This window comes from Vicugna pacos, chromosome 1 (assembly GCF_048564905.1).
Source record: "Vicugna pacos chromosome 1, VicPac4, whole genome shotgun sequence".
Classification (NCBI taxonomy): Eukaryota; Metazoa; Chordata; class Mammalia; order Artiodactyla; family Camelidae; genus Vicugna; species Vicugna pacos.
The window spans coordinates 114,131,920-114,186,096 of NC_132987.1; the positions used below are offsets into that span (position 1 = coordinate 114,131,920).

A 54,177-nucleotide genomic window follows, 5' to 3' on the forward strand; every position below is an offset into this window, starting at 1 on the left:
GGAGTGGCTAGATCATTAGGAGCAGCAGGCTCTTCAGGAGCGGCTAGATCAGCAGGAGCGGCAAGATCAGTAGGAGCGGCAGGCTCTTCAGGAGCGGCCAGATCATTAGGAGCAGCAGGCTCTTCAGGAGCGGCCAGATCATTAGGAGCAGCAGGATCTTCAGGAGCGGCTAGATCAGCAGGAGCGGCAAGATCAGTAGGAGCGGCAGGCTCTTCAGGAGTGGCTAGGTCAGCAGGAGCAGCCGGCTCTTCAGGAGCTGCAGGCTCTTCAGGAGTGGCAGGCTCTTCAGGAGCGTCCAGATCAGCAGGACCAGCAGGCTCTTCAGGATCGGCAGGCTCTTCAGGAGCGGTAAGATCAGCGGGAGCATCAGACTCTTCAGGAGCGGCTAGATCAGCAGGAGCAGCAGGCTCTTCAGGAGCGGCTAGATCAGCAGGAGCGGCAGGCTCTTCAGGAGTGGCTAGATCATTAGGAGCAGCAGGCTCTTCAGGAGCGGCTAGATCAGCAGGAGCGGCAAGATCAGTAGGAGCAGCAGGCTCTTCAGGAGCGGCCAGATCATTAGGAGCAGCAGGCTCTTCAGGAGCAGCCAGATCATTAGGAGCAGCAGGCTCTTCAGGAGCGGCCAGATCATTAGGAGCAGCAGGCTCTTCAGGAGCGGCCAGATCATTAGGAGCAGCAGGCTCTTCAGGAGCGGCTAGATCAGCAGGAGCGGCAAGATCAGTAGGAGCGGCAGGCTCTTCAGGAGTGGCTAGGTCAGCAGGAGCAGCCGGCTCTTCAGGAGCTGCAGGCTCTTCAGGAGTGGCAGGCTCTTCAGGAGCGTCCAGATCAGCAGGACCAGCAGGCTCTTCAGGATCGGCAGGCTCTTCAGGAGCGGTAAGATCAGCGGGAGCGACAGGCTCCTCAGGAGCGGCTAGATCAGCAGGAGCGTCAGGCTCTTCAGGAGCGTCAGGCTGTTCAGGAGTGGCTAGATCAGCGGGCTCTTCAGGAGTGGCAGGCTTTTCAAGAGCAGCAGGCTCAACAGGAGTGGCAACATCAGCAGGAGCGGCAGGCTCTTCAGGAGCGGCTAGATCAGCAGGAGCGTCAGGCTCTTCAGGAGTGGCTAGATCAGCAGGAGCAGCAGGCTCTTCAGGAGCAGCAGGCTCTTCAGGAGCGGCTGGATCAGCATGAGTGGCAGGCTTTTCAGGAGCGGCAGGCTCAACAGGAGTGGCAACATCAGCAGGAGCAGCAGGCTCTTCAGGAGCGGCAGGCTCTTCAAGATCAGCAGGCTCTTTAGGAGTGGCTTGATCAGCAGGAGCAGCAGGCTCTTCAGGAGCGGCAGGCTCTTCAGGAGCGGCTGGATCAGCATGAGTGGCAGGCTCTTCCGGAGCGGCTAGATCAGCAGGAGCAGCACGCTCTTCTGGAGCGGCAGGCTCTTCAGGAGCGGCAGGCTCAACAGGAGTGGCAACATCAGCAGGAGCTGCAGGCTCTTCAGTAGCGGCAAAATCAGCAGGCTTTTCAGGAACGGCTAGGTCATTAGGAGCAGCAGGCTCTTCAAGAGCGGCAGGCTCTTGAGGAGTGGCTAGATCAGCAGGAGCAGCAGGCTTTTCAGGAGTGGCAGGCTCTTCAGCAGCGGCAAGATCAGGAGGCTCTTCCGGAGCAGCAGGCTCTTCAGGAGCGGCAGGCTCTTCAGGAGCGGCAGGTTCTTTAGGAGCGGCTAGATCAGTAGGAGCAGCAGGCTCTTCAGGAGTGGCAGGCTCCTCACTAGCAGCAAGATGAGCAGGAGCTGCAGGATCTTCAGGAGCAGCAAGTTCAGCAGGAGCAGCAGGAGGGAGCTTGCTGTCTCCTGCTGGATCCTGGTGGTCTTGTTCTGTGCCGTCTTCCCCTGCCTCTGCCTGCTCTGGACCTGTAACTGTTGGACGTGGAGAGAGCTTTAAGTCTAGTGGTTGTGCTCAGGCTTGACAGAGGAAAAAGGTACCCATATGCCTCCCTTTCCATGTGCCTTTCAAGGACAGAAATCTTCCCAGAGCTTTGCAGACAGCTCCCACCGAGCAAGTGCCCACAGGCTGTGTTCTGTTTCTAAATTCTTCCAGACAGGTGGTCTGAGGCCAGTCTTTGCTCTGGTCCCAACAGCAGCCGTTGGGGATGCCTCCTTGTGTGTCCCAGCGCTCCACCCTCCCTCACCTACACACCCGCACCAGCCCCGCCCTTCTCACCTTGGGCTCTGCTTTGGGGGGCTCCTGGTCCTCTACCTGAATCCCCGGGAAGTGGGCATGGTGCTCCAGGTCAGAGCTGGGGGTGCTGAGCTGCCCCTCAGCCCTGGGCAAGATCTTGGGGAGAGACCTGGTCGGTGTCTGGGCAGTAGGCCTTGGTGGTGGGGAGCCCTTCATACCTAGACTCTTCTGGAGCCTGTGCTGGCCTTCCACAGTGTGGCACACCAGCCCCTCACTTGGGGAGGTGGCATGAGTGTCCTGGTTCCCCGGATCCTGCGGTGTCTGGCTCTGCAATGACAGTGACCGGCAGCCGGCCCGGCCCGGAGGTCTTAGAGCCCTGCCCGGCCAGGACCACTCCTGCTTCTGCCCCACTCGACCCTCTCCTGCCAAATCAGACTGGCACCTTGGTCATCTCAGTCACCCGGGAGGCAAGAGACACTCCCAGAGGGCATGGGCGCCACCTCGGGCAGCAGGGCCCTGCCCCGGTTCTCCACATCCCATCCAGCCCGCTTGGACCCAGGTTGTGGACGTGATCGGCCCCCCAGGCCTCTGACCCTTCCTCAGCCTGCTCTTGCTTGAGGCAGGACCCCCCCAACATGACTGCCCCACCTCCACCAGTCAGGAAGGGGCCGTGGGGCCACCCGGGGGGGCTCTGAGTGGTGGCCCGGCCTGGGCGGGCCTGCCCTGGGCCTCCCTGTGTTACCTTTCGGTCCCTGTGGCCAAAAGGCCAGAGGCGCCTGGGGTGAGACTCAACCCACTGCCGGCACTGTTGGCAAAGGCCATTGCTGCGAGCTTTCCGGGGGCCGCGACCTCGGGATCTTGGGACGCAACAAAACATTTCTGAGCTGAGCTGAGTTCACCAGCCAAGTCACTTGAGAAGTGTTCTTCTCTACAGAGCAGGTGCCTGGTGACCTGGGTTCCAAGTTCTGTTGGGCTGTGTTGCCAGGGAAGTGAGGTCACTTCCTGGGGTCCCCTTCCCCAAGCTTCCTCCTTACACAAAGCTCCCCAAGGGCCTCTCTGGGCAGCTGATGGCTCACTTCCCACCCCATGCCATTTCCACACAGTGACACCAACTCGGCCCCTCCTATAGCCCTAGGGAGGCCTGGATACAGCCAGGGCCACAGCTCTGACAACACAGCTGGGTTAAGACCCAGCTCCCCCGCCAGCAGTGCTGTCACCCTGGACAAGCCACCTGCTTCTCAGGGTCTCCCCAATCCCCCATCGGCCCAGTGGGGATCATTCTGGACCCTGCTTCCTAGAAAAGCCATCCTGTCTCTAGAACCACAAACACCTACAGCACCTGTCACCTCTGCGGGCTGGCATCACAGGGAGTTCATGCAGAGACTCAGCAAAGGAAGGGCCCCACAGAGGGCTAGTGGGAGCAGGGCACACCCCACACAGGCCGGGGTCTGCCCTGGGCTCTGCGGAAAGTCACCCTCCTTGCCACCTGCTTCCCAGCTCCCTGTAGGCGGGTTGAAATTAAACACAACTCTGATATCGTCCATTCTGGCATGCAACCTCCTAGGTCATTCTGTCATGTCAGATTCAGGCCCAATGCCCCATCTCGGCCTCGGGTGCGCTGCCCCACAGTGGCTCCCTGCTTTTTTTTTTTTGCCTTCTGGTCACACATCCTTGTGTGATTCCCACACACTCCCCTGCAGGGTGGATGGATACTGGGACCGGGTTCTGACATGTAGACTGACTTGTGAAAATGTGCGTAACTTCCACTCATTGCCATCTCCAGTGTTCATTCTCTCTCTCTCTCTGTCTCTCAGTGCCTCTCTGTCTGTCTGTCTGTCTGTCTTCTCTCTCTCTCTCTGTCTCTCTGTGTTTCAGTCCACCTGTCTCTTTCCTGTATGTATGTGTGTATATATTTATGTGTATATGTGTGTATTTATGTGTGTATATTTAGCCGCAGGGCAGATCACTTCTGAAAATGCCTTGATGACATACTGATTGTTTTAAATTCATGTTACTGAAGAAAAAACATCTTTGAAAGTTGTGCAAGCACTTTGGTGAGGTCAAATCTAAGGACCAGCACTGCTGGGGAAGGGATGCCCCTGTGGCCATTTGATGAGTCCTGTACCCTGTTTCCCCAGAGAAGAGCAGGGCAGGCAGAGGGGTGGGCCCGCTCTACTATCCTACCACCCAGCCTGCCCGGCCCGGCTGGCGGAGAACCGGACAGCGGGAGCCCCACCCCGAGAGTCCACGCAGACGCTGGACCCCGCCTGGCGCGTGTGGAAGCTGGACGGGAGCCAGGCGCCCCTGGACCTGTTCCCGAGGAGGAACGCGGCTTGGGGTCTGGGCCGCCACTTGCCGTCGCCTCCGCTGCCGTCGCAGGGCAGGTAAGGGGGTGCTGGTAGGAGCGCGCAGGTCGGGGAGCCGGGTGAGGCCTGGGCTGCACAGCTGGGGAGGCGCACAGAGAGGGGGGCGTGGGGTGAGGTCCAGGCCGCATGTCCCGTTATGACCCTGAGACGGGTGCGGGGCCAATGTCATGGTTCGTGGTGCCTTCCCCCGGTTAGTAGCCCCTGAACCCCGTTTCTTTGCTGCTGCTTGTACCCGGGTTTGGGTAGGCGGGTGCAGCCCCGGGAGGTGGGAGGGCGCCGAACGGCCCTGGAGCACTTTCTGCTGGCCCTCAGGTCCCGCCTGCGGGAGGCGGGTGCGGGGCTGCCAGGGTGTGGGGGCTGTGGCATCCACGGCAGCAGCAGGGAGAGGGGTCTGCTCCTGGGAGCTGTCCAGTTGCTCCCATCTACCCCATGGCCTGTCCTGGGGGCGGTCTCTGCTGCCCCAGGTTTACAGGAAATATGTGTTCATGTCAGCCTGCTCCTGGGAGGAGGGCGCAGTGTGGTCAGGAGGCAGTGTCAGCAGCAGAAAAGGACTTTAGGAGGACCGGGCTCTAGCCCAGGGTAACTCACTCTCCTTTCTGCTCTTGCTTCCTCAGTGGGTGGCTGTAGAGGCTTTTCCAGTATAAATTATTACCAGATTTTGAACATAGGTTTCTGTGCTATACAGAAGAAACTTTTTTTAAAAAGTCTACTGTATATTTAGTGGCTAATATTTGTAAATCTCAAACTCCCAAATTTATCCCTTCCCACCCCCTTTCCCTGGTAACCATGATTATTAACCAAGTCTGCAAACCTGTTTCTGTTTTCTAGATGAGTTCATAGTGTCATCTTTTTTTAGATTATATGTGTGAATCATATCATTTGGTATTTTTCTCTTTGTGGCTCACTTCGCTAAGAATGATGATCTCCATATTGCTGCAAATAGCATTCTTTTAACCCTTTTAACGGCATAGTAGTATTCCATTGTATAAATACTACTACTTCATCTTCATCCAGTCACCTATTTCTTCATTTAGGTTGCTTCCACATTTTAGCTGTTATATATAGTGGTGCTATGAATACTGGGGTGCAGGTACCTTTTTGCATTGGAGTTTCCTCTGAATATATACACAGAAGTGGGATTGCTGGATCATAGGGTAAGTCTTTTTTTAGCTTTTTGAGGACATTCCATACTGTTTTCCATAATGGCTACACCAAACTACATTCCCACCAGCGGGCTAAGAGGGTTCCCTTTTCTCCACACCCTCTCCAGCATTGATCATTCGTGAACTTTGAAGTGACGGCCATTCTGACTGGTGTTTTGTAGTTTTCATTTCCATTTCTCTGATAATTAGTGATATTGAGCATTTTTACATGTGCCTATTGGCCATTTGTAGTCTTCACTGGAGAATTGCTTCTTTAGGTCTTCTGCCCATTGTTGGATTGGGTTGTTTGTTTTTTGCTATTAAATTTTATGAACTTTATATATTCTGGGAGTTAAGTCTTTGTCAGTCGCATCATTTACAGATATTTTCTCCCATTCCATAGGTTGTCGTTTTGTTTTGCTTATGGTTTCCTTTTCTGTGCAAAAGCCTGTAAATTCAATTAGCCTTTAAGTTTAACAGCTCATGCATCTTAAACATGTTTAACAGATCATGTATCAAGGAAATACAAGTGAAAACTAGATGAGGTACCATCTCACACCAGTTAGAATGGCCATCATGCAAAAGTCATTGCACATGTCATCCAGAAATCGTAGCACACATCATTAATTATGGGGGCTTTTTCCACTAGTCGCACTCGAGTTTAAATTCCAACCCACCTACTGGCTGTAGAAAGCCAGGGAATTGTGTCCAGTGAATACATATCTGTATTTGTCATATTCCTTCATCAGAGTGGTTTCTCTTTCGTATAAGAAATGGTAAGCACATAACTTACATTGATTTTTATGTATACATTCACATATAATAGCCACAAAATACAAGGCCACTGAAAAAAAGATACTCCTTTTTTCTTACTGTAGAATGTGTTCAAACCTTTAGCAGATTCAGCAGTTACAGGGTTTACAGTACAGATGCCACCCCTTCCCGTTCTGGGGCCTCACAGGGACACTGCCAGGCTGAAGAAAAGACTGTTTCTCCTCCAGTTCATCTAAAGCTTTACTTCAGACCTGGGATTCTTTTAAAATATAATTTATTCGTTATTTAATGGAGGTACTGGTGATTGAACCCAGTACCTCATGCACGTGCTGTACCACTGAGCAACAGTCTCCCCAGCCATGCCTGGAACTGTGGGCACACCCTGGTCACGGGGAAGGGAGGGGTCCCTTTCTCTTGTCTCCTCGAGCCCCTCACTCTGCTTGTTGCCACTCAGAGCTCACAGTTCAGGGCTGTGAAATTTCCTTAACGGACATTGATATTTGGCTAATTCACTAGGTAGGTTCTGTGTGTGCCAAAGAAGCTTTTTAACCATCATGGTTTTCCTCTGCATTAAACTATGAAGGTTGTCTCTGTCCTTGTTAACTTCCTTTATCCATTCATCTAAAAATACCCAGTAGGCCTGGGTATACAAGTACAATTCTGCACTGCAGTTGGCAGTGGTTGTCTGCAATTTCCATTTTCCTAGACTCCCTGCTTCCCCCGACTGATGGCCCTGGCTCCGCTCTCACTGGCCCAGGCCGCCACGCTGGCTGTGTATCAGTGTTTGGCTGGGGGGTCCATGCACCCAGCGAGCCCTGTGTGTGAAGCCTGCAGCTCCATGACGCCTGACCCCGTGCCGCACGTCCGCCCCATCAGAGAAGTAATGCACCAGCCGTCGCCGGGTCCTGCTCTGCCCGTTGTGGTCCAGCTCATGGAAGACGGATCGCCTAGAAGGAACATGGAATTTACACTCGAGTTCCCCACGGGTGCCCCTGCGAACGCTTTGGGCTTCCAAGGTACGGTGTTTTCCTTGGGGATGTTGGACTTCACGTGCCCACCTGTTTGTTCATAGGCCTCCTGGGAAATGCGGCCATCAGGGGCCCCGTGCGCAGCTGAGCGTGCGGGCCTCGCTGCCCGCTGCCGTCTGCGCCTGCTCCTGGGCGTGGGCCGTGGCTGGGGGGCCGCTGGGCCACGCTGACGTGCAGGTCACGGAGCTCTTGGACACAGACATGGGGTCTGAGGCGTGTTCAGACGAGGTGGTGGAGGATGTGGACGACATGGCCTACACTGTGGTCAGTGCCTCCCTCGTGCCATCTGTCCCAAGCTCTGATTTCCTCCGCGCCACTCCATGGGGCCTTCCTGCTTCTGCGAGGCACATGGGGAGGGGGGCTCCTAAGTGCTACCTTGGTTTTCTGTGCCTTTACTATTTTAGCTTTAAAACAGGCCCTTGTTCCAATATCGAATGATGTTGGATAGGCATGACAGGAGATGTTATTAAAAAATCTTTTTTTTTTTTAAATAGAGATACTGGGGCTTGAACCCAGGACCTCGAGGATGCTAAGCGTGCACTCTACCTCTGAGCTATACCCTCCCCCTTAAAAAAATCAATATTTATATGACACATTGACTTCTGATTTCAGTAAGTTGTTTCGTGGGCTTCATTCAGAAATGCCTCAGAAATTTTCTATCCTTTTAAGGTTTTGAGGTTAATTCTGCTTCCTGTGCTGTTGCCATTAACCTTTGTAAACAAAGAATTTTACAGTGAAAACATAGCGTAATATTTCAGTTTCTTTTTTAATATTAGAGACTTTACATACTTCTTTCTTTTTAAGTAGGTTTATCTGGGTCACCATTTTAAAGAACGTGTTTATCTTTTATAGTGTGCTGGTGCTGTCGTCACCCAGAGCCAGACGTACAGAAAACAAGCTGCTGTCCTGACTAACGATGATTATTCGGTGTATGTGAGACACGCTATTCAGGTGAGTACTTGCCTCAGGCTGGAGCCATGCTTAGGTTTTCGTTCAACAAATGTGTGCATGTCTCCGAAAGCCAGCCCTGGCAGGGGAGGGCATGGCAGCCAGCAGGGAGGCCTCTGTGACTGGAGAAAGGACAGAGGAGCAGCAGATGAGCGAGGGGGGGCCAGGGTCACAGAATGACGGGGGCCTTGTCCGCAGTGACGTGGCACAGGGTCCTGTGCTTCTTGGTTATGCCCCTTTTGGACACTTTCACAGCCTATTTTTGCTTTTGAGGGGAGACAGAGGTAGTTAGGTTTATTTATTTATTTTATTTAATGGAGACACTGGGATTGAACCCAGGGCCTTGTGCATGCTAAACACACACTCTAGCACTGAGTTATACACTCCTTCCTTTTTTTTAAAAAAAAAAAATCATTCTTACTGCCATCTAATTTAAAAACTTTTTTTTTCAACCTTCAATCCTTCGTTCTCCTGCTTTAATTCTTTTGTTCTAGTTAGTACACTTCAGAGAAAATCCCATAAATCATCTCATTTTACCTGTAAATGTCAATAAGTATCCTGTATAGATAAGGATTTTATTTTTAACATAATGACCTTTCAGTTACCTAACACTGCCTGACAAAGTAAACAGTGAGTCCTTACTATTGTCCCCTAGCTAATGCTTGCTCAGATTTTCCAAGTTTTCTCAAAAGTGGCTTTTTACAGGAATTCTTTTAAATTTCAGTACTCACAATATCATAGACTTTACATTTGGGTGATAGGCCCCTGAAGTGTTTTTTAACCTAGAACAGTTCCCCTCTCCTTAGTTCCTTTTCATGCCATTCACTTGTACTAAAACTACATCAGCCCACAGCTTTCCTCCCTCTCCTCTGCGTCTCCTACACAGTCGGAGTGAGGGCTGCAGGGTGGTCAGGCTCAGGCTGCCCCTGAGCAGCAATGTGTCATAGAAACCAGCACACAGTGTCGCTGGTCATCACCATCTGTTTGTCAATGTTGTTCATGTCGCCTTCTAGAGCTGTCAAAAATTTTGTCACCCCTCCCAGATTTATTAGCTGGAGCTGTGTTCTTTAAAGAAAACTTTCTTAAGAAGTCTGGTCACTATAATGTAGTTCATAAAGGAAAGGCAGAAGAGATGGCTATTTTTTGTTTGCTTGCTTGCTTTGAGTTCCCAGTTTTCAGAATGATGAACTGGTGCCCTGGTACTTACAAAGGTGACCAAGAACCTTTGTTTTGTCTATTATCATGATGATGAATTTGTTGGCTATTATGGATATGATGTGTTTTAGCCATTTTTCCTCTTGGTCATGTTGTGGGAACCCATTGATCTTTGTTTTAAATTCAAGTGTAGTCAATTTACACTGCTGTGTCAGTTCCTCGTGTACAGCATAGTGTTTCAATCCTCCATGAACATGCATGTATTTCTTTTTGTATTCTCTTCGTTTACCGGTTACTACAAGATACTGAGTACAGTTCCCTGAGCTGTACAGTAGGACCTTGCGGTTTACCTATTTTATGTTTATTATTTAGTATCTGTACTAGTAGTTTCAGTATTAGTATTTAGTATTTAGACTCCCAATTTATCTCATTCCACCCCCTTGCCCCTCTGGTAAAGGTATGGTGGTTTTTGATGTCTGTGAATCTGTTTTATAAAAAGTTCATTAGTGTCATTTTTTTAAAGATTCCACAGATAAATGATAATATGATGTATTTTTTCTCTTTCTGGCTTACTTCACTTAGTATGTCCATCTCCAGATCCATCCATGTTGCTATAAATGGTGTTACCTTTTTCATGGCTGAATAGTATTCCATTGTATAAATGTAGCACAACTTCTTTATCCAGTCATCTGTTGATGGATATTTAGGCTGTTTCCATGTCTTGGCTATTGTAAATAGTGCTGCTATGAACATTGGGGTGCAGGTGTCTTTTTGAAGTAGGGTTACTTCTGGATATATGCCCAGGAGAGAGATTCCTGGGTCATATGGTAAGTTTATTCCTGGTCTGTTGAGGTCTCTCATAGTAGTTTTGATTTGAATTTCTCTGATAATTAGTGATGTCGAGCATTTTCTCATGTACCTATTGATCATCTGTATTTCTTCCTTGGAGAATTGCTTGTTTAGGTCTTCTGCCTGTTTTTGGATTGGGTTGTGTGTGTTTTTCTTATTAAGTCATATGAGCTGCTTATCTATTCTGGAGTTTAAGCCTTTGTCGGTTTCATCTTTTGCAAAAATGTTCTCCCATCCTGTAGGTTGTCATTTTGTTTTGTTCATGGTTTCCTTTGCTGTGCAGAAGCTTGCAAGTTTCATCAGATCCCATTTGTTTATTCTTGCTGTTATTTCTATTGCTTGGGTAGACTGGCCTAGGAGAAGAGTTTTGTGATGTATGTGAGATAATGCTTTGCCTAGATTTTCTTCTAGGAGGTTTATTGTATGTTGTCTTATGTTTGAGTCTTTGATCCATTTTGAGTTTATTTTTGCATATGGTGTAAGGGAGTGTTGTAGTTTCATTCGTTAGTTTTTCTTTAAATGTTCGGCAGAATTCTCTGCTGAAATCATCTCAGCAAGGAGATTACTTTTTATGGATTTTAAAATTACGAATTAAATGTCTTTAGCATTTATAGGGCTATTGTAATGATCTGTCCTGTTGGGTGAGTTGCGATAGTTTGTGTTTCAAGGGGTAGGTCACTGATCTGAACTGTCATATTTCCATGTGTACTGTTGTTCGTGGTGTTTCAGTGTCCTTCTCTCCTTTTCTTTGTCACACTTGCTAGGGATTTATTGATTTTATGGATATTTTCAAAGAACCAGGTTCATTGCTGTGGGCTGGGCACCGTCCACTGCTCACATGTGGGGCCCAGAAACCCTCCACACTGTGCCAGCACTCAGGTGCTGTGAGACCCCACTTACAAACACGAGGGCCCCAATACTGACGATGAGGTAACTCAGCTGGGATCTCACTGCCAGCAGGTGGTGGAGCCACAGTTGCATCTCAGATCCCCACACCAGGCCCCCCAGACTCTGCAGTGGGCGAGGATCCAGAAGGAGGGACCATCAGCATTACCGCAGTCACAGTCCCGTGGTGCCCCCGCCTCAGGGGCAGCCTGAGCCGCACACCAGTTGCCCATTTCCCAGAGGAGTTGGCCGCGCAAGCCTGCTGGCTGGGGTGGGGCTGCTCCTTCTCAGGTGTTACTTTTAAATGTACTCAGTTCTGCAACCTCTAAGTCCAGAGCACATGCACCTCTGGAGTCATGACAGCCTCTGTGAGAGGGAACAGACCAAACGGGCACCCTGGTTTCCAGGTGCTTTTCGACACATTTTCAGATGCATTAAAATGAGAAAAAGTCGGCTCTGGACAGGAACACACATACAATATCTTTAGTAACATTTAACCATTATAAGTCAAAATGAGTTTGGCATTTTTGTTCTTTAGAAAGAAAAACGCTAGAAAAACTCTGCATTTCTTCCAGATGTCCCAACTTCTTCACACTTGATCTCAGCCAAAAGGCCGTGAAAAGATTCTACCACTTTGTTAATGAACCTCCCAAGTGGAGTCAATTCAAAACACATGGAAGCCACCCCCACCCCCAGACACTGCACACACTGTGGCCACCTGGATGGCCCTACCTGGGCATCCAGCTTTTTCTAGAAAAAACCTCTCCAGATGAGGCCCAGGAAGACGGCAGTGCGTGGCAGCCAGGTCTGTGCAGCCCTCGACCTTCCTGTATGAGGAGAGTGCCTCTCAGGTGCTCCCAGGGCTAGAGGGACCCTGGGGTGGCGGGGAAGTGAGGGCGGACACAGGAGGGGCTCCTCTCCTAGAAGAGGACCAGCACGGGCAGCTCCCCAGACACCCCTGCTGCTTCCCTGGGGCTGGGGCCCAGGACCTGGTTGGGGCAGGAGAGGAAGGGCACGGTCCCAGGAATCCTCTGGGCACACCTCACCTGGCCCAGACTGCAGGGACCATGTGTCATCTGTCCTAGGGGTGTGACCGTCCTACTCCTCCTGGAGTTCTACGTCTGCTTCCTGGTGTCCTGTGTCTGTACCTGCACATCACCTGGTGCAGATACGTGTGTGTGTGTTTGTGTGTGTGTCCTGTACCTGCTCATCACCTGGTCTAGGTGCATGTGTGTATGTGTCTTGCACCTGCCTATCACCTGGACAGGTAGGTGCGTGGCCTCTGCCTGCCCTCTTGGCAGGACAGGTGGAGGCAGTATGTCCCTCACCTTCCAGGCAGGTGGAAAGAGTCATCCATGGGGCACAAGCTCCTAAGGCCCCATCCTGTGTGGGGTGCTGTTTGGAGTTCTGGGAGCGCGCCCCGATGGGTGGGTGTGGATGATGACTGAATGAATGAGCGCAAGGGGTGATGCCGTTCTCCCCAAAAGGAGGGTCCTGTGCCCTGTCGGGTGTTCATGTCATAGACGGTGGCCTTCACACTCTCCAGGACTCTTCCTTGGCTTAGGAGCCAGGGTTGAGCTCGTGGCCCCATGATGCCCGGGGCTCCTGGGAGAGGACTCTGTCCTTGTCCTGCACACCGTCCACACGTCCTGAACCTTCATTTTCAAACGTCCCATTTCCCCACTAAACCCCCATTTGTCACGTCTGACAAACTCAGTGTTATCTTTGTGCTGCTGTTGAAAGAAACTACTTCTTCAAAAGGTTGAATCTAGGTTTATTTATTTAAATTGTTTGTTATTCATAGGTACTCTCTTGATTGAAGTTGAGGAAAAAATGCTCTTGAAATAAACAGCCACAGTCCAGCTCTTTGATTTCTCAGACGGGGTGGCTTCTGGCTCGTCCAGCTGCAGTTTCCCACTTCAGGTAAGATGGCTTTACTCGCCTACTTCCAGGTGAAAGCATTTCCAATAGATTCTGGTTTCTAAGTCCTGTCACCCTTGTCCCCAGTGCTGGGAACTCGTGTGCCTGGTGGACAAACGGATCCCCCGGTGGAGGGGTCCCGGGCTCCGCCAGTCCCTTTCTTCTGAATGCCCACTCTCCCCTCCTCGCCCTCCCTCGGCCCAAGCATTTTTCTGTGTGGGGTTTTGACCCAGCGCTGCAGCGGGTCCCGCTCCTGGCTGCCGGGCAGGAAGCAGCTGGGGCGGAGCGCATGGTCTGGACCGCAGGCGGCTGCAGTTCACCCAGCCAGCGTGTCCCTGTTCAGGGACTGACCCATGTGCTCACACGCTGCCCTCCTCAGGCCCTGGACGTGATAGCTGGGCTCTGAGTTCACGGGGCTTGTGCTGAAGACTGGGGCCAAGTGACAGGAGGTGACTGTGGGGCCAGGCATGGATGGCAGGATCTCGCTGGGGAGGATGGGGACTGGCAGGTGGGACAGAGCTGCCCAGCAGAAGCCCAGTACATACCGAGGAAGGGAGGGGTGACAGGGCACGGCTGTGCACGTGGCTGGGTTGGGGTCCACTGCAGCCGTGTATCCCTGAGAAAGGCTGGGAGTCAACAGAGGGCTTTCCTCTGTGACGTGGAAGTGGCCACAGCCAGGGCATCAAGGCCGGTGTGGCAGCTCTGGGACCACCTGGGACCTTCCCCAACCCAGCTGGCTCCCTCGTCACTAGGGGCTGCCAGCTTCAGGGCCTTCGTGTCTCTGTGAAAGAGATGGGAATTGGAGCTGATACTCCTCATGTACTAGAAGCAGGTCCTGGGACACCATAGGCGCAACTGAACATTCTTAGAACAAGAGGAGAAGCTGGTGAAGCAAAGGGGTGGGATCCCTGTCGGTCCTGGAGGCCAGGATGCTGTGACTAGAGGAGGCGCCCTGCAGGGCTGGGGGCGGAAGGCGGGAGAGCAGGACGCTGGAGAGTCAGTGGTGAGGGCTGGATAGGGGCAGAGCTGCACCAACCAGGCGTGCGGACCTGAGGGCGTGAGGCTGGGCGGCCTGCCGAGGGTGTTCCTGCAGCAGTGCTGGCCCTAGGTGGGGATGTGGTGGGACCAGCGCTGAGCCAGTGGGGCAGAGGGAGGAGGAGCGGGGAGGAGGGCGCCAGAGGGGTGCACAGTGAACCAGTCACTGGGCATCTGCAGGTTTGGATGCGCTCTGCTGTGTGGGGTTCCAGGCCTCCCTGGGTCCTGGGGACGTGGGTGTGATGTGACTCAGAAGGAGTACGGGTGCGCTTCGGACAGCACCCCCCATCTCTCCCACCCAGGCCCAGTGCTCATGGTCGTGTTGCAGCCCTATTTTCCCGTCCACTGTCCAGTAACCCCTGGTGGTATTCTGAGCAATGGCAGAGGGGATCCTTCAGGAGGGTGAGAGTCCTGACTTGGCCTTCCTTCCCTGTGTTTCCAAGTCCACACTGAATTCCCCTAGACGCACGAGAGGCCTAAGAATCGGGACACGCGTTTTTGGGGTAAAGAATAGTGACTTTATTTGGAAAGACAGCTGACCGAGAAGATGGCAGGGTAATGTCCTCGAGAGCCACCTTCTCTGAGTGAGAATTCAGGCTCCTTTTACACTAAAAAGGAGAGGGTTTGAGGGTGGTTGGTGCAAACTTCCTGGTGCAGGAATTCTTTGTTCGTGCATCTTTGGGTCAGGTCATGGGGCCCCTGTAAAACCTCTTGCAAACAAATGTTAGTTTCTATTCTGCAACTTGTTGTGTGTAAAGGAGAGCAAAAGAGTTCATATCCTTAAGGAGGAGAGCCTTGAGAATAGGCTCTCCTGTCAATTTCAGGCTGAAGGCAACATTGTTTTACAAAAGGGGCAGAGCTGGTAAGACAGCCTGGAAAACAGCACAGGGTTAAAGGAAAAAGAGCAGATCTAATATGCAGTCAGGTTTGTTCTTTCCTATTACACCTGCTGCCCCAGCAGGGCTGGCCTCAGGGAGGAAGGGCCCCCCCCATCCCCCGAGAGCCACATGCAGGGGGTGAGGAAGGCAGGGAGGGGGTTTGCGGTTCTGGTTAGATAAACTAGACATGGCCGATGAATGGACAGTGACTGCAAAGTTAGAAAACCTCTGGGTTTTCCCTGTTTGGGGAGGGAGAGGGAGCCTCAGCAGAGGTCAGTGACCCTGGTGTGAAACCCAAGAGCTCCTGCCAGCCCCTGCAGGTGCCCTGCCATCACTCTTCTGTTTCCCATCTATTCCCTGTTCTTGTGTTGCATCACGTCCTTCCTCTGACCCAGTGGTTCCCACAGTGTATCTGTGTGGGACTGTGTTCATTTATTTAGTGTAGATTGTCTGTATTTTTTAAACTTTAAATTTCGACTCACTGAGAGCTGTGAAATTTTTTTTTTCTGTGTGTGTGTGAGCTGTGTATGAAAGGAAGGGGGTCGGAATGAATGAAAATGTCACTCTCTTAGTTGTCATCAGGGTTACCTGGACATTTATTTCAGAGGTGTGTGGTTGTGCAGCTGTGATTTACATGGTTCCCTAATTGTCATTTGGTTGGAAGCCTTTGAGTGCCCCGCCCCCTGCACGGGAGCATGTGGTTCAGGGAGCCGGGCCACGCCTTCTCCTGGCCCAACACACAGGGCAGGAGCCCTGAGCACAGGTTGGAATGCTGAGTGGAGAAGGATGTGGTTGTGCAGTTGTCATGTTTGTCTGGACTGTTTAAACTCCACAGCCACCGAGCTGAGGCACATCAGGGAGGTTGTCACTTAGCGGCTACCCTGCCTTCCACAAACTGTTTGGTGCAGCTGCGGTGCTCCTGTGTCGTGTCCCGGGCATGGCACACTCCACAGCTTCTCCCCCGTAGAGCACAGGCTATCTCTCCTGATTTGCCCTGCGTCCCCCTGCCTTGTGGCCTCGTCCCACTGTTGGGGTCCTTTGTGAAATTCAGCTCTGGCTGTGAACTGCCACTTGCCGTGGGGTCCGGGACGCCCAGCCTGGCCATGGCTGCAGAGTCGCTGTCTGAGACAGTGACAGTGAGCTCTGAGGACGTTCCAACAGCTAACACCCCCTGGGCCGCCTTTACGTAACTGTGGTTCCTGTTCTAGGGGCATTTTCCATTGTTCACGTCCGACCAGTTGTCTCTTTTTGGTGTCATGAGAAGTTAGTTCTCATGCTGCCGTTTGGTCTGTGTGTGTACCTGTCTCAGCTCAGTGAGCTGAGCAACCCGCCCTGTGTCCTGGTCTGCAGAGGGAGTGCAGTTTGCTGGTGGTGTCTGCGCCCTGGTTCCTCACCTGTGGAGCAGGGACCGTAGTGACCCCGACCTCACAGGGCGGGGGGGTAGAGGGCTAGCGGCTTGCGCGGCCCAGGGCGCTTTGGTCCATGCTTTCTCTCAGGTCCTGTGGTCTCTGTTGTTGTTTTAATTTCTAATTTCAGAAATGTGAGTCAAAGAAGACCTCCGTGAAATCATTTGTTGAATTTTTCAAAAATGTATTTAAATGGGCTTCAAATAAAATTTCTAATACTTCAGTAACAATTGTATACAGCCTGTGTGAGGAAAATGATAACACTTAAAGCATATAAAAGAAAACACAAATAAAGGGAAATTCTTACCTTTTCTGATATAGAAGGGTGCAATAGTATAAAAATGTCAAGTTAATCTGTTCAGTGAACTTCAGGGCCAGTCAGTGTCACAGGGCCGGGCAGATGGTGGGAACTCCTACTATTTTAAATGTAAAGATGTCAGTTTCCAGTTTTTTAATTTGGGGAGATGAATTATATGAAAACAGCCAGGAAATGTGTGTGGAGGATGAATTGTGGGTGAGGATCTAGCTGCATTCAGATGGTTCTGGACGTTCTGTATTATGAATTGTGTATTGTGGCCACAAACAAGTGTGTAAAAGATTCTGTGTTTTTAAAAGTATTTTATTGCTCAGCGTTTTCCAGGGCGCCTGATGATCATCCAGATCCGTGCTGTCTTGTGCAACTTCATAGTTGTCTTAATCTACTCCGTGGCCCCAGGATGTGTGGTGAGCATGTCTGCAAGGGCTGGGCCTGGCGAGAGCCCTGAGGTGCAGGGATGAGGGGCACCTGCAGGAGCTGCACTGGAGGGTCGGTCTCTAGGATGGGGAGGGGAACAGGGGTCAGAGGTGGGCCTGGGGTGCCCCAGGAATCCAGGGATAGGAGGACATCATCCAACGGAGGAAATGTGATCTCCTGGTAATGGGAGACCCAGTCTTTCATGGTGTGTGGGTTACAGAAGCTGGGCGGAGAGACAGGAAGGAGAAGTGGGGAGGGGGGAACAGGATGGAGCTGAGGGGTGTAGGAGGATGGTAGGGGTCTTGTGTCCCCCATCCCGCATCCTGGGGCACCGCTACTGGTAATGAGGAGCCTTGAAGGGCCGTGAGCAGGCAGGAGTGTCCGAGGCCCAGCTGGTGGCCCTCGGGGAGTGGCTCGGGCAGGAGGCCGGAGAAGGCTGGGGATGAGGGGGTTCAGTGTGCTCTGAGTGGGGCCCCTCTGCCCCATCCAAGTGGGCTGCCTGTCCTGGACCCCCAGGACCTCTACTGCCAGTCCTGCTCTCAGGTGGGGGTCATGCTCGCCTCCATCCCCGACTTCAGTGACTTCTACATCCAGCTGGATGACAGCAACGTGGGGGTGGAGTGTCTGCGCCCCCTGAATGAGACCATCGCTGACTTGGATATGAGGTAAGGGCCACCCCACTGCCCTGACTCCCTGGGGCCGAGGGCACCCGGGTGCCCAGCCGCCAGCAATTCGAAATTGTGTCCTCCACTGTAGCGTGTTCTCTGTCGATGGTGGGGGGGAGCACATACACTTTGTCTCCTTGGGAATCCCGACCAACCTTGACAGTTGAGGACGGGGCTTTGCCTTAGGTTGAGGAGGGTGGACGCTGGGCTGGGAGGTGGGGTGATGGCGCTTGTACCCTGCCTTATAAATGCTGGGCTCAGGTGGGCGGCCTCGCCTCTGCAGGATGGACAGGCGGGCATCTCTGCACCCTCTACTCCGGGTCCCATGTCTGTGCCCGGTCTTCTTCCCTCGCTGGGGACCGCGTCGTCCTTCTGGGTGGTTGTGAGCTCAGCTGCTGAAAGATGGTGTGTTTTGCATGCTTCCACCAGCTCCTGTTTTAAATGCCTTTGCAGGGGCCCCTGTGTTTCCCAGTTCAGTCCCAGAACTTGCCTCGTAGCCAGATGAAGAAGACACACTGCTTTCCAGCACATGTCTGTCCGTTCCACAGTTGCTTCTGGTGGCCGTACACTGCAGTGACTTGTCTACTATGTTATGTGATGTTTAACGGTTTTGTGTTTTAAACAAAGCTCATGGACAAAAGCTTACCAGGTCCTGGAGAAGATCAAGATCACTGGGAGTACCTGCATGGCTGCTGTGGGGCTGGTGCTGATGGCTGGGACCAAGGTGAGTGCCTGCCTGCTGTCCAGGTGTTCCCTGCTCAGAGACTGGGTCCCAGCTGTGTCCCAACTGCCCAGGGACCATGGACAGACTCCCCACTGTGGGCCTCAGTTTGCCGTCTGCATTGGATTAGCCTGCAGGCCATCTTATCAGTGACCAGCTCTTTAGACACAACCTCAACACAGAAGGCCTGTCACAGAGACGTCCCTCAGCCCTGCCCCTCCCCACTGGCCACACTTGCATCCTGGGAGCCTGGCACCACTGAGTGTTCCCCTTTCCTGACACAGGATTGTGGAAACTTCAGGTTTCTCATAAAAGAGACAGAAGAAGAGAGGAAGAGGTAAAAAACAAAGAGCCATGAATAGAAAGCAGTCATACATACAGTAGATACTAATCTGATTATATCAGAAATTACCTTTAATGTGAATGCTCTAAATATACCAATTAAAGAACAGAACTGACCAAGTGGCTGAAAAACAAGACCCAACAAGATTTTCTGTAAGCAATGCAGTTTAATTGTAAAGATGCAGATACATTAAAAATAAAAGGGAGTAGAAATAAATACCATGCTAGCACTGTTGAAAACTCAAGTCGCTATCTTAATTTCAGACAGAGCAAGCTTCAGATCAGGGGCAATTACCAAGGATGAAGAGGGACATCACGTAATGAAAAATGAGTCAATTCCCCAAGAAGGCACAATAATCTTCGCTATGTATACACTCAGCAACAGGAAGCCAAAACTGATGGATCTGCGTGGAGAAATAGATGAATCCACTATACAGTTGGAGACTTCAGTGCCTGTCTATTGGTAATTGGTAGATCCAGTCGGGTGAAAATCTGTAGACAGCTGAACTGAGCAGCATCCTCAGTCACCTGGAGGTAACTGACACCTGTAGACGACTTCATCCAGCAGCAGCAGAACACGCTGCGTTTCGAGTTCACGTGGGACGTTTACCAAGGTAGACCACACTGTGGGCCGTAAAACACAGCTTGACAAATTTAAAAGAACCGAGATCATATAAACTATATTCTCACACCAGAATGGAATTAAAGTACGAATCTGTTTCTAGGAGATACTGGAAAACTCCAAAACATTTGGAGATGGAGCCATACACTTCTAAATGACACGTGAGACAAAGAAGAAATCTCAAGAGAAGGTGAAAAATAATTTGAACTAAAAGAAATGGAAAATATCACTTGTCAAAATTTGTGAGATGCAGAAAACGGTATTTAGAGAGAAATGTGTATGATTGAATTCATATATCAGACAAGAAGACCAATCCGAAAGCAGGAGTCTAAAATTCCGCCTTAGGAAACTAGAGAAAGAAGAGCCATTTAACCTAAAGCAAGAAGAAAATAAATAATAAAAGTCAGAGCACAAATGAATGAAGTTAAAGACAAGGAAACAGAGAAGCAGTGAAACCAAAATTTGACTCTTTGAGAAAATCAATAAAATTGATTATCTCTAGCCACACCAACTAAGGAAAAAGGGAGAAAGCAGAAATAGTAGAAATGAAAGGGGGCTATTTCCACTGAACCAATGGATGTTAAAAAGATAATTAATGTATATTGTGAACAACTCTGTGGCACTGCACTGGAGGTCCTAGCTGGTAGTCCAATAAGGGAAGAAAAGTAAATAGAAGATATGTCGGTTGCAAACGTAGGAACAGAACCATCATTCTCAAATTGCCCGTGTATGTAGAATATTCAGTACTAAAATACTTACATATAAACTGCTAGAATTTTTAAGTGACTTTACCAAATTCACTGGATATAAAATTAACATGAATTTCTGTTTTATCTCTCTATATTATCTATAGACAATTAGAAACTCAAACATTTAAAAAGTTACTATTTCTAATTAGTGTTAAAAAAATACAACTGTATTCCCAGAAATTTGTAGGATGTGGATTTCCCTTTGAAATTTCCTTTTAAAAGGCTCTAGTTTTCTTTTTGTTTGTTTTGTTTTTTCAGGGGGTAGGTAATTAGTATTATTTGTTAATTTATTTTGTTTTTCGATGGAAGTACTGGGGATTGAACCCAGGACCTTGTGCGTTCCAAGCATGTCTCTCACACTTTAGCTCCACCCTCCCCTGTTAAACACTTCATTTTATTCAAAGATATATTTTTAAATATTTTGTTCCTGGAAAAAAAGACTGAAGAAACTAGTCTAGAAATGAATTCAGCTTAATTGTAAGTGTAAGAAGCAGGCAGCGCTCTGGACTCTGCCCCTCAAGCTTGCTGTCTGTCTGTGCTGGGCCCTGTGGGGGGGCTAGCTTCCTGACTCCGAGGACCCGGGGGTGGGGGGCCTCACAGTGCTCCTGGCTGTGGTCAGAGGCATCGACAGTCGGTTCCACGTGGGAGGACAAGTCATGTGCGAGGAGTTTGGAGAAGGCACTGTGACTCCCATCACCCCGAAGGGCGGGATCACTGTGCAGCTCTGTGACATTCCTGCCTGTCGTGTGTGCCCCCTGAACCAGCTGAAGCCGGTAAGTGAATCTGTGTTCAGTTCCTGGGTGAGTGGGAAGAACTTGATTCTGGCCGTTTATGTCTGCCTTCTAGGACGCCATCCAAATTCAGGAAGCCCATCTGCCTTTCTTCCTTTTCACCTCACACTCCAGTGGTGAATGGGACCTATCTCACAGGATTACATAGATTAGTATCTCATTTGTCTTATTTTAGCCTCAAAAAGATATGAAAGGGCATTAGCTACTTAGAAGGTACTGTGGAAGTATAAGTTTTCATTATTTTTAAACTGTGAATTAATGAAATTTATTTATCAAACAGCTTAACTTTCAAAACAAACCTAAATATGATTCCCTTAAGTGATCTTTCTTCATGTACAAAATCTATAATAATTATGTTGAGTGACATGGTTTATGTGGCAGCTAGTGTCATCTTAAACCTGTGAATTAGGGATACATAGAGAAAGTGATTTATATTACTTTGATGTAACCCAACTAAGACCTGACCATATCTTTCAATAAAACACTATTTTTGATAATTACAGGAATATGTGCATGCTGTAGAAAATACCTAAAAATTTAGTAACCACCACCCTGATGTAATTATTGCTGACACGTTGGTAAAGAAAACATTTAGTTTCTATTTACTGTACATGTAATTCTTTGCCTCCAGCGTCATCTTTTAACATTATTTTCAGATGTAAAAAGACTTACATCTACACGTGGTGTTTCAGAATTAAGACTCGCCGCTCTGACAGGTTTCAGAACATCCACGTGCTCTGCTCCCTGGACACACGTTGAAGGCCTCTGTGCTCCGTCTTCAGCTCCCTGCCCGGTGTTCAGCGGCACCGACCTGCGCTTCACTGAGCCCATGTTTTCCATCTGGGCTCAGTTGGTGAACCTCGCTGGCAGCAAATTGGAAAAGCACGAACTAAAGAAATGACCTAAACACAGTTTTGTAGGTCAGTACACACGCTTCTTGATGAAAGAGCTACAGCCTTAACTAAAATTGTTTGAACCACATCTTGTTTTGTCAGAGCAGGTCTGTCAGTGCCGAAGTCTTTGGGTTCAGATGGACTGACCACTGGTTGAGTGACGGCGGGCGTGTGATGAGTGTGTGTGACACCAAGAATGATGCCGTGGTGGGAGTGGCACCCAGAGAACCCCCAGGCCTCCCCACCTCCTGGTGCCAGCGTTTACTCTGAACACGCTTTTTGAAGAGAAGTCTGTGTTCTCTCCCTGCATGTTGACCCCCCCAAACAAGGGCCCCCAGCCTAGTCACCCTTTGGAAGCATTGTTCCGGGTCTCATCACAGCCAGACTCTGCAGGGCCTGTGTGCCTGGGCCTGCCTCACTTTGTGTCTGTGGACCCTGGCCGCCTGTCTGAGGCTGAGGCCAGCCCTGCTCTGGCTCTGCCTTTGGTCTGGAGTGCTGCTCTCCATTTCCCTAACGTTCCCCCTCCTGCGTCCTTTCGGAATTCTTCTCCCTGACTATTCTTTGCACATTAGACATCCTTGTGGTTGCGTCCATCACTTGTGGCTCACTCTGCCCACTCTTCTTGAGTTTTCTCACCCATTACTCCCCAGTCCTGTAATTCCTGCCACAGCATTTATGATGGCTCTCCAGTTCTCATGTCTGGCTGGAGGGCGCGGTGCATGTAAACCACAGCATTTCCACAGTTCAACTAAATTTGTCCCTTAGCCAGCGTTTCCTGTCACAGTGAATAACACTGTCTGCTGAGTATTCGAGCTCGGCACCCCAGAGTCACCTCTGTCTCCTCCCGTGCCCTCCCATGCCCATGTCCCCAGTCCCCATGTCCCCACACTGCCTGCTATGGCCTCTGGTGTGTCCTGCTCTGGATGCTGCTGCTGTGGCTGGTCTGGCTCTCCTTGTGGTCTGCCTGCATCTTTGTGGCGGCTTCCCTGGTCTGATCCTCCGTTGGCCCGTGGACATCAGTGCAGTCATTCGATTAGATAAGATCCTGTTGCCGGTAGATGTAACCGGCGTGCAGGTTCTTGAACCATCCCAGAAAGAATTCAGATGAGACATGGCGATTAAGAAAGTGAAGTGAGGATTTACAAGGCATGGACAGCACACTCTCAAGGGGAGAGCGGGCAGGCTCAGGTGAGCGGCTGTGCTGAGTTTCTTTGCCAAGTTGGTTACATAGAGTACAAATGAATGGGTGGAATATTCATTAGGAAGTGAAGGGTTTGGGGTCGTATCTCCTGGTTTCATCCCAACTCCACCTTCCTGAAGGGAGGAAGGATTATTGTCCTTATTTAGTCCAGATTGGCGTCATGGCATTGGTACATGATAGGTATTTGTAATCTGCACGGCCAATTTTTTGGAAATGAGGGCACAATGAGTAAAAGGTTGTATTGGGACACTGTAGATTCCTGCCTTTCCCCACCTTTCTTTGTCAGCCTCCAGGCCGCTTGTCACTCCAAAATGTGAGACTGCTTTTCAGCCCAGAGGTTCCTGCCTTTCTTTTCTACCCAAGGACTCCTGGTGCTTACATGATGTAGGGTTTCTTGCATTTGGCCCCATACCCTTCATTCCTGCTCAGTTCCTGCCATTTGGCCCGGGTACCCCTTTCTCTGCTCATATCTAGCTGTGTGCCTGCTCTACAATCCTACAGAGTGCCATGACTTTATGAGTTAGAGAACTGTATGTCATGAGTGTCTGACAAAATTGTGTTGTAGGAGTCTTGGCAAGAAAAGGTGAAAGTATGATATTTATGACATAGGTGTCTGGGTGAAATTTCAGCGACTTGGGAAACACCTGATCATACTAGCAGTAGTTAACATGGCCCTAACCTTGTTAAACCATCGCATCCTCACCCCGACCCGAGGCAGCACGTGGCAGGGGAGACCCCAGGGCAGAGGAGGATGCTTACCCACAGCCCGGGGAAGGGCGAGCCCTTTGTCACTACCAGGCTTTGCAAGGTCAGGTGAGTCCCTCGGGGCAGTGCCCTCCCCAAGGCCGACCCCTGCTGAGGGGAGAGCCTGCGCCCTCCTTGCTGAGGCCTTTTGTCCCCCAGGACAAGGGGACCTGGGCCTGCTGAGGGGCCAGCTCTGACACTGTGCGTCCTGAAGGCAGGCCGTGCGCTGCTTTCCCTCCAGGACCAGCTCAGGCAGTTCTTGTCTCAGCCAGCTGTTCAGGATGCAGCAGCTGCTCACGCAGGTGACTTTCTCAGAGCCCTTACAGACCTGTAAGAAAGGCAGCCAAGGGACACATACGGGTGGCCCAGAGAAGGAGAACTAGAGATGGCTTCTATGTGCCACCAGGAAGATGTGCGACCAGGCCAGTAACTGATGAAACACAGACCGCGAGGGAGAAAGACAAAGCCTGAGGGGAGAGAGGGAAACAGTGCTCTGCTGCCTCGATGGTCAAAGTGTGGCCCCAGGGCCAGCAGTGACGGTGGCACATAGGAAAGAGGTGTGGGCCCTCAGGCCACAGCCCAGACCTGAGAAATCAGGATCCACATTTTTAACAAGGCTCTTGGTGCACACGAAGTGGGGCTTCTCTGACACTCTGCTGGGGGCGGGTTAAGTTGGTACAGCCGTCCACTGGGCACCTGAGGACATGCTAGACTTTAAAACACATGTGCACATGTATCTTTATCTGTACAGCCATTGATTAGCAAGTCATCTTGCGGGAATTGATCACATGGAAAGGCACAAGGGAATGTGTTTCTAGGTGCTCATTGTGGCTTTTTTTTGTTGGTCTTGGTTTTATGCTGAAAACTGGAGATGCCTCAGTGCCCATCATTAGGTGGTGTACCGGAATGGTAGCATGCCGTGGTGCTGTGCAGTGGTGGTGCATGTGTGTGCCCCTTACCATGGAAACGTGAAAATGATTTAAAAAAAAAAAGTGCATTGCTATGTACGTGTATCTGTTTATGGATGTGCCACAGAGAGTGACAGGAGAATTTCAGCTGACTTTATTTTCTTTGCACTTTTCTGTATGGCTTTAGTTTTCTAGAATGATCTCATATCATTTTGAATATGAAAAAACCCAAAGCTGAGAAAATTTTGGACTATCTACTGTTGAAAGACATTGTGCTAAATATTATGGGCAACCAGACAGTCCTCGTTTATGGTTTTTTACTCTTTGGAGTCGGGGTGGGGAGAGAAGATGAAGGCAGGAAGCTCTGTCCAGGTACACGCTCGTGTGCCGTGAGATGTCTGAGCACAATTCACACATGTCCCGGGGGCACTGGCGGCCGAGGGCAGGGGAGGGCGGCCTCTGAGGGGCGAGGCAGGCCCTGGTTGTAGGGTGACGAGGGGAGGAGATGGCAGGAGCACAGGCATGATCAGTGAGTACTGGGTACTGAGCTTGGCAAGGAGCACAGGGTTTATCAGGGATTGTGGGGCTAAGCCGGAGAGGTCAGTTAAGTCGTGCCCAGGGAATTGGACTGGCTGTTCTGTGGTCACCCTGGTGAGTAGCTACAGCAGCGTTGAATCGGGGTTACCATCCCATGCTCGGGGCAGAGCGAGGGCTCCAGATGGAGCTGTCCAGCACAGGGCTTGCCAGACCACCACAGCTTTATAGAAACACAGCCATGCCTTCCTGTTTACATGTCATCTCTGGCCACTTTCAGCCTTCAGCGGCAGAGTTTGAGTGGCTGTGACAGACCCTGTGGTCAGTAAACCTAAACTGTTTACTCCCTGGCTCTTCAAAAAAATTTACAACCCCTGGACTAGAGGATTAGTTGAAATTGTATCAGTGGGCTCGGGGCAAATGAGAAGTGTCAGACATGTCACCCACAGCTGCTCAGATGAAGACAGTAAACATCACCCTAAGCACATGGGACAGTTGGAATTGGTGTCAGTTTATGGTGTGAACAAGGGGAAAGAGAACAGTTCCTGGGGCCATGGCGCACACTTGGGAGTGTTCAGAGCTGGGGTTTCTGAAGCAGTGAGTGCTTACCAAGGCAGAGAATGGACCAGAACTGGACCAGGGGCTGAAGTCTGGGAGGTGGCTTTGGTTGGCTCTAAAGAGACAGACAGAAGAACAAAAGAAGGACAGAGGCCAGAAAGCAGGGAGTGGGAAAGCCTTGAACATTTTGGTTGGCTAACACTTGGTGAGGTAGAAATCATATATCTGGTTTAACATGCTCAGTGCACTGTGTTTTAAAAAAAAACAAATTTCTTCTGTATAGCACAGGGAGCTATATTCAATATCTTATACTAACCTTAAATGAAAAAGAATATGAAAACGAATATATGTATGTATGTATACACATGAGTGGGACATTGTGCTGTACACCAGAAACTGATGCATTGTAACTGACTGTACTGCAATTTAAAAAAAAGTTAAAAAGAAAATAGTAAAGAGATGTTTGTGATTGAAAATGCAGTGTCATTCTTATTTTGTTTTTAAATTCAGATGATGGAGCAGCTGTGTCCCCTGACCTCAGTGAAATGTCTCCTGAAAGCCTGCAGCCCTCAATGATCCTCTTACAGCAGTCACTGTCCTCAGCCACCCAGCCGTCTCCAGTGAGGCCATATTTGACCAACAGGAGCTTGAGGTACAGTCAGTAGTAGCCTTGGCAGTTTTTATCCAGCACACGAGATTGTCAACATTGTTTCTTGGTAGATGTGTAGGTAGATTTCCTTAAGGATATAGTTTGAATTTTAAATATGTCAAAATAATTCTTCTGACTAGGTAGGTTTTAAGCATGTTTGTCATAGAACGTTACAATACTGGTTAAAGAATGAATGAGTTAAAGTTTAATCTTATTTTGAATTTCTGTGAGTTATTTGGAAAAGTCAGCTGGATTCAGCATGGGTTAATTGCTCAAGTGTCCTTGGAGGAATCTTTTCCCAGGAAACAGTGTCATTGAAAGAGCCGCATTAAGCCTAGGAACATGGCTCTTGCTGGCTTGTCTCACTCACACCAAAGCCTTTCCTGAGCGTGCTCTGTTGAAGCCAGGCGCTCAGTCTACACCCTGTTTCCAAGCACGTGCTGCACCGCATACTCGGGGGTGGACTGTGGGCATCTTCCCACTGAAGAGAGGACATCTGAGCAGGTCTAAGCATGATGGGAACTTCCATGGCCCACTCCATGGAGGACTAGATTTTTTTTTAAGTCCTTCTTGCTGTGCAGTACGTCAGAAATTCTGGACAAAAACATCAAAGACAAAAATTAACCCTTGAGAGCTCAGTTTGGCAGGCAGAAAACACCCTAGTAGAGATCCGCAGAGACCAAGACCTTGCGTGGAGCCAGGATCCAGAGCGAGGGAGCGGCGGGTGCAGAGGGAGAAGGTGGGAAATGCTGGGCGCGGGGGCAGCTGGGGAGGAGGGTGCAGGGCCTTCTGTGACCCCCACCAAGTGCCAGCTGCTCCTCGGGTCTGAACACCTGAGGTTGAGAGGCCGGGTTAAAGTCGCCCAAGCCCCTGCCGGGTGTTTTTTCCTGTCCTGCCCTCCTGTTCCTTTCTGAGGCTGCTGCTGTCGTCTGGGGATTGCTAGTGAGTTTCTGTTTGTGTGTCTTGGTTCGCTTCACGGAGCTGTTTTAAAGGTCAGGTGTGCGGCTTCATCGGGTCTGATCTGCTGTAACCCGTGCAAGGAATTCTTCACACTTTCGGATCTCATGTTTTGATTTGGTTCCTGTGTTACAGTTTTACAGGTCTCCTGACGGTTCTCATCTCTTCACCCTTTCTATCACTTAAAACACACTTCACCCTTGATACCTGTATATTTTTAAACATACGTCTGATTGCTATATTAAATTTCTTATTGCTGATTCTGACACTTGGGCCACTCATCGGTGTGCTACTGATCGGTTTTTTCTGCTGGTTATAGTCAGTTACTGGTTCTACTTCTACACATGTCGAAACCATGTTGCTGTGTGCTGGGTGGTTTGGATATTATGCTGTGTGGACTCTGGGCTCTGTCACCCTCCTCTGGAGAACACAGAGCTTTATTTTTGCAGACAGTTCAGTGCCTGGCAGTTTTCCTCAGTCCTTGGAGGCTTGATTCTAGACTTTTTGGTGACACTTGATTTTTGTTTTGCCCTAAGTCCTGGTTCCTGGTCTCTGGTCTCTGATTCTATGGGATTTATAATGTCTTCTGAGGTTTCAGTGGAAACCTCAAAGTCATGACCACTGCACTCAAACGTGGTTGGACTGGGACCTTGTGCCGTCTCCCTTGCCCTGGGCCTGCCCGCAGTTCCTTTGTGCTGGGCTCAGCTTTGTGTTCAGCCAAGGAGTCGCGGGTAGTCTGCATGTGCACTTCGTGGTCCTCCCGCACCCTGCTTGCTCCAGTGGGCCCCTGGCTGCGGTCCCGGAGCGCTGCCCTGTCACGACTTGCCCCCAGCCTTTCTGTGATCAGGGCCACACCTGTCCCTGTTTTCTCCAGGGCCTGCCTTCAAATGTTTTTTAAAACTACTCTGTCCAGAATTCACAATTATTATCAGCAGAGGCTTGGTCTAGTCTGCTTCTTACTGCCAGAGCCGGAACTCCTAGCTCAATCTGGTTCTCAATTACAAGCTTTTAGGATGGAGCCTGTCACTTCTGAGTTATTCAGACTTCACAGCAAAACCCTAGGATTCTGACCCTTCCTAAGCCCTGGAAGGCTCAATGATGTCTTCTGTTTCTTCCTAATTCCTTCCTCATGTGGCCAGTTTAAAACAAACAGCGAGTGTCAGTGCTATAGGAAGTAGAGCGGATGAGCAGGAAGTTTCAGGTGGTTCAGGGAGGGGGCGAGGCGTCCAGAGGCAGGCAGTCCCCAGCTGCAGGCCCCAGTGATGCGTGGATTCATCAACTCATTGCAATTTGCTTCCCAACATTCTTTAGTCCCCTCTTTTTTTTCATAACGTGTTTAACCCCCAGAGAGGTTGTGTTACTCCTCAGTAGGTGGGGGTTGATTTGGTGGCACATGAGGTGGCTCTGTGCTGTCTGTGGCCTGTCCCACAGATGGAAGAGAGCGGGAGGCTATGGGCACAGCCTGGTCACAGGGAAGGGAGGGGTCCCTTTCTCCTGCCTCCTCGAGCCCCTCGTTCTGCGTTCACTCCCTCAGCTTGTTGCCACTCAGAGCTCAGATTTCAGGGCTGTGAAATTTCCTTATCGGGCATTGCTGTTTGGCTGATTTACTAGGTAGGTTCTGTCTGTGCTGAAGAAGCTTTTTAACCATATTTTTGCTCTGCATTAAGCTATGAAAGTTGTCTCTGTCCTTGTTAACAAGTTTTACCCATTCATCTAAAAATACCCAGTAGGCCTGGGTATAGAAATAACACTTCTGCACTGAAGTTGGGAGTGGTCATCTGTAATTTCCATTTTCCTAGACTCCCTGTTCCCCCCGGCTGATGGCCCCCCGCTCCGCTCTCGCTGGCCCAGGCCGCCGCGCTGGCTGTGTGTCAGCGTTTGGCTGTGGGGTCCATGTGCCCGGCGAGTACCGTGTGTGAAGCCTGCAGCTCCATGATGCCTGTCCCCTTGCCGCACGTCCGCCCATCAGAGCAAAGAAGAACCAGCCGTCGCCGGGTCCTGCTCTGCCCGTTGTGGTCCAGCTCATGGAAGAGGGATTCCCTAGAAGTAACATCGAGTTTGCCCTCAAGTCACCCACAGGCACCTCAGGAACGCTTACCAGGTACTGTGTTTTCCATGGGGGTGTTCAACTTCACGTGCCCACCTGTTCGTTCATAGGCCTCCTGGGAAATGCGGCCGTTAGGGGCGCCGTACGCAGCTGGGCGTGCGGTCCTCGCTGCCTGCTGCCATGTGCGCCTGCTCCTGGGCATGGAGGCCGTGGCTGGGGGGCCGCTGGGCCACGCAGACATGTAGGTCACGGATCTATTGGACGCAGACACGAGGTCTGAGGAGTGTTCAGACAAGGAGGTGGTGGAGGTTGTAGACGACACGGCCTACACTGTGGTCAGTGCCTCCCTCGTGCCATCTGTCCCAAGCTCTGTTATCCTCCGTGCCACTCCTCAGGGCCCTTCTGCTTCTGCGAGGCACATGGGGAGGGGGGCTCCTAAGTGCTACCTTGGTTTTCTGTGCCTTTATTACTTTTAGCTTTAAAACAGACCCATGTTCCAACATCGAATGATGTTGGGATGGGAATCCATGAGAGGAGATGTTATTAAGAAATCTTTTGTTTTTTTTTTTTTTAAAGAGATACTGGGGCTTGAACCCAGGTCCTCGAGGATTCTAAGCACGCAGTCTACCTCTGAGCTATACCCTCCCCATTAAGAAATCAGTTATGATATGACACATTGACTTCTGATTTCAGTAAATTGTTACATGGGATTCATTCGGAAATGCCTCAGAAATTTTCTATACTTTTAAGGTTTTGAGGTTAGTTCTCCTTCCTGTGTTGTTGCCATTAACCTTTAAAAACAAAGAATTTTACAGTGAAAACGTAGCATAATATTTCAGTTTATTTTTTAATATTAGAGACTTTACATCCTTCTTTCTTTTTAAGTAGGTTTATCTGGGGCACCATTTTAAAGAACGTGTTTATCTTTTGCAGTCTACTGGTGCTGTCGTCACCCAGACCCAGACGTACAGAAAACGAGCTGGTGTCCTGAGTAATGAAGATTATGCAGTGAATGTGAGACACGCTAATCAGGTGAGTACTTGCGTAAGGCCGGAGCCATGCTTAGGTTTTCATTGTCAGAAAATCAGACACCTTACAGAGGAGGGCATAGCAGCCAGCAGGGAGGCCTCTGTGACTGGAGACAGGACAGAGGGGCAGCAGATGAGCGAAGAAGTGCCAGTGCCACAGAATGAAGGGGGGCTTGTCTGCAGTGACTTGGCAAAGGGTTCTGTGCTTTTTGGTCATCTGCCTTTTGGACACTTTCACAGCCTAATTTTGCTTTTGAGGGGAGACAGAGGTTAGGTTCATTTATTTATTTTATTTAATGGAGACAGTGGGACTGGACCCACGGCCTTGTGTATGTTAAACACACACTCCGACACTGAGTTACACAACCCTCTCTTTTTGTTAAAAAAAAAAAAAATCACTTACTGCAATCTAATTTAAAACTTCAGTTTTTTTGAACCTGAAATCCTTCCTCCTCCTGCTTTAATCCTTGTTCTAGTTAGTACACTTCAGAGAAAATCCCAGAAATCATCTCCTTTTACCTGTAAATATGTCAGTATGTATCCTGTATAGATAAGAATTTTACTTTTAACATAATGACCTTTCAGTTACCTAACACTGCCTGACAAAGTAAACAGTGAGTCCTTACTATTGTCTCCTAGCTAATGCTTGCTCAGATTTTCCCATTATTCTCAAAAACAGCTTTTTACACTAGTTCCTCTGAATTTCGGTACCTACAGGATCATACACTTTACATTTGGGTGATAGGTCCCTGAAATGCTTTTTAACCTAGAACAGTTCCCCTCTCCTGTGTTCCTTTTCTTGCCATTCACTTGTACTAAAACTACATCGGCCCACAGCCTTCCCCCTTCTCCTCTGCATCTCCTGCACAGTCGGAGTGAGGGCTGCAGGGTGGTCGGGCTCTGGCTGCCCCTGAGCAGCAATGTGTCATAGGAACCAGCACACAGTGTCGCTGGTTGTCACCATCTGTTTGTCAATGTTGTTCATGTTGCCTTCTAGACCCATCACAAATTTTGTCACCCCTCCCAGATTTATTAACCGGAGCTCTATTTAAAGAAAACCTTTGTTGAAGATTAATTCACCCCGTAGGTCTGTGGACTTATTTCTGGGTTCTCTATTCTATTCCATTGATCCATAGGTGTGTTTTTATGTCAGTGCCACACTGTTTTGGTTACTGTAGCTCTGTAGTACTGTCTGAAGTCTGGGAGGGTTATTCCTTCAGCTTCGTTCTTTTTCTTCCGTATTGCTTTGGCCATTCTGAGTCTTTTGGGAGTCCATATAAAATTTAGGATTATTTGTTTTTGTTCTGTGGAAAATGTCCTAGGTAATTTGATAGGGGTAGCATCAAATCTGTAGGTTGCTTTGGGTAGTATGGCCATATTAACAATATTAATTTTTCCAATCCAAGAGCATGGGATATCTTTCCATTTCTTTAAATCATCTTTGATTGCCTGAATCAGTGTGTTGTAGTTCTTCACATATAAGTCTTTCACCTCCTTGGTCAGGTTTAATGCTAAGTTTTTTTGTCTTTGTTTTTGATGTGATTTTAAAAGAGATTTTAAATTTTTACTTTCCTTTTCTAATATTTCATTGTTAGTGTAAAGAAATGCAGCTGATTTCTGTATGTTAATCTTGTATCCTGCTACCTTGCCAAATTCATTTATCAGCTTTAGTAGTTTTTGTGTGGAGCCATTAATTTTTGACTGCTCCCTTGCTTTATGGCACATGTTGACCTAGGCTCATATTATGTATTTCCTCCCCCAGACATCAAGCCAGGCAGTTTTTTGTGGGGGAGGTAATTAGGTTTGTGTATTTTTAATGGAGGTACTGGGGCTTGAACCCAGGACCTCTGCATGCTAGGCACGTGTGCTACCTCTGACTAATACCCTTCCCCCAATTTTATTATTTCTTTTGAGGAAAAATATGACCAAACAGATGACTGAGTTTAGGGACATGGCCACAAAGCCAGCTCCGGGGGTGACTCTTAGGGCCACTTAACCAGTGTTCTTTCTGGCTACATCTGTAGTAGCTGTGTGTTGAGGTGATGGGCGGGAATTGCTCTGAGTCAGTAAAAGCTGTCACGTTCAACTTGGTGTCCAGGAGGAAAGAACTGTGGTCTTATAAGAAGAGCACCACCGAATGAAAAAGCTAAAATTAAATTGTAGTTTTGAAAGGTTGCAAGCTGTTATCTAGAAATTTTGATCCTCTGGAACACTAACTCCTGTGTATTATCTCAGGATATTAAATTTTGATTATTTTTCTTGGATGAAAACAAAACTTCAAGAGTTTCTGATAGTAACAAGCAAACTGTGTGTTTTTGAGGTTGCTTTCCTTTTTATTAAAAAAAATTTTTTTTTCATTCTAAGTGACCTCTATCTCCAAAGTACCCACCCATTGCCCCCGCCCTCGCCTCGCCCCGCTGCTCTGGCCCACATGGGCCCAGTCACTGCCAGGCCTCCTGAGGTTTCTGTGATGTTTTTACTTTCTACATGTGGTTCTTAAAAATTGACTTTCCTAAAGTACTTCTTGGCATGAACCACAGACATTCTCAAGTTTAGTTTCTGAGAAGCCTCTGTCCTTGGAAAATAGGGCACTTCAGATACGGTTGCATTATTGCTGTTTTGTAAACTAAAGCGTATACTTTTGAAAAGATTTAAGAAGCACAGGGGTGAACATTGTAGACGATAATTGTATCTATCTTGCCTTCAATACAGTAAACATGTTTGCTTCCCGTGAATAAAATAATGTAGTCATAGTACAGGATGAGCGAGATGTGATTTGAAGAACAGATAAAACAAATGATGCATCTGAACTGGAGTTGAATTCAGTGTGGCTCCTAACTGAGGAGCCAGAGAACAGATTCCTCCCAGGGTTCATGCCTGAAAACAGTTTCTTCTCAGATGAGCGTCTCTGCTGCTTCGTGTTCTGGGTGGCTTGGCCCGTTGTCAGATCCCTTAGTTACCTGCGTCGTTGAGAAGCTGAAAAGGAAAGTTAGAGCTCATTCATTTTAAGCCTCATGTTCTAGCACAACAAAAATTACCTTATGCAATTCAGCAGCCATGAATTACATTTGATTCGGAGGTCCCTGTGCTGCATTTGGAGGGGCGTGGGGGCCAGAAGCTCTGGGAGCCTCGGTCAGGACGATGCGGGCTGTCGAGGGGGTCCTGAGGGCACATGGCCCTTTTGGGGGTTTGCATGTGAAGGTGAGTTGGCACTTCGGGGCTGCGATGAACATCCTTTCTCCCATGGTGGTGGTGACTGATAGTTTCTGACACGTGGGAATCATAAAGTTTTCTTAGATGGGGGCTTTAATAATTTTACACTAAATCACACCCATCTCCAATGGGAAATTTAAGCATATAATTTCTTAGAAAAGACAGAATCAACAGGAATGAGCAGGGCATGACCTGAAATAAAATGTAGTTCACCAAATGTTTGTTTATATCCTTACATGATGTGTATTTTATTTTTCACCTTTTATTATGAGATGTTCAGGTGTACCGAAGTAGGAAGGATAGGGATCCAAGTCCTCTGGTTCCTCTGCCAGCTTCAGCAGTTCCTGGTAGATGGTGTCACTTCTGTCTTTATTTTCTACATCCTCTGACCCGTATTTATTTTAAAGTAAATCTTATTGTATCCTTTCATGCTTAAAATACTTTACTTTGCATCTCTAAGAGAAAAGAACTTTTTTGGTTAATATAACCATGTAAATTAATTCTTTGTACCATTTGATAAGATGACTTACAATTTTCAAAGTGTATAAAATTATTTTTTTCTCTTTTGCTTTTTAAAAAATCCCATTTTAGATAAAAGTTCCTTCATTCTCTGAGAAATTATGTGCTTTGAATGTAGTACAGGTGGCTGGTGGTTCGAAAAGTTTATTTGCAGATATGACTCCTATAATGTTAAATGGTTTTTGAATGATGCTTAGCGCTGAATACATAGTTCTGTTGTGAAACGTGAATGCTGCGCTCACGCTTGTCCCTGGCAGTGACCGTGGAAGGGAAGGTGTATGCCTGTGGGGAAGCCACCAGCGGCCGCCTGGGGCTGGGCCTCTCCAGCGGGACTGTGCCCACCACTCAGCAGATCACAGCCCTCAGCAGTTACATGGTCAAGAAGGTGGCCATTCACTCAGGTACGGGGCCAGGGTTGGCACTTGTGTGCAGACAAGCCTGTTGCTCGTGCTCTGTAATTAACTCGAGCCCTTAAATAATTTTCCCTAAAGTGGCATAGGAGTCTTCAAGTTTTACTTGACTATTAGGAATAAAAATGGAATAATGTACAGCTCCAGGTGGTGTAGAGTTGACTTTTTGTTGCTTCACAAGGCTTTTGGGGACCAGTGGTTGTTGGAATCCCAGGCATGTGGGGCATACCCCTCTGAGGAGGGGGTTTCAGTCTTGGAACTGTGGTGGGGTTTATAGCATCTTTGAAACCATCACCTTCAGTGCCTAAGTGTGTGTCATTGTTCTGGGGAAAGAGCCTGTGACTTTGACGAGATTCCCAGTGTCTGTGAATCCCAGTGATTAGAAAGAACCATTTACAAAAGTCATACCCCTTCAGTTCAGGAAACTTACTTTTATTTCCAACCATGTGAGGCCTCTTAGGAAGGAACTGAATTAGATACAACAGACTCAGTTCATCTCTGTACTGAATAGGGTTAGATTTCACCCCTTGTAACAGAAAAATCCAAACAGTAGCAACTTGAGCAAGACAGTGTTTGGCTTTAGTCTGCTGTAAAAGCCTGGAGGTGGGGTCTGGAGCCAGTGCGGCAGCTCAAGGGCCCCCGGGGAGCGCTGGCCTGCTGTCCGCCCTCGCTGAGAGACGTCCCTGCAGCTGCAGGTGAGCGCATGAGACAGATGCTTCCTCAGGCCCGTCCGGCCTGTCCGAGAGCTTTTCTGGAAGCCTTACTCACTTTGTTGCGTCTCTGTCACTGTGCCCTCTGCGCAGGGGAGCCCGGGAAGCATGTGCTTTAGCAGAGCACATGGCCCTCGATCACGTGGGCTCTGGCAGTGGTGGGATGAGTGTTGGAGGCCGGGAGCCTAGGAGCTGGCAGACACCGCTCACGGAGGAAACCCTCCTCAGTCCTGAGCGGGGTGGACGGCCTGGGAGGACGGTCCATGCTGGGGGAGGAGCGGGAGCGGGCTGTCTGGGGAGAGTGACCGTAGTGTCTTAACTGCAGTCGATGGTACTTTTGTTTAAATAATCCCAGTGTGGAGGTGCGTTTCTCCAAAGCCTGATTGCCTCTGCTTTTGACAATTTGCCTGATCCCAAAGGTACTTATTTTTACTTTTTTCATCTGAATTTTGATCTTTTCTGTATTTGACATAGCAGCAACCCCGTTAATAAATAGCATTATTTTGCCCCTTCTTGGCAAGTAAAATTCTTTCTGGGGTGTCCACTTTGTAGTTTAATAATCATTCACTTATTTTATGTGCCTGTTGCCCTGAAATGCTGATCCTCTTTACTCATTTATTCAACAGATTCATTGAGTCCATACTGGTTGCCAGGCGCAGTGGGTAGTTAGGCCGTTAACCCCTGGGCAGACAGCTCGGGCAGCCCCTGTGTGTGTGAATGCTGCCGGTGGGCGGCATGCTGTGGCTTTAACCATCCATGGGAAAGTGTTTTCTAGGGGTGAAGGTGATGATGGCAAACTCGGACACTTCAGCAGAATTTAAGAATATTTTCTTCATTACGTGTTAATAAGAAACTGTTACTGATAGTAAGAGTGAAGGCCCTTTGAAAGTTGTTTTGTGGAAAATTGCATAGGAGAGGTTATTTATGAAGATAGAACTGAAAAATATATTTTTAAAAATCTCCAGGAATGTGACTTGGCCTCATATGTTCTGTTTTAAGGTTTGACAGTTCAGTTGATCTATAGCTGTTGTTTTGACTAAACGTGGGTCCATGCAGATGTCCGTGTTCTTCTTCTTTCCCAAAGGCTGAATTGATTATAGGGAATACTACTTGATCTTGCTCTAGGACCTGTGACAAGCCCCGGCTGACAGAGGCCCTGAAAACCCAGCGGATCTGGGACATTGCCTGCGGGAGCTCACACAGCGCAGCCCTGACGTCCAGCGGTGAACTGCACACCTGGAGCCTCGGAGAGCACAGCCGCTTGGGACACGGGGACAATACAACACAGCTGAAGCCCCAGATGGTAATTATACACATTTTTATTGCTTTCAGAAAGTTTCCCATCTGCTGATTTCCAGGGGAGATAAGCTCCGAGTCTCAGACAGGTCATGACACCCTGTGCAGTATGGCTCTCAGTCTGTGGGGAGAAACCCCCTGCTGTCTCTGTGCCTGTGCTTGATCTGTTTTTGCATTTGTAACTGAGTAGGTGAACGTCCTTGGTCACAGAGTGATCCAGCTGGCGTGTGGAAGCAAAGGTGCCCAGACCCTGGCTCTGGCCGATGGAAGTGGGTCCTGTCCTGACCCCGCTTTGCCCTGTTCTCCCTGTGTACCTGTCTCTCTGTCCAGATTTCCTCTTCTCAGAAGGACATGAGCCATACTGGGTAGGGCCCACCCTAATGACCTTATCTTATTAACTCATTACATCACAATGACCCTATTTTCAAATAAGGGCATTTCCAAATTAAGTCACATTCTGTGGTGCTTGAGGTTAGACTTTAACATGAATTTTGAGTGGACTCAGTTGAGCCTTTACCTGTCCCCTCCCCTAGTAATGTTTCCTGAACATACCATGTTGATGCTTCTTACTTGTGTTCCTCCCATGTCTTGGAATGCCCCGTTTTCCTTTCCTTTGCTTGTATTGTGTTAATTAAAAACCACCTACTAATCAGAATTAATGTCTATTTACCTTGTTTTGTAAATATTTATGTGGCTGTTTCTTACACATTCTTGTAATATTTTTGAAGACGTGGAGAGGATTCATTTTTGGAATCATGCCCCAGTTCTTTCTTCCCTCCCCCAAACCACCTGTATTAGTATCCTGACATTTGAGAATTCATAACATGAAGGCAACTTTCACATCCTTTATCTTTGAATATGTGTGGTGTTTTATTAGAGTTTGTGAAATGTGCTCACGTTAGTTTGCTCATATGAACCTCTCGTAGGTGTTGGAATGATTTATTGTCCCTCCTTTACTGGAAGGGCATCTTAGCCTTGAGAAAGGCCAGGGTCGTCACACTGTGAGCTAGTTGAGCTGAAGCTAGACTTGGCAGAGTGTCCCCATCGCCTGCCGTGAGCCCCGGGCTTGGGGACGCCCCCCCCCCAGGAAGCCCTGGCTGGTGCTCTCCCTTCTTGCTGATGGAGCACCATGTCTGGGACTGGTGGAAGGAGCTCTCCTGTGGTGTCCCCCTTGGCCACTCTGCTGCCTGCAGTTCTTGATAAAAGTCACTGCTCCTCTGGTTGCTGTTAGTACTGTAACTGTCCCTCGTTGTTAGCGCTCGTCGTCCTCATCAGTTACAGTGATGTCTTGGCAAGGGAGGAGAGGGCGCTTGCCATTTGACTATAGAAACCTAGGTTTGTGTTTAATAATCTCTCTACTCCTGGCAGGAGAAACTTGGTTCTTTTGTATCCCCCTCCTTCCTCTTAATCTGTATTTGGGTCTCAGGAGGTGAATTAGTTGAGCCAGGCAGTGATGGTTTTTGAGTGCCATCGTGTGCCCACTCACCAAAGATTTGCCAGTGAATGAAGCAGCATCCTTAATGGCTTTGTATTATAGTTGGGGTAAAAGAGATAGTAACACAAACATAGGTACTATATAAATAAACGTACAATATTTTATATGATGTAGATAGGCAATATATAGTTATATAAGCGTGTGTGTGTGTGTATAATTTCAGTGCCTCACACTAACTTTGCTGCCTCTGAAGCCTCAAGACCTGAATCCAGCCTGTTGCTTCTTTTTAATAAATATACAGTCACACTCATTGGCTTATGTATTGTCTGTGGCAGGTTTTATGCTCTAAGGACAGAGTTAATTAATTACTTGATAAAGCCTAAAATATTCACACTCTGGCTTTAAGACAAAGTTGGCTGACCTCTTGCTTAAGATCTTGCCAGCCATTGTACTTGAAGGTAGCAGTTCAGCCTCAGAGCTAGAGGATAAAGCTCGATTTCAGAAGCCACCAGAGATGACAGATGGTTGGAACTTTGGTGCAGAGAGGATAGTTCCACTAGGTGTGGGTCACCGTGGTAACTCAGGTGGAGGTGACTAAGGAAGTTTTGCTTCAAGGTAGGTAGCCTGTTCTGCTTTCAGAAGAGCGTTTGTTGTTGGTGTTTTATAGTAGTGTGAATTGCTCATGGTGATTTTTCAAATGTGATCTAATAAAAGTGTATACAGATTGGATAATGAGAGTTGCTCCTATTTTCTTAGAGTCCCACTCTTCAGAAATACTCATTAGGAGCTGCTAAGACATGTATTTTTCCCTCTGTCTAAATATTTCCCTCTATCCAAGAGTTTTATAAGAAATGTTTTCTGATTTTTTCCTTCACATTGTGACCTGTTAGTTTACTTGGTTCCTCAAAATGCAGAGAATTAGGGGTTGTACAGTTGAGTGTTCATTACATAGAATACTAACATAAAATATTTTGGAAAGAATTTTAGTGTAAGTCTGCCCATCAGTTATGAGTTGCCATTGTAGATTTTTAAAATTATGCTTTCATGGCAAATATTAAAGCACTTTTGTGCTATATCATCATTATTTTAAATCTTATAAATTTTCATCAAAATTCTTCTAGTGGAGGCACCCCGTAATCTGATCACCTGGTAAATCTTTGAAAAATATTGATGTCTGGTCCCCATTTCAGGCCTAAATGAATCCAGATCTTAAGCGGTTGGGATGTCATCTGTAAGAAAGAGCCCTCCAAGTGAGCTATTGAGCAGGTGGCACCTTGTATGATACAACTTTCTTTCCATAATGAAAATTTATAGGCAGATAGGAAGGTTTAACATGCTTCTAGTATATAGTTCATGGTTTATCCTGGAAAAAACTTTATATACTGAGTTCCTTTGAATCCAGATGTTGAACAAAGGAAGGAAATGCATATAAAAAAGGGATTATGTCATTTGATTTAAAGAGTCATGTTAATTTACTCCCTCCCACCCTCTACTTTTGTAATCACCAAGAAAAAGTCCTTTCAAAATCAAAAGCACACTTCTTAACTTTCGGATGGTAGCTTTGTTTGTATTACTTTACTAATGGCAAGTGACATACATCTGATCATTGTTTTCAGTGAAGAATTTGCTAACTTCCCTAGGCAGGTGTTACTTTCTTTTTTCATTGTGCTAGGCTGAGTGGTGTAACAGACATGTGACATTTCATTGATTTAAATAAGAAATTTATTTCTTGTTTATGTAATACCCCAGTGACTGGCAATAACTGTTTTGCTCCATGCAGTCACTCAGGGACCAAACTGGATATTTTTCCTGTCTCACATATGGTGTCCAAAGGTGGCCCTGGGATTTGGCATTCAGTCATTGGATTGGGGGAGAGTGTGGAGGTCTGTGGGTCCGGCTTGCTAGCACACACGTCACTCCTGTTGCCGTTCCGCGGGCCAGAGCTGAGTCCCAGGGCCGTGCCAGCTGCGGGGGAAGCTGCGAAATGACTAGTTGCCTCAGTCAGGGAAGAAAAATGCCTTTGGTTGTCGGCTAGCAGTCCTGTCCATGTGGCATGTGTGGCCACCGTAAACACCAGCAGGGCCTTGGTTTATTCTGTGTAACATTTTCTTTCGTTGTTCCTTTTCTCATCCCCCTTTATTGAGTGATTGTCCCTTGTTGTTCATTTGTGTGCGACAGTCAGGGTTCTTGGATGCAGACAACAAGCTCATCCTTGGCTAATTTAGGCAGAAAATGAATCAGTTAGCCTGCAGAATTGATTGGAAAGCTGGAGGCTATGCTAGAGAAATAAGTAGGAGGCAACGTGGCAGGCAGCAGCAGAGGACAACACCGGGTCAGGCCATAGGCCCGGCCTCACCGCTCCTGGCTCTTTGCAGTCAGCTGCTGTGTGAGCTTCGTCTTCCCTTCCCTGCGGGGAGCGCGCTCACACTGCCCGTGCGCCTTGCAGGAGCTGCGCCTCCAGTTCTCAGGCTGAGCAGGAACGTTTGACCGTTCAAACTTGGGTTGCTAGCAGGGAGTGGGGATGAGAGAAGTTCTGTTACTGTTTGGCTTTTATAGTAGGAGACACGGCTTTTTCTGTCTTCTGTGATTGTCACAAACTGTGATGGGTGTCCAGATACTGAGTGACCAAAAGGTGACAAACGCCTACTTCAGGACCTTTTCATCAGAAGAAAATGTGCCATGTTGGGTGTAAGATAGGAGACTGTCCCAGTCTTGATTTTGCCACTAACCTTTTGGGACAAAACATAAAACTTCTCTGGGTCACAGGTGTCCCCTCTATAAATTGAGATGGGGAACTTGATGTCTGATAATGCTTGTTCATCTGCACACTCATTGAATAAAATATTTATTGAATGCCTTTATGTGCTGGCATGAAAGAGAAGAGTGAGAGGGGCACGCTGGCTGTCTCGCCCTTCAGAGCAGAGAAGTCCTTCTCGCACAGTCGTGGGGGGCCCAGCCGCTCCTGAGGAGCCCCTCATTCGGATGGGAGGGTTGTGGGCAGGGGGTTCACGGGTCTCTCTGCTTCGCTCACCCACTTATTTATTGTCTATTTTAAGCCTTTGCATTGTTTTGTTCATGAGAATATATAAACAAGTGTGACCAGTCCTTCCCTCAAGGGTTCCAGTTGTGAGGATGTGCTGATTGCTTCAGCACAGCACATGTTCGCTGTGTTAACAGCAGAATAGTAGGAAAGAAAAGGAGCAGGGGAGCAGCTCACTGCAAGATTCTGGGAAGGTTTCTTAGAGAAGATGACATGAGATCTGGGTTTCAAAGTTTGAATCCAAGATTTCTAGGAGCAGAAAAGAGGAGAAGAGGGACCGCATTCTAGACGGGGGAGCACTTCTGCCTGGGCACCGTCAGTGCAGCTCAGAGGGAGGCCGTGTATGGGGGCACGGGACGGAGAGACCTGGCGGGCAATGAGACGAGGTGACGTGTAAACCTGGAAGCTCTGGATCTCTTAAAGTGATGCTGATCTTGAACCTGTGATAAGGAAGCAGACCGGCAGCAGTGGGGAGAGGGCACAGAGACTGGGTAAGGCTCGGGTGCTGTAGAATCACCCCTTCGTCACTTTCACTTTCTTCTGAATTAGAGCCTGACAGAGTAAAGAAATTAACAGTTGGATTTGTGAGGCATTCCTGAGGCCAGTCTCAGAATGTAGCTTGTGTGTACAGGGAGGTGGGGGTGAGAGAGAGTTTCTGGCCCGAGTGGATGGATGGGGGATGCAGTTCATAGAACCGGGCACACACGGTGGTCCTCTCTGTGCTCCCGCCTGGGCAGGCAGAGCGCCGGGCTTTCTGACCCGCTCAGGTTAGCCTGGGGGTGTGTGAAAGTAGCAACAGCACTTGCTGAGGACGGCCGCTGCCAGTCTGTCTCAGCTCGTGCTTGACAGGAGACCTGGCTGCGCTCTCTGTTGTGAGAGACAGGAGGTGAGGTGGGAGACACAGCTCCCCTCCACTCCCAATTTCTCTTTTCCTTGTTTTATTTTCTTCAGAACACTGATCATTTTCTGACATGACCGAATTCACTTATTTATTTTGTGAGGGATCATGTACTCTCCCAGCCAGCAATAAAATACAAACTCCAGGAGGCCAGAGACTTTGCCCTTCATCTTCTCTTGTGTCTTTAATGCTAAGAACTTTTTCTAGAACAGCACTGTCCAGTAGATTAGAACACAAGCCACCTATGTAATTTAAGCTTTTAGGAGTCACAGTTTGAAATTTTGGTATCTTATTTTACACACTGTATCTAAAATACATTACTTTAAAATTAAAAATTTATTGATATAGTCTACATTCAGTTTTTTGTACTAAGTCCTTGAAATCTTGCATGTGCTTTGCATTTGCAGCTTATCTCAGTCCCAGATAGTTGCATTTCAAGCACTGTGTGGCCGCCTGTGACTAGTGGCTACCGTACCAGACAGCTAAGGTGTAGAGCGTAGTGGGGGTGTGCTAAATGTTTGTTGAATGAATGAATTAGAGGATAGATTGGTTGTTAAGGGGTAGTGTAGAATCCAGGAAGGTCCCATGTGCCAGGTACCAATTTAAACATTAAGTCTTTGATTTTCATAATAGTCTTGAGGTGTGAGTACTGGCTTAACCCATTCTGCAGACGGGAAGGGAGGCACAGATTTATTTACCCAGTCACTCAGTTGCTAGGTAGTAAGTGGCGAGACTGAATCCAGACACCCCAGAGTGTTTATCACTGTGACTGAAAACACAGCCAGAGCCATGTCACCCCTGGCATGCCTTCCCTGGTGGCCTCATAGCTTTTTTTTTTTTTTTTTACAAAATCCAGATTTCTTACCCTGGTGGAAGGACTCTGGTCCAGCCTACCTGTGTATCCTTACCTGGTCCTCTGTCTGTACTCCATTCTCCAGCGAAACCTGAAGTGACATTTGAACTGCAGTTGGGAGGGGAAGTGGGAGTTGCTCAGGCAAAGCAGCAGAGCCAGGACTTCCGAGGTGGAGGGCGTCCCTGGTATGCCGGGAGCCTGGGGGGCGGGTCTCGGGGGAGGCCGCAGGGACAGGGCTGCTGGACTGTGGCTCACTTCCTAGTCTAGTCTTTTCTCACAGGTCAGTTTCGTGAGCTCGTCACAAAATTCATGGTGACTAGAGAACTGGCTTTGCTTTTTTTTTTTTTAAGATTCTTTTGTAAAATTTGATGTGAAGTTTACTCATTTTTCCTAGACTCCCTTTTAAATTCCCATCTCTTCTGGCCACGGCCACCCATTCGTCTGCATTCACCTGCATTCAAGTAGGTTGCACGTGAGAGGGGACATCTCTCGCAGGGGGCTGGTTCCCAGCCCAATCTCTTTTCAGACTTGCTGGTGCAGTTTCTCTTCCCTCTTGTGAGGACCCGTCAGTGCTGTCTCGCAGGGGCGCTCCCCGAGTCTCTTGACCACCCCCCACCCCTACTCCCTCCGTCTCTGAGGAGGGTGGACCCTGGAGAGTCTGGTTTGCCTTACCGCCACTGACCAGCCCCAAGCGCATGAACGTGGGGCCACCAGCTGCCAGGCCCCGTGGGGCTGCTGGACTCTTTTCTTTCTATGTATAATGTGACAGATGCTGTAATAATGCCACCTGGTTCATGGGACTTGCGTGGATCTGAGGCATACTGGCACAAAGTTTGTCATGGAGACTGTGATGGATGTTCTTACTAATTTTTACTTTTATCACTTTTTCTTTAATTGTGAAACACTGCTAGCAGAGCGTTCTGGTAAAGGGTCCTAGAAAGCTGCTGTATCCATGCTGTCGTTATTCAGCGTATTCTGCCTGGTTTGGACAAATGTGCTTGTTTGAGAGGTAAATGATGAAATCTTAGTTACTTACCTATGGGCTTACTTTTTGACTTCTAGTGAATTTGAAAGTTTTTCCATATTCTTACTATTGGTTTATGAGAATTTCATCTTTTGCCTGACTTTTTGGAGGGTGGGGGCAGGAGGCAGCGACAGATCTTAGTGTTTTTAATGGTATCATTAGGGAACTTTGTATATTCAGGATATTGTATAACATTTCATATGGTAATATTTTCTATACTATTTTCATTTGGTGTGGAACTCAGCCACGAATTTTAAACACTTGCACAGCACATATGGAAGAAAGAAAACTAATGATGAGCTCTGAAATGATGTGTTTTATTTGCTACATAAGTATACTTTTAATGAAGGCTTACTTTTCAATATTATTACATTTTATAACCTCTGTCTAACAGTTAACAATTTTCTCAGTGCTTAACTTTTAAAGTGTCTCTGGTCAGATGAATATCTTGCCTTTTGTGCATTTTGTAAAGGAAAATCCCCATAAATATGCAGTGTTTTAATTGGAATCACAAAGCCAAATGATTGCCTTATTGGATAATTTTAAGTATCTGCTGCAATTCAATATAGGTACCCAACCAAATGCTTGACTAGATTTAAAAATATCTTATATGTTTCACAGCTGTCTAGCTAGAACTAAAAAAAGTGAGGAGAGGAGTATGTGCAGGGTTCTCCTCTTTTCTGCCTGGGGCAGGAGAGGGGAAGTTTTAAAAAGTGGCTGTGTCCCTCAGCTGTTGTTGCTCTGCCAGCTTTGAGAGAAGGCAGAGGCAGAGATTAGGGAAGGTTTGAGGCAGCTTTCTTTCCAAAGAAACTGAGTGTGCCTGCAACTCAGTTGCATCTTCAGACACTTCTTAAAGTGACACAGTTGTGGCCTAGCTGAAGGTGATGGCAGCCTGTGGTAGGTGAGCTTTCCGCCTGTGTTGTGCTCCTGGCTGCCTCTTTGTTTCCTGGTTCTTCTTCCTTCTAGGGGAAGGCAGCCACGCAGGCAGCATCTGGCTCTTCAGTAGCTTCATGATACTTTAGCTTCTAGCTGTGCTGCAGTATGTCATCTCTTCTGTTTGTACTTTCAGGTTTCTGGAAGGCAGCTTTAGTGTGTGTGGGCCCTGGCAGAATGACAGTCAGGAGAGCTGAAGAAAACTCCTGGAGTGGGGTGGGGGAGGGAGCATCTTTGGGTAATTCAGGTTTTATATGTATGTACCTATTCGTACACTGTGTGTGTCTGTGTGTGTGTGTGTGTGTGTGTGTGTGTGTGTAAATCATTGAAAGGTTTTTTTTTTACTATGTTTTTGTGTAGATTTTTCATAAATGGAAATAAGTTAGAATCTAACCACCATTTATTAAAATGTGTCTTTTCAGCTCTAAACAGAGACTTTTGAGCAGAGCCTTTCCTTTCCTCTGGCAGTGATCTGTGTAATGGTTCAAATCCATGGGATTTTACGAGGGAAGGACTTCTTTGCATTTACGTGGCTGGATGAGATGACAATGGCTCTTACTTCATGTCTAAGGGAACTGACTTGTTTGTCACCATGCTGCATTTATGCTGGGGTTACGGCAAGGGACAGGAAGCCTTAAACCCTAGGTCAGTGTGTTTCTGCATAGCAAGTTGAACTTTCCAAATCATGTATTTCTCATTTTACCTGTTTTGTAGATGCATATGCTAAACTGGCCTGGTACAGAGGAATCTGAGATACAGAAAGACCACGGGGCTTCACGAAGGTGAGTATGAGCAGCTTGAGACCCACAGCTCTCCCAGCCAGAGGGGTCCAGGGCTCTCCCTTCACTGCCCACGGATGGCTCTGACCTGAGAGGTGAACACAGACCCCATCTTCTGACTGAAAATAGGGAAGTGCCGTTCGCCGAGTGCACAAGGTATTTAGGCTGAATTGACCAGTTCCATGTCCGTCAGCTACTGCTGGTCCTGTTTCGGTGTAAACCGTAAGGGAGGCTGCATCATCCGACCGGCACTAGTACGAGGGACAGCTGTCTGAGAGCCTTGAGCTCTGTGGTCATTTCTTTCATTGAGAGACACGCTGGAATCTCGGGGTCTGGCTTAACATCTAGTCTGAATGGTAATGGTTTCCTAGCTTGTTTGAAAGAATTATCTCTTGATTATAACCAGTATAGTTTGTCAGTTTGAATGACTTCTGTCATTTTTGTAAAACTTCTGGTATCTTTATTTATCAGTGAAAGTTAAACTTACCGCAGGCCAAGTGACTGCAGTGAATGTGTGAATACTTCAGCTAAGTAAGTGATTAGCATTTATACAAGGAGTTTCTTGAAAATACTTTTATTCTTACAGTAGTAGTAGGTTTTTTCCCTTTTTAGGAGCTTCATCTCGGTTTAGCCTGATTAGTTACCTGTTGAATGGATCATGTTATTCTAATATATGGCCAGAAAGAAATTTATGTAAATTAGGTCCTATGTTTGTATGTAACACTGTGTCTGTACTGAGTCACTGACATTGCCTGTCTGCTAATTTCATTATTTCTATCATTTCTGGGTCTGCTAATGAGTTTTTGTTGTTTTTTTCTCTTGAATACAGACTGCATTTTCCTGCTTCTCTATGTGCCTAGTGATTTTTGATTGGATATGGGTGTTAAGAATCCTGAGTGTTGAGCTTCTGGGTTTTGTTATCCTCATTTTAAAAATGCTGAATTTTGACCTGGTAGACCATTAGTTAACTTGTAGATCATCTGGATCCTTTGAGGTTTGTTTCGGTCTCTGCTATGACCTGTAGAAGGCAGCCTTTGCTGTAGGGCCAGTTGAGCTCTTCTCCTAAAGCGTGGGTTTCCTGGGGTGTCTGGAACGTGTGTGGTGGTCAGCAGGGTCTCTCCCGCCAGGTGATTTGGTCACTCTGTGTGCCGTCCTGTGCTATTTCTAGTAGTTGTTCAGCTTTCAGCTCCCTGCTGGTTGCTCTCTGCGTGGCTTCCTGGACATTCACCTAATGATTGTGCAGCTTAGTACTTGGCCAAAGAGTCCAAGTGATCCCTGGGTACAGATTAGTGGAGCTCCTTCTCTACATACATAGGTCTCTTATTTCTACTGCCTGCCCCACAAATTCCAGCCAACTCAGTAGCCTTGAACTCTCATCTCCATCTCCTCAGCTCATCAAGACCACTGGGTTCTTTGGAAATTGTCCCTCCCTACACTATACTCTGGAAATTGTCTCCAGATAGAAAGCCAGGGTGACTGTGAGGCTCACCAAGTTTATTTCCCTTTTCTCGGTGATCATAGTTATGAACGGCCTGTTTTCCACTGTCGGAAAATTGTTATTTCGTATGTTTTGACCACTTTCATAGTGGTTTGCGGTGAGTGAGGTAGTTTAGTGCTAGGTACTCGAAAATGTTCAGAAGTGCAAGTCTGATATTACAGGCTTTAAAGATAAATGTTTCACCCCATCCCATTGTTATTCCTAAAAATTTAATACACAGATTTAGTCAAAGTATCGGACTGATAAACCTGAGCATTTATTTAGATCTTACGAGCAGTTTCATCCTGTTTGTAGGGGTTTTGGTTTGTACATTAAAGTGTGTGTTTGTGTTCTGTGGTGATATATATTGGCCCCTAACTAGAAGGTTGTAAGAAATCGGTTCATTTGTCCTTAAAATTAGATAATTTACAGAAGCATAACATAGTTTTACCTAAATATATGTTTAACACCTGCTGTGGAGGCAGGCACTGTGCTCTGTGCATGAGTAAGAGAAACTGACTGTCGGCACTAGATGTACGTATCCTGTGCTAGGATCATGCTGTTCCTTATTTCTGACTCATAAGCCCCTCCTTTTAAAAATTCTTCTTTCATCCTTATCCTCTGATCAGCCTTCTCCCTCTCTTTCTGAACCGTTTCTTCACATTCTAAATATTCCTAATGGACTCATTCATTTTTTCATTGAACAAATATTTATTGAGTGCAAGCCATGTTCTTGGTGTTAATGATATCCTGCTGAACCGAACTTCCTCATGGATGTCCATTCAGTCACTCCCTTTGTGTACCTTTCTCTCCAGCCATCATTAAAAGTGCAACTGGCTATTCAGCATTTTTCTTCTCTTTTGTTAGAGGTGTGTCTTGTTGCTAGGGACCATGCAGATTTCTTCCCACCTAAGCTTGGATGCCCTTCCCTTGCTTCTTAGGAGATTCTGTTTCAGAAACTTGGCCTCACAAAAGTTTCCAACTTTGAATGCTGTAGTTTTAATTAACTGCAATTATTTTCATTTATTTTTATTCTTTAATATTGTTCTGTCTCTTTAAAATCTAATGTGGATTAATACTGTCATAAGGGTGGTCCCCTATCAACATACTAATAACTAAAAGAAATTCAAGTTAGCTGCAGGTGGAGCTCCATGTGGGTGTTAGATCAGAGATTAAAAGTGGTGGTTATTTTCACTCAGGGTCTCCTCCCAGGCTTTTCTCTTCAGTGTTTGCTCTCCTTTTAACCCCTGCTGTTTTGAGTCTCCCAGTCTCTGAGATCTATTCAAGGAACATTTCTCACTAGAATCAGTGCTAATCTCTACTAGTGTTATGGTCTCTACTTATTATAGTTTCTTGCTAGAACATAGTAACTTGGCTGGAATGAGAAAGCTACTATATTTTTTAGTAAACTGTTTAATTACCAACAACATTTTAATGAAATTTTTTTAAAGTTTCAAAAATATCCTCATAGTGAAAAAGATCCACATAGTTCGGAATAATGTAAAAAAGTGAAGGTACGACCCTACCCGCATACTTTATACAAATTGCCTTTTGTAATATTGGGCAGCAATTTAAAATATTATTTTGAAATTGAACTCCAAACAATGATTTTGAAGATAATTTTGAATTAAATATAAGTTTATCATTAAAATACCTGATACTGCCACATGTGACACATTCTTGGGCTAAAATATTGTAGCTGATTTTCAATTTAATTGATTACAGATTATGTAACATGGTAGACATAGAGTATTTCCAAATGCATTCCAAAATGACCTTGGATAGTCAGTGCAATGAATATACTATTTTTGGATCCTGAGAGATGGAATTAAGAGAAAGATAGTTACCAGGGGCTGGGGGCAGAGGGGTGGGGGAGATGGGAGAGGTGGTGTTTAAGAATACAAATTTGCAACTGGAATTAAATGAGTCCTCAAGATCTAATGCACAATATAACGATTATAGGCAACAATATCATATTAGAAATATCAGACTTGCTCAAAGACTGCATCTAAATTATTCCCACCATGAAAAAATAAATGATAATTATATGATATCATAGAGGTGTCAGCTAACACTACAGTGGCAATCGTATTATAATATATAAATGTATCAAGTCAACACATCGTACGTCTGAAACATACACAATGTTACTTGTCAAACGTATTTCAATTTTAAAAAGAAAAATAGCAGTCATATTTTTTATCACTGAGACAGAAGCAATGTGAAAAAGAGAGCTCAATTCCAAAGGATGGATCTAAAATTAAGTGTAGTTTTAAATTACCACCACATTACTCGTGTGAATGTGTATATATATATGTGTTTGTGTGTGAATATATATATATATATATATATTCGCAAATGGTCAAAACTGAAAGCATCTTATAAACTCAGACATATATATATATTCACACACACTTCCTAAACAAGCACTCAAGATGAATGACTCTGAACGAGCTCTCCATAGACAAACCAAACATCAGTCTGATCAAAGCAGCTGATTTGTCTGTAGAGTTAAAGCCAGAGCTCTCCGTGGGAAGTTTCTACCAAAGACTGGAAAAAACAGGGCTATTTAGGGAGAAATACAAAGTGACAAACCCACCTGGGGACGCCCAAGCAGGACATGACTTTGCAGGACTAGCAGATGGTCCCTAAAAGGTCACTGTGGCCTTTTGCATCTCAGTGAGTGAGTGGCAGCTGTGGCTCAGGCCAAAACCAGGGGAGCATCTTGCTCTCCCTCTAACCCCACAACCCATCTGTTGGCAAATCCTAAACTTGAAAGGATATCCAGAATATAACCACTTCTCACACCTCTGTCTGGACAGCATCATGCAATGTCTGGATTCTTACCGTAGCCTCACCTGGTCTCCCTGCCCCACGCAGTCTGTTCTTAACGCAGCAGCCAGTATGGTTCCTTAAAAACCTAAGTCAGATCAAGTCAGCTTGCTGCTCCGAATCCTCCAGGGACTCCTCTATTCTATTCAGAGTCAAAGCAAAGTCTTTACCACACCAACACCCTGACGCCCTACAAGATCTGCCCCATCCCACACCCCATCGCCAGTCCCTCTTGGACTTCATCTGGAACCCAAGACCCTCCCCCTGGCTGACGCTGCTCCCTGCACACCTTACCCCGCCACGCTCCTCCAGCACGCCAACGCTGCTTCTCTGCCTAGAGCACGCATCCCCAGACGTCCTCACCACTCCCACCGACACCCCCTCAAGTCTTTGCTCAGACAGCACCTTCTCAATGAGCCTGCCTCGACCTCCCTACTTAAAATGGTAATCTCCCCCATCCAGCGCTCCACCCCTCAAACCCTACTTCACTTTACCCCACGGCACTTTTCACCTCCTTACCCATAACATCAATGACCTATATTTATCACATTTACTGTGTATAGTCGGCCTCCGCACCCCAGCTCCCAAGACACACAAGCTCCAGGAGGACAGTAACGTTTACATCCCGGGGACTTAGGACCACACCAGGCTCACAGCAGGGATAATCCGTGAATAAATTAATAAGTGAATGGATGATCGGTCGTGAAAGAAAAACGAGTGGAAGATGAAACTTTCGAGAATCTTACTGTCTCCCTTCCCGCCGCCTCCTCTCACTGTGAAAAAGAAGTTGATCTGGGAGAATGAAGGACCTCTGATTTACCTGGGGGAAGTCACAGACCAGGACTTTCCCCCCACAAAATCTTTATTAATAGTAAACAATAAAAGTAGACATTTACCAAGGATCTTCTATGTCCTGGGAACTGCCTTTCCTACCTCTGCTTCTTGAAACTCAACCCTGTGAGGTGTTTGGGTATCATTTGTGAGTGTGCAACTTGATTTTTTGATAACCCTTCTGACACCAGCTGAAATACGGTCCTGGCTCAAGCACCCAGTTTCCCGCAGGCCCCTCAAGTCAAGGCGCAGCCCTCCCCCGGATGGCCCTCACCTCGACTCCAGCCACACTCCTGGGTTCCCAGGCCACCTGCACTTCTGACCGACTGGCCGCACACTGGCCGCACATTCAGAGCCTCCCACGGCCCCCTCGGGTTTGATAATTCCCTAGAATGACTCACAGAGCCCAGGGAGGTGCTATAACTTATCATCACAGTTTTATTATAAAGTATCTAAACCCGGACAACCAAATGAGAGCTCACACGCGGCTAAGGTCTGAGAGGTCCCCAGTGCAGAGCTTCTGTGCCCCCGCCCCGTAGCATCAGGCACATCACCTGCCTGGCACAGGAACGAACGTGTCAGCCAGCCAGCAGTCTACCCCCAGCCTCCACGTCCAGAGTTTTTCACTGGAGTTTCATTACGTCAGCACGATTGACTGACTCACCAACCACGTGGCTGAAATCAACCCCACCTCCGTCCCTCCCCCAGAGGTCAGGCTGGCCCAAACCCCAACCTGCTGATCACCTGGCTGGCTTTCTGGTGACCAGCCCGCATCCTGAGTCATCTTGCCTCTTAGTATATAAAACTCAGGTGTGATCCAAGAGGCTCATGAGTAACAAAGACACTCCTGTTACCTGGGAAATTCCAAGAATTTAGAGGCTCCCAGAAACAAAAGCCAGTCACAGGCTTTATTATACAACAGTAACACCACTTAAAATCTCCTTCAAGGCCCCATTCAGCTGGCAGAAAGTCCATTACTTGGCTAAATTTTATCCAGGACTAATTTCTATTTCAGGGAAGAGGGGTTCACCGGGCTCCAAGGTGACAGGGTGGGAGGCAGCACGCATCCGGGAGCTGGGCCCCTCTGCACCAGCCACCACACCTGTAGCCCTCAGCCTCCAAGGGACTCTGAGGCTTCTAAGGCAGAGCCTAGATCCCAGCTCAACCCATAGTCTCATTTCTGTCTAGGCTCTTGCTGCTGCTTTAGAATCTAAAGCATGAGGCCAAGCCCCTGTACTCATCCATCCCACAAACCACTTTTTTAACCCCAACTGGATTCAGTCATCAGTCAGTGAGGGAGGGGGTACAGAAGGCTTTTTCCCAGGGACCACAAATATTCATGCACCCACTTTTCCTCCAATCATCCTCTTCCTACAGCCTGAAGCATCCTTTTCTAATTCAGAAGCAAAGAGCCTTGTTCTTACATCATTATTCCTCTCCTATATCTGAGCTATGTCTGCATCAGTTCCATTCCTCACCAAGGATTGGATTTTAAAATGCAAAGGCCTATTTTCTTTTTTTTTTTAAATTGAAGTATAGCTGATTTACAATGTTGTGTTAGTTTCAGGTGTACAGCAAAGTGATTCAGTTATACACACACACACACACACACACATATATATACATATATATTCTTTTTCAGGTTCTTTTCTGTTCTAGATTATTACAAGACTTTGAATACAGTTCCCTGTGCTATACAGTGGGTCCTTGCTGTTTATCTATTTTATATATAGTAGTGTGTATCTGTTAATCCCTAAATTCCTAATTTATCCTTCCCTCCGCCCTCCGTCCCCTTTGTTAACCGTAGTCACTAAATTTTGGAACAATATGTTACACAGAAATACATCACACATTTTTTTTCTGTTGGAGACAACAGGAAACTAAGAGAATCCACTGCAAACAGCGCAGAATCAATGTCTCTAGAGACACTCCATTAAAAAGCCCTTCCAGCCGGGCCGGGTCCATCCTGGGAGTAGATGTGGAGAAGAACAGTGCAGTCAGAGGTTCCCTGGTTCCTGTTGAAATAAGTGGTCCCCCATGACTGCTGGCCCTGCCAAGCCTTCCCCAGGGGCAAACACCCAAGTCCTCACAGTGGTCGGCAAGTGACACAGATGAGTGGAACAGGTGGAGTGTTTGCAAATCACATAGGAATGAATATTCTTCACTTCCAACAGGACCAATGTTTTTCTTCTGTTTTTTTCTTGAAACAGGCAGCCTTCCGTGGGTGTTTTGTTGTCACTTCAGCTAGAGACATAGGTAAAAGAGACACCATCTCTACCATCAGACAAACCACAGTGCAAGGGCAACTACAAATGACAAGTGACACTGTTCTCAGGCCCAAGGAGGCAATGGAGGTGGGTGTTAGTAGATGCTGTGGTGTGCTTCCCGGACGTCCTGAAGGATGGGCACACTGCTGGGAGTGCGTGAGCTGGTGGCTCTCAGTGGGGTCACTCTCTGGGGGAACTGGGCTCAGCTGAAAACAGCCATGTTGCCCAAGGTCATGCCTCTTCTTAGGAATCAGCCCATGTCCAGCAATGGTCAAAGTGGGATATAAAGGTCTGGCTTCCTTCCCTTGAGACAGGACAACCTTGAAAGACCATCCTATCATCCTCTCCTCTGGGATGGGCTGAGCCCATGGTTGTGACTGACTGACCTTGTCTTGATTCAGTTTCGCCATCCAATCCTTCCTCCATTCTACACCAGTAATGACCCTGAGACCACGCCCCAAAACACTCCTGACTATAAATTCCCATGTGAGGTGGCTTCCCAGGGAACCCCACTGAAGACAAGGGGGACTAGGATGACCAGAAGTGGGCAGCTGCTGCTCCAGCCATGGCTCCATGTCAGAACTGAGCTAGCTCTTGCAATGTATCGAGAGAAGTAATAAATCTAGAATTTTTATGTGAAATCTTGTCATATTTAAATGGCAACTTGCTTTTTCACTGTCCCATTTGCAACCTTTGAATTCAATCCTTTTCACCAAAGTTGATGACACTTAATCAAGAAATATATCCAGCCTCTTGAATTCAGCAAGCAAAATCTATGTACTGCTACATTTCACATTATCCCCTAAAATTCTTAGATGATTGAACAAATATGAAAAGAGATAGTAACAGGGCTTATTTTTATGTAGGCTAGCAATTTTATTGTTTGTCCATTGTTGTTATGAACTGACTGTTTCTGTCCCTCCTGCCCCTGAAGAATTTGTGTGTTGAAGCCCTAACCCCCAATGTGACAGTATTTGGAGATGGG

At 47.6% G+C, this 54,177-nt stretch overlaps 1 long non-coding RNA gene and 1 pseudogene across 1 annotated transcript; both read left to right on the forward strand.

Annotated features, from left to right (window-relative positions):
* Window positions 1–6,975: 6,975 nt before the first annotated feature.
* Window positions 6,976–13,277, forward strand: LOC140698381 (uncharacterized). The gene is made up of 3 exons (XR_012076144.1): window positions 6,976–7,445; window positions 8,310–8,408; window positions 13,099–13,277. It is a non-coding gene; the product is annotated as an uncharacterized lncRNA (long non-coding RNA).
* Window positions 13,278–17,556: 4,279 nt separating this feature from the next.
* LOC140699085 (E3 ubiquitin-protein ligase HERC2-like) lies at window positions 17,557–53,833 on the forward strand (annotated as a pseudogene).
* Window positions 53,834–54,177: the final 344 nt, after the last annotated feature.